Source organism: Microtus oregoni, unplaced genomic scaffold, assembly GCF_018167655.1.
Source record: "Microtus oregoni isolate MIOR12 unplaced genomic scaffold, Mior012 000091F_ref0000469, whole genome shotgun sequence".
Taxonomy (NCBI): Eukaryota; Metazoa; Chordata; class Mammalia; order Rodentia; family Cricetidae; genus Microtus; species Microtus oregoni.
This window is the reverse complement of record NW_024544600.1, coordinates 3,669,249-3,730,196: the sequence shown is the minus strand read 5'-3', so window position 1 is coordinate 3,730,196 and position 60,948 is coordinate 3,669,249. Positions and strand designations below refer to the sequence as shown.

The 60,948-nt window shown below is 48.5% G+C and overlaps 6 protein-coding genes across 12 annotated transcripts; 2 read left to right on the top strand and 4 right to left on the bottom strand.

Moving 5' to 3' along the window:
- The first annotated feature begins 1,607 nt into the window (after positions 1–1,607).
- Becn1 (beclin 1) lies at positions 1,608–17,918 on the top strand. 2 transcript variants are annotated; one of them, XM_041644014.1, is made up of 12 exons: positions 1,608–1,748; positions 2,022–2,150; positions 6,440–6,507; positions 10,242–10,300; positions 10,934–11,024; positions 11,129–11,265; positions 11,386–11,580; positions 12,604–12,750; positions 14,688–14,837; positions 15,562–15,622; positions 16,125–16,267; positions 17,074–17,918. In XM_041644014.1, exons 2-12 carry the CDS (start codon positions 2,024–2,026, stop codon positions 17,240–17,242), a joined length of 1,347 nt encoding a protein of 448 aa, XP_041499948.1. In that variant the 5' UTR covers positions 1,608–1,748; positions 2,022–2,023; the 3' UTR covers positions 17,243–17,918. The 2 variants fall into 2 exon arrangements, with proteins under 2 accessions (XP_041499948.1, XP_041499949.1); XM_041644015.1 differs by lacking the exons at positions 1,608–1,748; positions 6,440–6,507 and having other exon boundaries at positions 2,035–2,150.
- Positions 17,919–17,985: 67 nt separating this feature from the next.
- Positions 17,986–27,010, bottom strand: Cntd1 (cyclin N-terminal domain containing 1). Of its 2 annotated transcripts, none has more exons than XM_041644017.1 (7): positions 22,913–22,930; positions 22,513–22,588; positions 22,114–22,282; positions 21,053–21,215; positions 19,831–19,975; positions 19,096–19,192; positions 17,986–18,627 (listed from the first exon to the last, which is right to left on the bottom strand). In XM_041644017.1, the coding sequence occupies exons 3-7, from the start codon at positions 22,276–22,278 to the stop codon at positions 18,460–18,462; spliced, it is 738 nt and encodes a 245-aa protein (XP_041499951.1). In that variant the 5' UTR covers positions 22,279–22,282; positions 22,513–22,588; positions 22,913–22,930; the 3' UTR covers positions 17,986–18,459. The 2 variants fall into 2 exon arrangements, with proteins under 2 accessions (XP_041499951.1, XP_041499950.1); XM_041644016.1 differs by lacking the exon at positions 22,913–22,930 and adding an exon at positions 26,629–27,010 and having other exon boundaries at positions 18,166–18,627.
- Positions 27,011–27,131: 121 nt separating this feature from the next.
- On the top strand, positions 27,132–28,133 carry LOC121442447 (cytochrome c oxidase assembly factor 3 homolog, mitochondrial). Its single transcript, XM_041644019.1, has 2 exons — positions 27,132–27,378; positions 27,640–28,133. The coding sequence occupies exons 1-2, from the start codon at positions 27,165–27,167 to the stop codon at positions 27,750–27,752; spliced, it is 327 nt and encodes a 108-aa protein (XP_041499953.1). The 5' UTR covers positions 27,132–27,164; the 3' UTR covers positions 27,753–28,133.
- A 565-nt stretch (positions 28,134–28,698) lies between these two features.
- On the bottom strand, positions 28,699–43,956 carry Wnk4 (WNK lysine deficient protein kinase 4). 5 transcript variants are annotated; one of them, XM_041644011.1, is made up of 20 exons: positions 43,043–43,956; positions 42,857–42,931; positions 41,418–41,590; positions 40,394–40,614; positions 39,994–40,151; positions 39,424–39,512; positions 39,124–39,340; positions 36,307–36,571; positions 35,964–36,085; positions 35,665–35,723; positions 35,452–35,566; positions 35,071–35,187; positions 31,566–31,703; positions 31,028–31,070; positions 30,355–30,935; positions 30,209–30,248; positions 29,705–30,104; positions 29,416–29,615; positions 29,154–29,251; positions 28,699–29,043 (listed from the first exon to the last, which is right to left on the bottom strand). In XM_041644011.1, the coding sequence occupies exons 1-20, from the start codon at positions 43,649–43,651 to the stop codon at positions 29,041–29,043; spliced, it is 3,723 nt and encodes a 1,240-aa protein (XP_041499945.1). In that variant the 5' UTR covers positions 43,652–43,956; the 3' UTR covers positions 28,699–29,040. The 5 variants fall into 5 exon arrangements, with proteins under 5 accessions (XP_041499945.1, XP_041499944.1, XP_041499943.1 ...); XM_041644010.1 differs by having other exon boundaries at positions 30,209–30,269; positions 30,355–30,932; XM_041644009.1 differs by having other exon boundaries at positions 30,209–30,269; positions 43,043–43,955.
- Positions 43,957–44,779: 823 nt separating this feature from the next.
- Vps25 (vacuolar protein sorting 25 homolog) lies at positions 44,780–49,873 on the bottom strand. The gene is made up of 6 exons (XM_041644018.1): positions 49,786–49,873; positions 49,433–49,578; positions 48,654–48,707; positions 48,208–48,296; positions 47,362–47,437; positions 44,780–45,415 (listed from the first exon to the last, which is right to left on the bottom strand). The coding sequence occupies exons 1-6, from the start codon at positions 49,836–49,838 to the stop codon at positions 45,303–45,305; spliced, it is 531 nt and encodes a 176-aa protein (XP_041499952.1). The 5' UTR covers positions 49,839–49,873; the 3' UTR covers positions 44,780–45,302.
- Positions 49,874–55,969: 6,096 nt separating this feature from the next.
- On the bottom strand, positions 55,970–58,052 carry Ramp2 (receptor activity modifying protein 2). Its single transcript, XM_041644045.1, has 4 exons — positions 57,653–58,052; positions 57,121–57,186; positions 56,565–56,670; positions 55,970–56,423 (listed from the first exon to the last, which is right to left on the bottom strand). The coding sequence occupies exons 1-4, from the start codon at positions 57,774–57,776 to the stop codon at positions 56,168–56,170; spliced, it is 552 nt and encodes a 183-aa protein (XP_041499979.1). The 5' UTR covers positions 57,777–58,052; the 3' UTR covers positions 55,970–56,167.
- Positions 58,053–60,948: the final 2,896 nt, after the last annotated feature.

Sequence of the window (60,948 nt, the reverse complement as noted above, 5' to 3'; positions counted from 1 at the left end):
GCCCCACATGACTGCTTTGAAACACCATTTTTATCCCATACTAAGTGTGTCTGTATCCTTAGTGTATTTTTCAACTCTGTTCTGGTTCATTGACCCACTTATTACTGCACTAACACAAAAACGTGACTATATTTGTCTCTGTTGGGTGGGAGGGTCTGTTTGGCTTTACCAGGGAGCCACATCTCAGTTCCCCCAAATGATTTAGCTTTATAATTTTATTTATTTATGTTGAAGTAGGAGCAGTGGGGCTGCGTCCCCGGCATCCGGCCGCCCACACGGCTAGCTTTACCCGAAATAATTACACGGAAGCTGTATTCTTTTAAACACTGCTTGGCCCATTTCTCTCTAGCCTCTTTTAGGCTAGCTCTCGCACCTGGACTAGCCCATTTCTAATAATCTGCTGTAGCCCACGAGCTGGCTTATCAGGAATGATCTTTTTTTTTTATTATTATTTATTATGAAGACAGTGTTCTGTCTGTCTGTATGGTTGCTGGCCAGAAGAGAGCACCAGATCTCATTACAGATGGCTGTGAGCCACCATGTGGTTGCTGGGAATTGAACTCAGGACCTCTGGAGGAGCAGTCAGTGCTCTTAACCTCTGAGCCATCTCTCCAGCCCATCAGGAATGATCTTAACCTGCGTCTGTCTGGAGTGGGAGAATCATGGCGACTGCCTGACTCAGCTTCTTTCTCCCAGCCTTCTGTTCTGTTTACCCTCCCACCTATGTTTTAACCTATCAGGGCCAAAGCAGTTTCTTTATTGCTTAACCAATGAAATCAACAGATTGATATATGACACTCCCACATCATATTTATTTTTTTCGAGACAGGGCTTCTCTGTGGCTTTGGAGCCTGTCCTGGAACTAGCTCTGTAGACCAGGCTGGTCTCAAACTCACAGAGATCCACCTGCCTCTGCCTCCCGAGTGCTGGGATTCAAGGTGTGCGCCACCATCGCCCGGCAAGCTTTATAATTTTATAAGATTTACCCAAATCTGGAAGTGCTGAACATTTCCTAATTAATAATCATTTATCCGGGCAGTAGTGGCACACGCCTTTCATGCCAACACTCGGGAGGCAGAAGCAGGCCGATCTTATGAGTTCGAAGCCAGCCTGGTCTACAGAGCTGGTTCCAGACAGCAAGGGCTGTTACACAGAGAAACCCTGTCTCGAAAAACAAAACAAAATTAAAAAAAACTTGTATGATCTCCAAAAATAGGATGCCCAATCCTTTACCACTATCACCTTTTTAATTTACATTTTCATTTTATTGTATACAGACATACATATATACACACACAAACAATAAAATTTACCAGCCCGCCAACGCACTCCCTCAGAGGGGCTTGAAAGACAGCTTGAGTCTCCCAAAAAGACACTTTCAAAATTGACACCAAGGGAGTAATGGAAGTGGCTCCACTCGGAAGTAACACATCTAAATCTCTAGGACCTTCTCAATCGGAAGCGAGCATGGGTAGCTTTAGCACACCTGCCGGCACAGGCTGCTCTTCCCCTTTCAGCCTCTAGAAGGCGCCCCGAGCAGGGTAAGCAGGGATCTGGACCTGGGGTCCTTTCGTCAGCAGCCGTCAAGACGTCACGTCTGGTCCCGGGCGGAAGTCTTCAGCTAGCCGACCGGGAAGTAGCTGAAGACCGGGCGATGGGAACTCTGGAGGTCTCGCTCTGGGGCGGACCCGAGGCCACCGTGCCCCCGCGGTAGAACGAGCCTGGGCGGCGGGCTCTGGGGTCCTGAGGTGAAGAGCGTCGGGGCCTGAAATGAAAACTTAGAAAGAAGCCTGGGAACCCTGACAACCACTTTAATGGCCCCTTTCCCCGCCCGGGAGTCCCTACTGCTTTAGTCTGGCTCTGCCCCGGAAGCCGGTTCCGTTGGTGTCCTCCCACTCCCAGAGGGAAAGGCGCGGACCGGGATTTTCCTCTGCACCCCACCACCAGGGCAGAGGGTAGCCTCGGGCTCGAGGTTCAAGGGCGCCGGTTCTTCTTAACGCGTTTCCTCTTGGCTGCCGCAGGCATGGAGGGGTCGAAGGCGTCCGGCAGCACGATGCAGGTGAGCTTCGTGTGTCAGCGCTGCAGCCAGCCTCTGAAACTGGACACAAGCTTCAAGATCCTGGACCGGGTCACCATCCAGGAACTTACAGGTCAGCGGGACCGGTGGAAAGCGGGTGGTCAAGAGTGTGGGAAATGGGCAACTTTAGAGACATTGGGCTTGTGGTGGCAGTCTCTGTTTTTCGGTTTCCTCATCAGGGGTCTAGAGTTCTGACATTGTCTCCAGAGTAGAGACATATCCACATATACCAAACAGAATTGCTTGAGGACGTACAGTGCAGTCCATTTATTGTTTCATTTAGTCCCTGTAACAGTCCCCGTGGAAACCAGGCATGGTGACTCACATCCCATAATTGCAGCACTCAGGGGGACTGAAGCAGGAGCTGCCTCAAGTTCCAGGCAAGCTTGGGCTACAGAATGAGACCCTGTTTCCATGGTCGCATCCTTTTACAGGTGAAGAATGGAGGTTTAGAGAGGTCACGTGATTTGGACTTCTGAGGTCAGTCCCAGTGTAGTCTCCAAGCTTGAAGAAGTGAGCGAGGTGAACAGGGAATTTTGTTGGTTTTTTTTTTTTTGGTTTTTTTTTTTTTTTTTTTTTTGGTTTTTTCGAGACAGGGTTTCTCTGTGGTTTTGGAGCCTGTCCTGGAACTAGCTCTTGTAGACCAGGCTGGTCTCGAACTCACAGAGATCCGCCTGCCTCTGCCTCCCAAGTGCTGGGATTAAAGGCATGCGCCACCACCGCCCGGCATGAACAGGGAATTTAAACAAGCTCACAGACCTGGCAGAAGGTTTTGTTGTGTTTCTCTATTCCTTGCTTTATTCTTTTCATTATTGCTGTTAATTTATGTGTATGGGTGTTTTTGCTTACATACAGTCTCTCTCTACCACATGAATGCCTGATGCCTGACGAGACCAGAAGAGGGTGTTGGATCTCCAAACTGGAGTTCTGGTGGTTGTGAGCAGCCTGTGGGTGTTGGGAATCGAACCCAGATTCTCTGCAAGAGCAACAAGTGCTCTAAACTGCTTAAATGATCTTCTCAACCGGTTTCTTTTATTTAAAAACATTTTATTTTGTCTCCCTGTGTAGCCATTGACTGGTCTCAGACTCATATTGTCCTGCCGTGCCCCCTGCATTCTGGGGCTAAATACATGCACCCCCTGCACCAGGCTTATTTTTCTCATTATTAAAGGTAAATTGTTGTGCATTGAACGTATAAAAAAGGTAAAGACAGGGCCCACTCTTCATCTTCCAAGTGTTGGCGTAAAGGCATGTGTCACCATATCTTACATATTTTTTAACTTTTTAAATCCTGATGTATTTGTGGGGCACCATTTGATGTCTGACTACACGTTTAATATTCAAGTCAGGGTTTCCTTGAGGTAAAAATGTTCCTAATCTTCCCTTCTGAACTTTTGGGGCTGTGCAGTGATTATTGCTACCCATAGTCACACTGCACAGTGGAACTCCAGAACCTGTTTCTCCTCCCTATCTGGCCCGTTGGCCTTTACCCATCTCCCTTCACCTGCAGCCCCTGATAACCACCATTTTGCTCTCCGTGTAAATGAGATGAACCGCATAGGAATGAGCTCATTCAGTGCTTGCTTTTCTGTGCCTGGAGAACTTCGTTGAATGTTTTTGTCTTAGATGACAAGAGTTTCTGCTTTAAGGAAAAAGACTGACTGGACTTCCTCTGTATGTATATTAGCCATGTTTTTGTTGTCGCTGCTTTGTCTTTGAGATTCAGTCTTACTGTATAAGCCAGGCTGGATTTAAGCACATGATTGAATTTTCTCAGCTTCCAAAAGACTAGGATAATAGCCATGTACTACTGTACCTGACGCTTCTGCTCTCTCCCGATGCCTGGGTTTGAGAATCGGGCTTTGCTCGTGCTAGACAAGTGTCCTACCACTTAACTGCGTCCCCAGCTCTACATCTGTGATACGTGGATACAGACAGGTGACAGCTTCCCAGGAAGTTACCTTAGGAAAAGTTTAAAATATAGGATTGGAGGGATGGTTTAGTGGTTAGGAGAACTTACTGGTCTTCCAGAGGACCGGAGTTCAGTTCCCACATCAGGTCACTCACAACTGCCTGTAACTCCAGTTCCAGGTGATCTGACACTTTCTTCCTGTCCACAGTCACTACACTAACAGGCACAACCCCACACTCAAACATATACTCATATATACACACACATAAGCCCCATACTCACACACACAGACACACACACTCTTTTTTTTCCCGTGACAGGGTTTCTCTGTAGCTTTGGACCTGTCCTAGAGTTTGCTCTGTAGACCAAACAGGCCTCAAATTCACAGAGATCTATCTGCCTCTGCCTCCCGAGTTCTGGGATTAAAGATGTGTGCCACCACCACCTGACCTTTTTTTTTTTTTTTTTGTTTTTGTTTTTGTTTTTGTTTTTCGAGACAGGGTTTCTTTGTGGTTTTGGAGCCTGTCTTGGAACTAGCTCTTGTAGACCAGGCTGGTCTTGAATTCACAGAGATCCGCCTGCCTCTGCCTTCCCAGTGCTGGGATTAAAGGCGTGCACCACCACCGCCCAGCCTGACCATATTTTTTAAGTTGTTTTAATTTTTTTTTTTTCGAGACAGGATTTCTCTGCGGTTTTGGAGCCTGTCCTGGAACTAGCTCTTGTAGACCAGGCTGGTCTCGAACTCACAGAGATCCGAAGTAATTCTAATTTTTATTTTATTTTATTTTATTTTTTTAAAGATTTATCTATTTATTCTGTATACAACATTCTGCCTCGATGTATGCCCGCACGCCAGAGGAGGGCGCCAGATCTCAGTGCAGATGGTTGCTGGGAATTGAACTCAGGACCTCTGGAAGAGTAGCCAGTGCTCTTAACCTCTGAGCCATCTCTCCAGCCCGTTCTAATTTTTAAAAAGGTTTTAAATATATAATTAATTCCTACATGCTCATCACCTGTTTGAACAGTTATCAACACATGTTCAACCCAGTTTGGTCTGTAGACCCATCCGTCCTCTCGACCCTGAAATACCTTGAAGTAAATGCCTGAGACATAAAGACTGTCGCTCTTTCTGTATGACTGTTCAGGTCATGATACCCTTGTGCTTTTAGAATTCTAACATTCTCATAATAGGCAGGGAAGAAAAGAGGTTTTTCTTTGTGTAAAGAATTAAAAAGTAGCCGGGCGATGGTGGCGCATGCCTTTAATCCCAGCACTCAGGAGGCAGAGGCAGGCGGATCTCTGTGAGTTCGAGACCAGCCTGGTCTACAGAGCTAGTTCCAGGACAGGCTCCAAAGCCACAGTGAAACCCTGTCTCGAAAAAAAAAAAAAAAAAAAAAAAAAAGAATTAAAAAATAATTTAATCCCAGCACTCAGGAGGCAGGTGGATCTCTCTGAGTTCGAGGCCAGCCTGGTCTACAAGAGCTAGTTCCAGGAAAGGCTCCAAAACTGCAGAGAACCCTGTCTCGAAAAACCAAATAAATAAATAAATAAATGGCCATTGTGGTGGCACAAATATTTAATCCCAGCCTTCAAGAGACAGGTGGGGCTGGAGAAATGGCTCAAAGGTTAAGAGCACTGGCTGCTCTTCCAGAGGACCTGAGTTCAATTCCCAGGAACATGGTGATTTACACTACCTGTAATGGGAACTCTTCTGGCCTGTAGGCATAAAGGCAGGCAGAATGTTGTATACATAATAAAGAATTTTTAAAAAAGAGAGGGAGAGGAGAGTATCTCTGAGTTCAAGGCCACTCTGGACTAACTACATAGTTCCAACTTTGTGGGTGCTGGGAATCGAACCCAAGTGCTCTAAACTTTTTTTTGTTGTTGTTGGTTTTTTTTTGTTTGTTTGTTTTTGAGACAGGGTTTCTCTAGCTTTGGTGCCTGTCCTAGAACTAGCTCTTGTAGACCAGGCTGACCTCGAACTCACAGAGATCCGCCTGCCTCTGCCTCCCCAGTGCTGGGATTAAAGGCGTGCACCACCACCACCCTATTTTCTTCTGCTTTTTTTTTTTTTTTGGTTTTTCGAAACAGAGTTTCTCTGTAGCTTTGGAACCTGTCCTGGAACTCCCTTTGTAGACCAGGCTGGCCTCGAACTCACAGAGATCCTCCTGCCTCTTGCCTCCCAAGTGCTGGGATTAAAGGCGTGCGCCACGACCGCCCGGCTCTCTGCTTTTTTTTCTTTAAAGACAGAGCCTCACTATGTAGCTGTTCACTGGCCTCAAACTCAAGAGATTGTCCTGCCTCCTGAGTTACACAGTGAGACCCTATCTAGAGAGAGATTGTGGTAGCGTTGGGCTGGTAATGAGACTATTTCGGGTTCTTTCCCATGCTTTGGGAAGCTCTCCTGATTTGATAAGACTGTTCTGACTGAGGATTTTCCTTACCCTTAGCTCCATTACTTACCACAGCCCAGGCGAAACCAGGAGAGACCCAGGAGGAAGAGGCTCACTCAGGAGAGGTAAACAAAAAGCACCCTCTCCCCGTCCTCCTCACAGTCTGCTAAACGGGAGGCTGACATGGAAAACACTAGAGTACAGACTGAATCTCTGCAGAATATTTGGTGCCCCAGACTTTGGGGGCTAATAATAGAGAGTGGTTAATAACATTCCAGCCAGATACAGTGTTGCCCACCTGTAATCCACTTGGGAGGCTGAGGCCCTGAAGATCACAAATTTGAGGCCAGCCTGGGCTACCTGGTGAATTCCAGACCAGCCTGAAATACATGTATTAAAAACAAAACAATAGGGGCTGGGGATGTAGCTCCGTTAGTAGAGAGCTTGCCTACTGTGCACAGAGCCCTGGCTTTGAGCCCTAGCATCACATTAACCTGGGCATGGAGGCAGGAGGATTACAAGTTCAAGGTCATTTTTTTGATGTCAAGGTTTGATGTCAGCCCAGTATACGGGAGACTGTTCCTCCAAAAACAAACAGAAAGAAATGAAGTTAAGGACTGGGGTTATAGCTCTGGGTTGTGCAAGTTCCTGGATTCAATCCCAGCACTGCAGACAAAGAAAAAGGAAAGTTGCTCATGGTCAGTCCACTGTGAATCATTGGAGGTACTAGAATGTACCCCAAGGCACAGGGTTACTGAATAAGGCATCCATTAAAAAATAGAATTATGGCCAGGCAGTGGTGGTACACTTTGGAGGCAGAGGCAGGTAGATCTCTGGGCATTCAGCCTGGTCTCCAGAGCCAGTTCCAGGACAGCCAGGGCTACACAAAGAAACTCTCTGGAAAAACAAAAACCAAAAAATAATTATCAACAACAAAAATTAAAAAGCGAACAAGGAATTATAAGGCCATTGAAATGGTTCAGTGGGGGGCTGGAGAGATGGCTCAGTGGTTAAGAGCACTGACTGCTCTTCCAAAGGTCCTGAGTTCAATTCCCAGCAACCACATGGTGGCTCACAACCATCTGTAATGGGGTCTGGTGCCCTCTTCTGGCTTGCAGGCATACACACAGACAGACTATTGTGTACATAATAAATAAATAAATATTAAAAAAAAAAAGAAATGGTTCAGTGGGTAAGCATGCTTGCCACTCATCCTGTCACCTGAGTTTGTGTGTGCGCTTGTACACACACACACACCAATACGTCAATAAATATTTTTAAAATGGATTTTAAAATGTGATTATATACGAGCATAGTGGTTAATGCCTACAATTCTAGGTACTTGGAAGGCTGAAGCAGAAAGATTGTTATAAGTTTCCAGTCAGCCTGGGCTCAGCCTAACAGTCTTAAGTTCAAACCCTCGATCCCACACAGGGGAAAGACAGCTGGCTCCTACAAGTTGCCCTTTGTACTGTGGTATGAGCATGCACCTACACATAAATAATGTAATTTTTAAAGGTAAATGACTAAGGTCAGAGGTGGGATGACCTGTGTGTCCGGGTGGCTCCAGGGCATTCTTGGTTCATATTTTTTATTCTCTATAGCTATTGTCTCCATTCCTCTCCATTCACAAACACATCTCATTTGGACAGAGGGTGGTATATTTACCATAGACATAGCAGATTAGCAGTGTTAGAATATATGTCATTTTTAAATTTAACACTGTCAGTGATAAAGCTAGGGATGTAGTTCAGTGATTGATCCCCTGCTTTGCATGGGCAAGGGCCTGGGTTCACTCTCCAGCACTGCACAGTGATGATAATAAAATAGTAATAACAATAATAATAGGAATAATAGAGATGGTTTTCATTACTAAAGATATATGTTGTAAGTTGCTTTTCTTTTGCAGGGAACAGATCATTGTTTAAGTAGAAGTTACTTATTTGGGAGAGATCCTAGCAAACTCTAGTAGGAAAGCGGAGAAGGGAGATGGGAAAGGGAAGGAAGCCAGGATGGAGGCATAGTCAAGCCCGAGTGGGTACTTGGAGCTCCATTCTGTGGAGCAGCACCTGTTAGAGGGTGTTGGCTTCACCCCTGAGAGTTAGCTTGCCAGGTTAATAAGGGAATATTTATCCACCTGGCTGGCTGTCATCTGGAAAGCAAACCTTAAGTGGATTGAGGGATGTTAATTCTGCTCTGCACATGCTCTGCAGGCAGTCTAGGATGCAGGGGCCAGAGAGAACCTGCAAAGAAGCAAAAGAGGCAGACAGGACAGCTGAAGCCAGTGATACTATAAAATGTTGAACCTAGGGGGCTGGAGAGATGGCTCAGTGGTTAAGAGCACTGACTGCTCTTCCAGAGGTCCTGAGTTCAATTCCCAGCAACCACATGGTGGCTCACAACCATCTGTAATGAGATCTGGTGCCCTCTTCTGGTGTGCAGGTACACATGCAGGCAGAACACCGTATGCATAATAAATAAATAAATCTTTAAAATAAAATAAGATGTTGAACATAGAACTGTTATATACAAGTTGACAGTAGGCATGCAGTTCTGTTAGGCAGGCCCTACTGCTTGGTTTTTTTGTTGTTTTGTTTTTTGGTGTTTTTTTTTTTTTTAAATGTTTATTATGTATACAATATTCTGTCTGTGTGTATGATTGCAGGCCAGAAGAGGGCGCCAGATCTCATTACAGATGGTTGTGAGCCACTATGTGGGAATTGAACTCAGGACCTCTGGAAGAGCAGGCAATGCCCTTAACCGCTGAGCCATCTCTTCAGCCCTTGTTTTGTTTTTCAAGACAGACTTTTTCTGTGTAGCTTTGGAGCCTGTCCTGAAACTCACTTTTTAGACCAGGCTGGTCTCAAACACAGAGATCCACCTGCCTCTGCCTCCTGAGTGCTGGGATTAAAAGCGTGAGCCACCACCGCCTGGCACGCCACTTTATTTTTTGGGGACAGGTTGTAGCCTGGACCCGATCCTTGGGCTTACAGATTAGGCTGGCTGGCTGCTTAGACCCAGGAGGGTAGAAAGATCTCCCAGTTCTGCAATTACAAGTGCACACCATCCTGCTCACCCTTTATTTTTCTTTCTGGGTTTTATTTTGTGTGTGTGTGGGGGGGGGGTGTTGTTTTGGTTTGGTTTTCAGAAACTGGGTCTCTATATTATCCTGGCTCTTGTGCTATGTAGACAAGGCTGGCCTTAAACTCACAGAGACCTGCCTATCTCTGCCTCCAAGAGTATTGAGATCAAAGGCATGTGCCTCCCTGCCCCATTTGTTTGTTTAACTGTGGGGATCTGAACTTGGTCCCTCTTCCTTGAATAGAAAGAATGGTATTTACTTAGCCATCTTCCAGCCCAGACCCTACCCACTTCTTTTTTTTTTTTTTTTTTTTTTTTTTTGTGGTTTTTCGAGACAGGGTTTCTCTGTGGTTTTGGAGCCTGTCCTGGAACTAGCTCTTGTAGACCAGGCTGGTCTCGAACTCACAGAGATCCGCCTGCCTCTGCCTCCCGAGTGCTGGGATTAAAGGCGTGCGCCACCACCGCCCGGCCCCTACCCACTTCTTAAGTTGCTCTGGTTTATCAAGTTTTGTGGTTAGCTATCTAGGCTAAAGTCAAATAGTTCTTGGGCTTTAGGGGAAATAGATTTCCCCAAAGTTGCCAGAATTTTAATGCCCTTTTATTTATTTTCCTTGACAGGGTTTCTCTGTAGCTTTTGGAGCCCATCCTGGAATAGCTCTTGTAGACCAGGCTGACCTCGAACTCACACAGATCCGCCTGCCTCTGCCTCCGGAGTGCTGGGATTAAAGGTGTGCACCACCACTGCCCGGCTCTAATGCACTCTTGTTTTCTTTCTCAGGAGCCATTTATTGAAACTCGCCAGGATGGTGTCTCTCGAAGATTCATTCCCCCTGCCAGGTGCTTACTATTCCTCAGTTCCCTGTTTCTTGCCAACGGCCAAGGGAATTTTAATTAAACCTGGGAATTAGGAATTGGGACCAGGTGATGTAGATGAATTATCATCTAGCCTTTTAGCTATTAGAAAAGATATGTTCTCTTACACATTACCCATCACCTTTCAGCACTGATTTTTTGTTTTTCTTTTTTCCTCTATAGCCATTCCCACAGTGAGAAGGGGTTATTGCCTCTGATGTTGAGGGAGTGATTGAGATGGGTTCTGGAGAAGGTTTTAGTGGTGCTTGTTAGATGTTTAGGTTCTTAGTTCTCATCAATGTAGCCGGTAAAAGTTGCTGTCAGGAAGTGTAATATTTAACAAAAAATGGTCTTTCTTGATCCTCCTTGCTTTTTGCTATAAACATACATATCCATTTTTGATTGCCCCCCCTTTCTCCTTAGTCTACCTGGGGTAACTTCCTGCTGAGTAGTGCCCCTGTGGAAGACCACCATGGCCTTCTCTTGGGAGATAGGTACCCTTGGGAGGTCCAGTCGGGCTAGGAATGGGTATGACCCTTGAGGCCCCTCAGCCAGTGCTTAGGTGGAGGAGGCCTCTCTGCTCCCTCATGTGGCCCATGGGTGGGGGGCTATCTGCAGGATGATGTCTACCGAAAGTGCTAATAGCTTCACTCTGATCGGGGAGGCATCTGATGGTGGCACCATGGAGAATCTCAGCCGAAGACTGAAGGCAAGTTGGCCTTATTTCGCTGTCAAGAATTGTGTGTAGTTGTTACAGGGATTGACTGGGCAAATAGCCCAGAAGAGGCCCTATCCTGACTGTCCTGTCTCCAGGTCACTGGAGACCTTTTTGACATCATGTCGGGTCAGACAGACGTGGATCACCCACTGTGTGAGGAATGCACGGATACTCTCCTCGACCAGCTCGACACCCAGCTCAACGTCACGGAGACTGAGTGTCAGAACTATAAGTAAGTACCTCCAGGGCCAGGGTGCTCCTGGGACTGCTCGGCCGGTAGGACTTGGGGGTGCTGGTCCTCGGGCACGTGGGACACAGGTGCCCTCTAGTCAATAGACTGTGTTCTTGGCAGACGCTGTTTGGAGATCCTCGAGCAAATGAACGAGGACGACAGTGAACAGCTACAGAGAGAGCTGAAGGAGCTGGCCTTAGAGGAGGAGAGGCTGATCCAGGAGCTGGAAGATGTGGAGAAAAACCGCAAGGTAGTGGCAGAAAACCTAGAGAAGGTCCAGGCTGAGGCGGAGAGACTGGATCAGGAGGAAGCTCAGTGAGTGCTCTCCCTGCTCTTCTACCTTCCTGTCTCTAATACCAGGCCAGGGAGTGGTTTCTGCCTGAACATGTCCGATTAGGTCAGCTGTCAGTCAGTGCCGTGTCTGCTCCAGTCCTGCTTGTTGTTTCTGGGCTTGTTTCCAGGAGAGTGTCTGGGGCCGTAGACGAAGACTTAACATAATAAGTGAAGAAAGGATGTTTTAGTTAGGTAGGGTGGCACCAGGGCTCTGAAAACATTACTCTTGGGCCAGCTAACTGGTCCAGTGGGTTAAAGCCCTTTCCGTCAAGCCTGATGACCCAAGTTCAATCCCTGAGACCCACATGGTAGAAGAGAACCAAAGCCTGCCCACACACAAATAAAAAATATAATGAGAGACCCATTCTTTTTGTTTGAGACAGGGTTTCTCTGTTTAACAGCCTCAATTGTCCTGGAAATCACTCTGAGATCAAGCTGGCCTCAAACTCAGAGATCCGCCTGCCTCTGCCTCCTGAGTGCCGGGATTAAAGGTGTGCACCATCACACATGGCTAAGAGACCCATTCTTACTTTTTTTTTAAAATATTTATTTTTATTATGTATACAATATTCTGTCTGTGTGTATGCCTGCAGGCCAGAAGAGGGCACCAGGCCTCATTACAGATGGTTGTGAGCCACCATGTGGTTGCTGGGAATTGAACTCAGGACCTTTGGAAGAGCAGGCAATGCTCTTAACCACTGAGCCATCTCTCCAGCCCCCATTCTTACTTATTTTACTTCTGACAAAAACAAAAAATACAGAAATGCTTTTGTCATGGTTCACGAGAATCCTTTTTTTCCATCTATATTTTTAAATATGGGCATCTGGAATTTGAGGTGTTTTTATGCCTTGTAGGCAAAACATTCCTCTGAGAGGAATCATGGCAAATGGAGATTTCTGTAATAAGCTGTAACTCTACCACTAGAGTAAGTCCTTGAGAAGAATGGTGAGAAAGAGACGACAGCCTCCATGCTCAGCCCTTAGGGTCCCCTTGGCTGCTCGCAGGTACCAGCGGGAATACAGTGAGTTTAAAAGACAGCAGCTGGAGCTGGATGATGAGCTGAAGAGTGTAGAAAACCAGATGCGGTATGCCCAGATGCAGCTGGACAAACTGAAGAAAACCAACGTCTTCAATGCCACCTTCCATATCTGGTAATGAGGGCTCGGGGTTGGGGGAGGCTCATCTGGGAAGTGTTTGTATTTTTCAGCCACATACCTGGGTGAACACCTCCCCATAGAAGAGGCACTGGAGATCTGCACCTAAGCCAGCTTTATGTCATTCCTTGTACTAGGATAGCTATAATGTGGGGTGCAAATGCATACACTTGAATGCACACAGGTAGGATTCTAGAGTGGTTAGTTGGGCAGTGGTGGTTGACAACTTTAATCCCAACACTCAGGGGGCAGAGGCAGGCAGAGCTCTGAGTTTGAGGCCAGGTTGGTGGTCTACAGAGTGAGTTCCAGGGTAGCCAAGGCTACACAGAGAAACTCTCTTAGAAAAAGTGAAACAAAAACCAACAGGAATTTAGTGGTGTCTGTCCACCAAATCCTGTTGCCTGGTGCTGCTTTTAAAATTTTTGTATTAGCCGGGCGGTGGTGGTGCACTCCTTTAATCCCAGCACTTGGGAGGCAGAGGCAGGCGGATCCCTGTGAGTTCGAGACCAGCCTGGTCTACAAGAGCTAGTTCCAGGACAGGCTCCAAAAAACCCACAGAGAAACCCTGTCTCGAAAAACCAAAGAAAAATAAAATAAAAATAAAATTTTTGTATTATTTTCATCTGTGTGGGTGCTTGCCTTCATATATGTCATTGCATCACATGCATGCCTAGTGCCCACAGAGGCCAAGATGAGGTTGTTGAACCCTTGAGATTGGAGTAACAAAAAGTTGTGAGCTGCAATGCTGGTGTTGGGAATCAAATCTGGGTCTTGTGAAAGAGCAGCCAGTGGTCCTAACAGCTGAGCCATCTCTCCAGCCCTGGTACTGATTTACTAACCCCAGGCTCATTTGTGTATAACTGATTTAATAACTATTGAGTATCTGATGTGTGGAAAGCACTGTGCTAGACACCAGGAGAGTCCCAGTAAGAAATCTACAGTATACCAGCTACTCATTGCCTTCAAGGAATGCATAAATAACAGACTGGTGTCATACAGTGTGATAGTGTGCCAAGGGTTCTGTGAGAACATGAAATGAAAGGGGACCTTCCCACTTTGAGGAAGCTGCATGGGAAATTTCACCCAGAGAAGGCTGATATGGCTGAGGGGTGTAGATGTCTACAGAGGAAGAGTTATTCTGGCAAAGAGAACATCGTGTGCAAAGAAACAGGAGCAAGGGAATGGCAAATTCAAAGAACTAAAAGGATCTTATTATGACTGAAGATTGACTGTAAAGGGGCAAGTGGCCAGATGTGAAACTGGAGAATTACCATTATTAAGGCATTTGGAGTTGATCCCAAAGGTAGAGGGAATTATTGAAGCATTTCAGACAGGGAAGTGACATAAGCACATTTGCATGTGTGGATGGTAGCTTTACTTACAGGGTGTGAAATAATCTGGGAAGGAGGTATGGAACTCTTAAACTGGAAAAGAATAGCAGTCTTGAGATGGAGGGAAAGTAGACAGATTTAAGACAAGTGGGAGGTGCTGGAGAGACGGCTCAGCAGCAGTTAAGAGCATTTGTTGCTCTTGCAGAGAACTTGTTCAATTTCCAGCACCCACATGGTGGTTGTCGATCATCCATAACCCCAGCTCCAGTGAATCCAACAGGCATTGGTACAAATTCACACAAGCAGGCAAAACATTCATACACATAAAGTAGAGTAAATCAGTCTAAGAGAGAGAGGGGTGGGAGGCAGACTCAGTGGAGGGTTTGTTTGGCTTTGATATTTGTTTTGTTATTTTGTTGGGGGAGGAGTGTAAGAGTGTTCAGTGACTCTCAGTTCTGCTTGGACATCCAAACAGCAGGGGGAAAGATGCCTTAGGTTTGGGGCAGCCGAAAGAAGTGTATGCTAGGTTCTGGGTGAAAGTGGGAAACCTCAAACGTTTTATAATCTCTATTCCCCCCCGACCCCCTCTGCCCTTCTCTATAGGCACAGTGGACAGTTTGGCACAATCAATAACTTCAGACTAGGTCGCTTGCCCAGTGTTCCTGTGGAATGGAATGAAATCAATGCTGCCTGGGGCCAGACAGTATTGCTGCTGCATGCCCTAGCCAATAAGATGGGTCTGAAATTTCAGAGGTGAGAACGTGCCACTCTCCACGGCACCTTGGGCAAGGCGTGTCTGTGATGTCTTCTGTCTATACCACATGGCACTGCTTCACTATGGCCAGAATTCTTGCTGCCAGCAGACAGAAGGGCCTGTGCCCTGCTTTCCCTTCATCACAGGGCTCTTGCTGTGATGTCATAGAGCAGTATCATCAACCTGCATGACTCCAGTGGTGGTCCCAAAAGTCTCCAGAACCTAATTTTTCCCTAATGAAGTTTCAGTGTTTGTTTTTAAAAACCTACCAGGGTGTCCAGCCTTTTGATACTATGACATGATATTGTTGTCTACAAATGTGTTGAGTGTTACTCATAGCTGTCATGGGAACAAGGGCAACCCACAGGCCTCAAGTTATACATACCTTTTAAAGCAAAATACCAGGCACAGTGTTGAACACCTGTAATCTCAGTACTGGGGGAGTTGAGGCAGGAGGATCAAAAAGTTCAAGGTCAGCCTGGCCCATATAAGGAGACCCTGTCATTTAAAGACAAAACAAAGACAAAATATACATGAGTTGATGAGTACCCGTTACATAATAAATGAAATCTTTTTAGTTAAGTCTTTAAACATGGACTCTAGAGGGAGGTGGAGGGAGGTGGGGATAATAAATAATAAAGTCCTTGGGTAAGATGCAGATTGAAAATGACTGGGTTGCAACTTTGCAATAATCCTGTAGCCATCTCTGCATCTCCACTTTAGGTACCGACTTGTTCCCTATGGAAATCATTCATATCTGGAGTCTCTGACAGACAAATCTAAGGTACTCTGGGAGCTAGAGTTCTTGTTTATTCTAACAAAATGGGTACATTTGGGGCCTAGGGATGTAGCTTAGAGATAGGGCACTTGCCTAAAGTATACAAGACCTTGTGCTTAAAAAAGTTTAGTTTCTATACCTGCTGACATTTTTCAGTTTCTTTCTCAGACTATCTCATAAGGAGCCAATAACATCTTGTTCAGACTTAGCTCTTTGGGGTTGGTGGAAAAAATTCAGGTTTTTACAGCCTGTTGAGAAAGGGTCTGGGCAGATCAGAGGAGTGCATGCACTTGGGGACTTGGGGGAATATTCTGAAGTTCAGTACATTTCCAGTGGTAGGGAGGCTGCTGGGAGCTGCTGTTTGCCCAGGGCTGTTGGAGTGGTTGAGGGTTATAGAAGACATCGGTCAGCTATAATACATGTTCTGGTGGGCGTAGACAAAGCTCAGGTGATTGGAGTGCAGGGAATGACTGGGGACATGCCCATAGCCAGTTCTCTTCTTGGGCAGGAGTTGCCGTTATACTGTTCTGGGGGATTGCGGTTTTTCTGGGACAACAAGTTTGACCATGCAATGGTAGCTTTTCTGGACTGTGTGCAGCAGTTCAAAGAAGAGGTGGAGAAAGGCGAGACACGATTTTGTCTTCCATACAGGTGAGAGTTTGCCCTTTATCCTCTGCAGGCTCAGTGAACTTGTACCAAGGACTAAACTGAATTAAAAGGTAGTGAATGGAAACAGATCCTAAAAATGGCAAGAAGGAAAACAGTGCAATTATAGGACGCTGATGGGCAAGGACTCATTTCATATTGCAAGCAGAACAGAGTGCAACCACCTGGTCCCTGGAGTAAAGAATATTGTTGTAGGTGGTAGTGGGGATTTTCTTGGGACAGAGATCAAGTTTGTAGCCTCATTTCAGAAAGGCTTTTTCCTGCAGCCTTTGGGAGTATACAAGAATGCTTGTCTTAGTGTAGTAGCCCAGCATAGAGACTAGTTCAAGAGACTGAGTTTGAGAGCCAAGTAAGATAGGCACACCTATAATTCCAGCACTCCGGAGGCTGAGGCAGGAAGAATGTGTGGTTTTAAAGGTCAGTCTGTGCTTTGTAGTGAGAGAAGGGGTAAATACAAACTGTTTATTTCTTTTGCCTCTTTCTGCTCCTGAGTTCAGGGATGCCTAGGCAGACAGTGAGGAGTACTGTAACCTTCACTTCTCTCCTGTTCCAGACTTGTTGTGTGTTTGGGTGTGTCCTGCCCTTGTACTCTGCAATGACAATGAGGCTCTTGTGACAGCCTTTTATTTTAGGGTTTCAAGCAAATCCAAAATACACACTAGCAGTAGCTCTTTGCCAAGCACTGTTAGATAAATGACGGGAATGGTCTCGTGGTCAAATCCCTGCCCATTTGCCTGAACTGACTTAACTTGGATCTGTTTCTTAATGAGCTCTGCTTCATCTGTCTGCAGGATGGATGTGGAGAAAGGCAAGATTGAAGACACTGGAGGCAGTGGCGGCTCCTATTCCATCAAAACCCAGTTTAACTCTGAGGAGCAGTGGACAAAAGCGCTCAAGTTCATGCTGACGAATCTTAAGTGGGGTCTTGCTTGGGTGTCCTCACAGTTCTATAACAAGTGACTTACTCCTGGGGGTTGTTCGCCTTTAAAGTTTTACATTTGGTTTCGTTTGGAAAGATGCTTTAAATTAAATCTGGGTAATATTAAACCACATGTTTACAATACCAAAAGAGACAAAAGCCACTTTATTTTAAAATATCATGTGACGGATAGTTTCCAGAGGATAGTGAACAGCCATTGCCCCAGTTTTGACTCAACCCCATGCTTTCCTTTTGCCATTCCCTTGAAAACAACTAATTGACGTTCACTTTAAGTTAGTTGATTGACACTGATGTGTTCTCACTGGACTTTATCTCTCTCAACTTCCTGCACTTAAAATATGAAATAGGAACGTTTTGAGATGATATTAGTGGTACACAGTTGGATGATGTGAGAAAGGACACCAGGTCAGATGCTGGAAGTCTAACTCTTTCCTCACGCAGTTCTAGTATTAAATGCCTACTCTGCTGTCTGTTAGGATTACAAAATGCTGTTTGGTACTGTTGAGACATGGAAAGATTTAATTATTTGTAATAAAGCATTTGCTATGGTCTATTAATTACCAAGAGATGTGACGGTAAGTTTTTCTTTAAAATTGAGTATTTTATATTCTGGAAGAATTGAGTTCCAGTCAGTTTTGTAGAAATTCTGTTGAAAAAATGTTTTAGTTTAAAAAATAAAATGAAATGAAATGGTAAGCCAGACTTGATGGTATTTAATCCCAGAACTCAGGAGGCAGAGGCAAGTGGATCTCTGAATTCCAGCCCAGCATGGTGTGTATAGTGAGTTCTAAGACAGCCACATCCAAATAGTGAGATTCTATCTTTAAAAAAAAAAAGGAAGGGAGGAAGAACAAACAGCTGTAGGGGAGCAAGGAAAGAAAGGCTACTCAGACACTCAGGCAAAGCCATCCAAAAGTCTGTTTTAAAACCCTGGGTAATACTTATCTGGTGTTCTCTGATAATCAGATTAAATTAGGAAAACTTAAATGTCTTGTCAAATAAAAATGAACCAATTTCATAATCTAACTCTCTCCAATTCTTTGATGTTTTTAGCCTGCTATGAACATACAAGGATGTATTTGTCCACCATAACTGTCTCTGATGTAGGGAAAAAGTGCCTGAAATTGGAATACAAAATACTATCCAAAGGAAACTTGGAATTTTTGTACCCTGAGAATGGAAGTAAACAAAGAGGAGAATACAGTGACAGAAGGCTGTGTCTGGGGTTTAGCCAGCCTCATGTGTTAGAGGAAGCAGCAGTCTTCAGAGCTCTGGCTGCCTTGTGGGGAACAGGCTGCTGTTGCCCAGGAGTGTGTGTTCCCACGCTGTGAGTCAGGATTGCGTAAGAGAACTCAGCAATGCTTTCCGAAGCGATGCCAGTGATGCTCTGCAAATGCCCTACAACCTTCAGGAAGACAGAGGAACTTCTTATTACTAAAGTCTCAGCACATTGTAGTGCACAGCACGCTTATGCACACACTAACAGAGATTCTTGCTTGAGATAGTCTCCCAAGCCTAACAAGCTTTTCATTTTTCTGAACACAAAATTAAATCCAGATTCCTATGTTTGCTGATGGCCAAGTGTCATTGCCCTGATAGTGTTAACGTGGGCTCTTTCTCTAGTTAGCTGTTTCCCTCTGTTAAAGACAGAACAGTGGGTCATAATTATAAAGGAGTTGGACAAACTGAACTTGAGTGTCTATTTCCAGTTCATAAAGAAAATGGAGACACTTCCATCCTACTCTGGTTTTCCAACCCTCCCTTCTTGACTGTTTACCCAGTTCCTGGGTCCTGGCACTTCTCTTGTGCAGACTGTCTTCTCTATTAAAAGCTCTCTATTCTGACCATGCTGGCCCCGCTCAGTGGTGCGCACCTGGCTCCAGCACTCGTGGTTCTGGATGAAAGCACTCGCTGCAATGATTCCAACTGCCAACAGCATGAAGTCTTCCTTTACAGAGACAAACTTCTCCCTGAATAATTAAGACCATATTAATTTTGGAGCTAGTATGAAATATGGTTCTAAATGCTAGGGTCATAGAACTTCAGCTATGCATTGTTCATGTTAATCGTCTTGCACTTTAGACACAGAAAGAAGCCATGGTCAGGTAATAGCTTACCTGTTGTTCCCCCGCTCACTTGGGGTTAAAACATATACCTGTGTCTTGAGTGTGATAGGCCTTTATTTCCATCTCCCTAACAATTGTAATTGTGAGGCTTTGGTCAGTCTGACTGTACAGTAATCAAAGTCACTTATGTCCAAGTTAGAGTCATGTGACAGGCTTTTCCCCCTTCAAGTGACTATAAAAGCAATCCAGCACTCTGAAGTTTTAACTAATGGCAAAGGAAGAACTAGAAAAGAATGTTAATTGTTTGCTGTAATTTACATTTAATAGTAAAAACCTTGAGTTTTCCCGATTTGGTTCAGTAATCAGCAATAACGGAAGTCAGTTAGAACCAATTATCCTGTATTGCTTCTCAGTGCTGGATACTGAATTTACTAGGCAAAAGTATTCTACCACCAAGCTCCAAACCCCAAACGCCTCATATTCATAGATCTGTCACCTACTAGGCAACCCCGGAAGGAGCCTATCCTAGAAAAGTTTCTTACCCTTGCAGCTGACTGGGTGTAGAATTCTCAATTGAAGCCCTCAATAGGCTCTCATAGATGGGTTCATGCAGAAGATAGACCAGGTCGAGGAGGGTCAGGCAAGTTGCATGTAGTTGTGTGGCTGGGACCGAGCAGCCATTGTACCCTACATGGAGCACAGGCATGAAAGACAGCGTCAAGTTGTGCCCTCCAGTCGCAGTCTTAGGTCAGCGCTGTTCTGTTGCTAGTGTGCTTCCTGATACACGCTACCATGGAAGATCTGTTAGCAGAGGGTCAGTTTTCTTTTATTTGAGACAGGGTCTCACTGTGTAGCCCTAACTGGCTTGGAACTCTGTGTAGACCAGGCTGGCCTCAAACTTAGAGATCCACCTGCCTCTGCCTCCCAACTGTTGGTATTAAAGTTCTATGTCTGGCCAGAAGGTTCATTTTAAAGGACAGATCTCCATCAGTAATGCATATATCCAATTACAGTACATTTGTTCTGTCTTAATGCTTCTCCATAAACCCAGCTCTCGTATCCTGCAATAAGAAAGTCTAATGAGACCAGCATAATGGTGCACACCTTTAATCCCAGCATTTGGGAGGCCAGCCTGGGTCTACAAAGAGAGTTCCAAGACAGCCATGGCTGTTACACAAAGAAACCCTGTCCCCCAAAAATAAAGTGCCTAATGAATCCAAATCAGGTGCTGAGACCTCTGAGCTACCTTCCCTGACTAGTACTGGGGGGACATCTACATCATTCAGAAACACGCAGGCTTCCTACTGCTCCTCATTGGTAGGGTGTGACTCCTGTTCCCAAATCCCTGGGCACATTTTTTTGTTTTGTTTGTTTTTCGAGACAGGATTTTGCTGTAGTTTTGGAACCTGTCCTGGAACTAGCTCTTGTAGACTAGGCCTGCCTCCCAAATGCTGTGATTAAAGGCGTGTGCCACTACTGCCTAGCTTTTTTTTTTTTAAGGGGGGGAGAGAATTTTTTAAAGATTTATTTATTATGTATACAGTATTCTCAGTACTCTTCCTGCAGGCCAGAAGAGGGCACCAGATCTCATTACAGATGGTTGTTAGCCACCATGTGGTTGCTGGGAATTGAACTCAGGACCTTTGGAAGAGCAGGCAGTGCTCTTAACCACTGAGCCATCTCTCCAGCACCGCCGGCTTTTTTTTTGTTTTGTCTTGTATGGCAGTCTCCAGCCCACATCTCCTGAAACATTTAATAAAGTACCTAGAACTTCAAGAAGCATCTCCACATATGCCAAAGGAGTGGGCAGATTTATCTGGAAGTTCAGGGACTTCAAGACATCAAGCTCTGACTCCAGTAGTTCTTCTTTGGTGCACATATAACCAAGAGCCTGGAGGAAGTTCAGGACTGTAACGTTGCTGACTATCTGAGAAAGAAAGAAAAAAGGCAGAGGAGAGATAGCAGGATGCAGGTCATAAGCCCTAGCAGTCCACAGAGCACTGCAAGTCCACACCGGTCTTCTCTCTTGGTAATACCACTAAGTTATGCAAGCAGGATTACTTGCAGTTAAACCCAAGTTCTCCCTTCTGGTCATTACACATGCTGGATTTCCATTACCTTCTGCTCCTTCCTTTCTCCCTGCCCGCCCTAATTTTGTTTAGATTTTCTTTGTAGCTACTATCTCCCACCTACCAATTTCAATAATTCATTTTCTCTGAATAAACTTCCGTGACTTCCCAAGCTGATGAAGTTCCTTTCCCAGCCCTGTTACACTAACAGATCACCTTTTCACCTTGTTTACCCCCATGCCTTTTCCCATTGGGTAAGGGATTCCTTGAGAGCACAGACAATAAATATTTTTTACTGTGGTAGCCATGGTATCTACTGAAACATCTAGCCATAAAAAAAAAAAAAACTCAATAAATATTTGCTGGACGAGTGGTATTTTACTGTACAGGCACTGGATATAACGTGGAAACATTTTATCTTTAGGTGTAATCATTTGCCTTTAATGCTGATAGGCATGTTGGTAATTCAGGTACCTTATGTAAACTGTCCTTAAGTCCAAGGGGAGAAAAGGTGACCCGTATGAATGATGGCATCTGTCCAGCAATTATACTTTGGGAACAGAACTTGAGGCTGTTTAAATAACCGCCTCTGTGTGACTGTGTGTATTCAGGCGGTGTGCTTAGGAAGCATAATTACACTCTGGAATTTCCACATGAGTAGTGTCACCTAGCTTAGGAGTGGGTTTCTCACAGCCGCCTTCAATGAGCTGCTTTCTTTCTGACACTCAGGTGCCCATGAGCAACCCTGCTCCTTACTTTGTAGTGGAAAGACAGTTTGCTGGCCAGCTGAACACATGACACTAAGCGGAGGACAAACTTGTTGAAAAGCTGCTCTTTCAGAGCCCTCCAGTTCTGCAATTCGGTCTTAGTTCTCGGCTGGATTGTGGCTTGCTGACAGATGTTCTCTGCCTGCTTCACCATAAACCTGTAAGGGAAGAAAAGGATGGAGAGAAACTTTCCAATCACACCAACTAAAGGGACTTTGTGCTGTAGACATGCTCCACTGATCAGGTAACGAATGCTGGCTGGGAGTTCTCCATTTGCAAGTGAAAGAAGGGTGCAAAGCCAGCGGCTAGGTAAGCGGGGACCGACTAGTGCTGTGTGCGCCGCCATTCTGAGGGGCACTAGCACAATGGCCTTCTGCACAGACTTTACCTTTCTAGGATTTCTACAGCCTGGTAGCTCACAGATTTCTCCAGACACCATTGTTCAGACAGGAGAAAAACAAACTCTGCCAAAACAGGAAAGAACAGCTTAATTCACAAGATGCAAGCCAAGCCACTCTGTGAACTCTTGGCATTGTATAAAAGCGCTGAGGGAGCTGAGAGAAGAGGGTCAGGAGGTGAGAAAGATGAGACTGGAGCAACCAAAGCTGAGCTCAGTTTCCTTTGCTGCCAATAGGCAGATCAGAGGCATGGAAAGGAGACCGACTCGGTGCCAAAGTCAAGGGTTTACCAAGCTCCCTCCGCGACCCTTGAGCCTTCCTGTGCATCTCAGCTGTTAAAGGTTTGGTCAGTTACACACAAACACACCAGCTGGCCTAGTTGGTCTCTACCTCATGCTGGGAACCCCTAGCTTCATGGAAGGTTCTTGGATGGATAAAAAACCCTAACCCCTATATTCTGTTTTCAGTGGAATGTTGGCAGGAACAGAAAGGTCCCTCCTGGAGCTTCCACAGTCTTTATGACACTATTTGTTTAGTAACCACCCTCTGCAGAACTCCCATTGCTTTACAAACACAATTCACCTTGCAGCTGGCCACTGCCTCTCCACCGCCAGCTTGTTGTGTAAATCTCTATTGTTACTGTGCAGTGACTTGTTTGGAAGAAATATCCCCTAACTCAGAGAACACAGCCCAAGTCAGAGGGAAAGAATCATTAAGAGGGTTGGAAGGGTAAGGTACTTTGGCAAGATTTTATCCTGCTTCTGTTTCCCTTTGAAAGAACAGACTCAGATAAAATTCTATTTAGCTTGCAATATCATTTGAGGGCGGAAACGAGGGTAAATGTCACTTCTCAGTAAAGAGAACTGCAGACCCAAGAACCTTTATCATTGATAAGCAAAGAATTTCAGAGGGGGATCCTTTACCTCAGCCTGTATGCACATAATCATACTGTCACATGTCTCCTGAGGAAATCTGACTTTCTTAGAAGAAAAACAAAGTATCGGGCACGCTGGTAAAAGCCAGTTAATCTCAGCAGGTGGAGGCAGGAGGTCGGGAGTTCAAGGATATCTTCACTTAGATGACAAATTGAATGCCAAACTGGGCTACAAGAGACCCAGTCTCAAAAATATGTTTTAAACCTATTAAAAAAAAAAAGTCAAACTATCCCAAGACAGTTTAGCAATATACTTAACTTACAAATAGATTTATACACAAAGCTTTGTTACAAAGCCCACAGCCAGGCTAACAATCTCCGTGGAGAAGAGAACTGAGCACACCTATATGTTACTGGCCAGACCTTTGTTCTTTTATTCTTGGACCTTGGGCTTTATTTCTTTTTTCTTTTTTTAAAAATATTTATTTATTTATTTATTATGTATACAATATTCTGTCTGTGCATATGCCTGCAGGCCAGAAGAGGGCACCAGACCCCATTACAGATGGTTGTGAGCCACCATGTGGTTGCTGGGAATTGAACTCAGGACCTTTGGAAGAGCAGGCAATGCTCTTAACCTCTGAGCCATCTCTCCAGCCCCTGGGCTTTATTTCCTAGCAGACCTTTGCTTTTGTTTTGGATTTGTTAGGACTTATTCAGGGAGTCGTTTCTGGTTTTTTATTTTAGGTCCTCACGGAAAGTGAGTTTGGGTTAGGCAGAGTAACTATGGTCACACCTGCATTTGTCTTCGCCTCCTCTGCCTAACGAACATGCTCAGATGGACTGCTACCCACAAGGCCTTTCAGCCTCCGCCTCGCCATCTCATCAGGGCTGATTTCTTTAATGCTCAACTTCCACGCCTGTTCCTTCCACTTCATCATTCGCTCCCTGAAGTTTCTACAATTTCCCTTCCGCTTTTCCCAATTGACTAAAATGATTACACCAAAGTCAGCAAGCTTTGCAAACTGTCCTCTTCCAACCTCCATTTCCACTGATGCCCTGGAAGCACCTGAGGCTGCTGACCCTTCCCAACCCTCCTGTTGGCTTTAAAAATGTTGGTTCTGTGCTTCTCTCCCCAACTATTGTTGGTTGGTAGGGTTTATTTATTATTTTACTTTTTAAAAGATTTTTAAAAATCATGTGAGTGCAGTGCTTTCGGTGGCCATACGTTGTTGGAGTCCCTGGAGCTGAAGTCAGAGGCTGTTGTGAGCTGCCTCGTGTACACTGTAGAGGATTGAATTTGGGTGCCCTGGAAGAGCAGCGTAAACTCTCAACTACTGAACCTTCTCTAAGTCTCTATTTTATATGTATGTGTGTGAGATTCAGTTTGCATGTGCACTATGTTCATGCCAAGTATCTGCAGAGATCAAAAGAACAGGTTGGGTCCCCTGGAACTGGAGTTACAGGTGGTTTTGGACTGCCATGTGGGTGCTGGAAACCAAACCTGGGTCCTCTGGAAAAATAGCTTAACTGCTGAGCCATCTTTCCACGCCCTTGGTTTGGTTTTTGAGATGGGTATTGGTGTATCTTAGGCTAAACTAACCTGGGACTCACTGTGTAGTTCACTCTAGCCTAGAATTTGCAATTCTCCTGCCTCAGCTTCCTGAGTCCTGGGATTACTACATGAGTCCCTCACTACATGCAGCTCATTGTATTGTTGACTCTCCCCTGTTCCAATTTCCTGAGCACAGAAAACTGTTCTTGATCTGCTTTTCTTCTCTCCTTGGAGTATCATGAAAATAATTTAAAAACCTTGATTTCTAGTTCTGACCTTTCTAAAGCGTCTGCTATTAACCTTCCTCTGGATGTTCTTCAAATATCTTAAAAACTCAGTAGATTCAAATCAAAACAATTTCCCCCTAAAACAAAAGTCACATTTTCTTATTTCTGTATTTTGTGTGTCATTTTTACTTTCTTTCTTAAATGAAAATTGGGCTTTCTAGATTTTGCCTCAAGATGTTGTAAATCTATTCTTTTTTTTTTTTTTTTTTTTTTTTGGTTTTTCAAGACAGGGTTTCTCTGTGGCTTTGGAGCCTGTCCTGGAACTAGCTCTGTAGACCAGGCTGGTCTCAGACTCACAGAGATCCGCCTGCCTCTGCCTCCCGAGTGCTGGGATTAAAGGCATGCACCATCATCACCTGGCAATGGCTTAGCTTTTACAAGCACTGACTGCTTTTCCTAGCACTCACATCAGGTGGCTCACAACTGCCTATAATTCCAGTTTCAGAGAATCTGGCACCTTCTTCTGGCTTCTTCTAGCACCAAGAATACACATGGTGCACATACATGCTTGCTGGCAAAACACCCATACACATACAATAAATTAAATAAGAAATAACAAATTTTAGTAACTTTCTCATTTTTCTGCTAAACCAAGTATAAAGTACTCCCCCTTGACATTCATATTGCTACTCAGAGTATCTCCAGACTACTTCCCTGGTCTTACTTTCTAATGCTTTTCCACATGCTCTGGCCAACCTGGGCTACAAATGGACCCTCCACTCCTGCCTTCCAAAGCTCTATTCATGGCATCCTGTTCTGGTAGAAATGAGAATCCCTTTATCTTCAAACGAAATGTCACCATTCCCTCAAGGTGTACCTCAAAAGTCACAAGCCCTGAGCCACAGCTTATCACTCCTTTTAAATGTTTTCTCTCTGTCAATTATTCTAACCATACTTGTATCTACTTGTTTGGATACTTAATATCCCCACCCAAAGTACACAGTTCGAGAGCAATGACTACACGGCTGTTTCATCTTTCTCGCCCAGGCAATGTCAATAATAAACACTCTAAGCATATTTACGAAAGGAAGCGTAAAACTCTGCATGGTGCCATACACCTTTAAATCCTACCACTCGGGAGCCAGAGACAGGCGTATCTCTGTGTGTTCGAGGCCACCCAGGCTATAGAGAGTTCCAGGCTAGGACTCTTCAGTAAAACCTTGTCTCAAAAAAAAAAAAAAAAAAAAAAAAAGCGAAAAAGACAGGGGGCGGGGTGGGAGTAGGGGGTGCGGAAATGAAGGGGAAGGGTGCTGCTGGTAAGCCTCGTTCATCACTTACAACCCGCATGGCCTGGCATAAAAAGAGTACTAACAAAATACATTTGAGTGAACAGCAGAGGTCAGTGCTCCCAGGACTCCCATAAACCCGACTCCCCACTCTGCATCCACACCCACGATCCGGCTCTCCCTGAAGCTGCCCATCCGTCCCGCAGCCTCCTTCACGGCTTGCTCATTCTGCTGGGCCAAGTGAAGCAGCGCGTTTTCGATGGTCTCTGTGGCAACCGCTCCAAACTGGAAGTCACTGGAATTAGCAAGTCTGGGCCTCAAGGGTCCTTCCATATTCAGAAATCTTTCGGAGCACTGGGACAGTTCACCGGATCCATAAACTGGCTTCCTTAGCTTATTTCCAGAATCTTCTGCCACTCCTTGGAGTCTTCCTTCCTTTCCAATATGTCTGCCCTGGCCTCGAATCTGAGGAAAACTTAATTCCCACCACAGCCTCGAACCGTCAGTAGCTTTTCGCGCCCCGAAGCGCTCAGCCAATCAGAAAACACAACCGCTTCTCGTCTTTCTTGCCCCACCTCCAGAGCGGAGAGACCCTGTCTCTACCCAGAAACACCACGCGGACTACAACTCCCAGAGTCCCTTGCGGTGATCAAAGCCTACTATTCCCGGAGGGCTGGGCGGCTTAAGGCGGAGCAGCAACATGGCGGCGTCCGGAGCTGGTGACCCTTTGGGTGCTAAGGATGGAAATGCCCCATTCGCTCAGCGCATCGACCCGTCACGGGATAAATTGACCCCAGCGCAAGTGCAGTTTATGCGGCAGGTGCAGCTTGCCCAGTGGCAGAAAACACTGCCACAGCGGCGGACCCGGAACATCGTGACTGGCCTGGGCATTGGGGCTGTGGTATTGGCTATTTGTATCCGTCCTGACTATACCACGAATGGGGTTAGGGAAAAGGGAACGAGACGTGTAGCCTTTAATGTGTGGACAAAATGGGGTTAATACCTAATCCTACTATATCTGCGCTGCTCTTAGTGGTTTTGTGATAGCAATTCAGTTAAGGGTTCAAAAAGAGCAAAAGGGTGGCACTCCACAATCATTAATTTGGGATGATAACAAGGGTGGTAGAAGAAAGAAATGCCCATATGCTTTTGGTTTCCTGAACTCACCCCGCCAGATGGTTACACCTTCTATTCAGTGGCTCAGGAGCGTTTCCTTGATGAACTGGAAGATGAGGCCAAAGCTGCCCGAGCCCGAGCTCTCGAGAGGGAGAGAGCATCAAGACCCTAACTGTACGGACCATCTTCAAACTGCTGGAGCTCCTGTACCCCTTAAATGATGTCTGGCGATCTCACAGCATCGCTGCCTTCCTTCCTTCGAACTGTGATTGAGCCAAGAAGCCAGAGACTGTGCGCCTGGCCACTGCCGGGTGTGTGTTGGGGGGGGGGGGGATTGTTCATTTCACATGCAGTTTGTACAGTACTCAGCCTTCTAATTTCCTTGTTCGAGAGGTATGTGACCTTGCCTTTCCTCAAACTTTGTGGTTTACCCCTTCACCTCCCAGGGGCCCAACTGTTAAGGGGGAGGGTGTGGTGTATCTGCAGAGTTGGAACCTTAAGTGGGAAAGATGGGGTCAAGTTAAGAGAAATAAAATGAGTCATCTCTCCTGAAGGCAAGGCTAGTGTTTGGGGGCCGAGGGACACATGGCGCTTCTTGCTGGAAAGCGCCCTGGCAGTAACTGCCCTGGCAGTAACTGCGGGGGTGGCACAGCCCCAGGGAGCGGTAAATGTTTAACTAGAATTACTTTTTCCAGCAGATCTTTCCACCTGATTTAAGGGAGAGATTACTGGGCTGTTTGAGACCGAACCAGGTCTTAGGGAGAGGAAGGTCACTCTTTTGCTCTGAGCCTTAAAGACTCATAATGTCACAGCCTTTTCCCATCGTTGCATGGGTAGATGAAGGACAAGAGACTAGCACCTTCATTCTTTTGACATTCGCTGGTACCTGCCCATACAGGTCTAGGGTGGAGTCTGGAGAGGGTCATAGCTTGGCCAGGTGGATCACTGGTCATGGAGTTTCCTCATGACCTGGTGGCAAAAAGCCAGAAAACTGGGCAGCGTCCATCCTGCCTCCCATTGTGAGAGGAGAATGGCTTCTAGATCCTCGCCCGCCTCACCACACAAGTCTTTGCCCCCAGCTCCTAAGACATGACAGATACAGACCCACAATCCTTCCCAGTATTTTTATTGATTGCTGTTCACTTTGGTGGTGTAAGCACACCTGCTACACTCCCAGCTGGCCTTCTAGAAGCATCTGGACTTGAGTGGGATTGCTTAGTGGTTAGCCCTTGCCTGGGGAGGAGCAAAGATGAAGGGGGGGTAGGGACAGAAATGACATTTCCATACAGCTGAGCCCCCACATTGTTTTACTCTCTTCAGGATAACACAATCGCACTTTCTATGCCCCCTCAGTGCTGGGGTGTTCTGAGTTCAGCTGGTCACCAAAGCATCAGATTCTGAGAGCCCAGGTGCCACAGTGGGCCCTGGTGTTGGGGAGACATAGGACTTCTGTTCTGAATTCACTAGAGGGGAAAAGAAAAATGCTGAGGAAATGCCCAAAGTGGGGGGGGGGAGGCAAAGCTGCTGCCAGTCACCATTCCCTGGGCTCTCCCTCCATTGGGCCCGCCCTCACCATCCTGCCAACATCCCCGGCGAATGTCACCCCCTTGCTTGCCCGCTGCTCCTGGGAGCCGGTGCTGCTGCCACTCAGGGAGTTCCTTCGCATGATGCCTGGGAGCAGGATGAGGGAAGGAGAGCTCTAAGTGAAGGAAGGGGCAGCGAGGAGCAGGGGCTGGTTCCCCAGAACCAAGGCTAGACCACCAGGGCCCGAAAGATCCTGTCTATAGGGAAGGAGTCTCAAGGGAAAGGTGAAAGCTGGATGGCTGCCATCTCACCAGGGCCAGGGAGGTCAGAGCGCTGCAGGCTGTTACGGCGAGAGGTGGGGAAGCTGCCCTTGGAGAGGCGGCGCTGGCGGCTGGACAACATAGCGGCTGGGGCTACGATACCAGGCGGGGGCTGCTTCCCAAGCCGGCTGTACAAGTCCTCGATTTCTTTTTTCTGTAGGGTCTGCAGTGTCTCCACTTCTGATAAGTGTCTGAGGATGCACCAAGGGCAGGAAATGGCTAGTCACATACTTTGTGCTCCCAGGTTTACCTCTAGTTCCGCCGTCTTCCCCAGACTCACTTCTGCCGAAGAGTCTGCAGCTCAGCCCAGAACTCCTCATCCTCCCCACTGCTCTCTGACTCCTCACTGCTCAGACACAGGCTGCTGTAGGAGTAGTTCATCCACACTGGGCTGGGATGACTCAAGAGCGGGGAACTTCCTCCAGTCCGGGCCCCGTCATTCCCTTCCTCTTCGATCGCCACCCCTAGGCCCTCGGCTGCACGGTCACTCTCTGCCAGAGCCTCCCTGGTCTCTGGTCCTCCTGCAGCACTGTCCTCTGTGTCTGAGCTCTCTGAGGTCAGCTCAGGGGTTGGAAGTTTTAGGGAACTGGAGAGAGTTGGGGGTGCTGGCTGCAGGGGCGGCTCTGCCGGTTCCTTGGATGAAGTCACTTGGAAGCGCCCAACAAGCTGGGGCTTTCCCTCTGCAGGGAGGTAAGGCGGGAAGTGAGGAGGACAGAAGAAACTAGCCGGACATAAATGTGTTGGGGGTAACAGGCAGGGGAAGGTTGGGGATTAGGGGCCTCACCTTCAGAGATGGGCGCCAGTCTAGCTTCTCCCAGTAGTGGCTGAGCAGAATTTGGGGAAGCCTACAAAGTGTGGTACCATGAGAAAGGAAAGGATCCAGAACAGATCCCCCCCTCACCCCAATATCCCTCTCCATCCCCTACTCACCTCACTCTGTGTCTCCGCCATTTGGGGTAAAAGGCTCTCCTGGCCACAAGAAGCTAGGGGAAGGGACAGGCTAGGCAAGGGACCTGGAGGAGACTGAGAAAGAAGCCCAGGGGAAGGGGACAACAGGGACTGGGCCACGGTCATCACAGCCAGAGAGAAGGCACTAGCCAGAGAGAGGAGGGGGCCTGCTGTGGTAGCAGGGAGGGGGGGAGGAGAGGGGCAGGCAGGAAAAGAAGAGGGGCTGAGAGTGACTTGGGAACAACCTGGAGGGAATGGGTGGGGAGAGCTGGTGGGGAGGGCACTCACAGGAAGGTGAGAAGAAGGGAATGGGAACTGAGGAGCACTAGCGAAGGGTGGAAGTGGGGAGCTGGGGGTCTGCGGACAGGGGTTTGAAGAGACCTGGGAGAATGGGCAGGGATGGCATGAGGGTGAAGGGATCGGAAAGATGGGGCATGGGAAGACAGGGGGTGTCCCAAGGGAAAATGGGGTTCCAGGGGACAGGGGGGTTCCAGGAGAAGATGGAGAGGTAGAGAAGGCTGCCCAGCTCCTCTGTTCCGGGGAGATGCTTCTCTGGGGCTCTGCTGAAGAGGAAGGGTTGAGATTTCAGACCCCCGTGCCTTGTGCCCTCCACAAGGTCAACCCAAGGGTTGCGATGAACAGGAATAGAACCTACCATTTGGTGGGCCTGGGAGGGCAGGCGGTGCTGCTGGCTCTGCCTGAGGGAGAAAGGGGGCCTTCAGTCTCGGTGGGGAAAGCCAAGTCTCAGACGGATAGTTACAGGCTGGGATTCTTAAGATAGGACCCATGAGCCTCTAGAAATCCAGACACAAGCCTCTTGGGATTCAAAAGCATATGTGCTGAAATATTTGGAGGTAAAGAGGCATGAAATCTGCCAAACTATTCTCGAGCGGTTCAAAGGAACATAACATAGAATACAGAGGAAGAATGAGAAAGCTAGTCAAAAAGCCAGCCTTAACCAGGAAATCTGGGCAAAGGGCATCTAGGAATGGGCTCTATAGTTCTCGCCTATTTCAAGATAACAAGCTAAAAGTGTCTGCTCACTGTTTTCCAGAACAAGAGTCTGTAGCTTTCATCAGACTCTCAAACAGAGTTAAGAGCCAGTTGTAAAGTCCTCAAGATTAAGAGAAGTTAATCCAAGCAGACTGCTGAGGGCAGAGTCTGTTCCTGCTGGGGATGTCCGGAGGCCTGACCTGAGGGCTCAGGGCATCTTCAGCAGTCTCCGGAGGACCAGGATCTCTCTTCAGCAAGGTCTCCACTCGCTGGATAATCTCTCGGATCCTGCTCAGGAATCCATCTCGCTCCGAGGGCAGAATGAACTCATTGTACACCTGGCAGGGGTTACGGGATGGGAGGAGGCTGTTATCTCACCGTTGCTTCTCTGCTCCCAATGTTTAAACCCAACAGTTGATACCGCTGCATCATTTCCTGGGGATGTGTTGTGCGCCAGGCACTTGTGGTCCAGGAGGAATGTAGTCCAGGAACTGACATGCCTAGGATGTGTGTGCTGTGTGCACCAATGCTTTCCATGTATCGTCGCATGTAGCACCAACAGCCTGCTACGGTCTATTAATATCCTCCCTGTGCAATGAAGATAACTAATGCTCAGGTTAAGTCCAGCTGGCCTGGGGCTGGAGAGATGGCTCAGTGGTTAAGAACACTAGTTGCTCTTCCAGAGGACCTGGGTTCCATTCCTAGCACCTGTAACTCCAGTCCCAGAGGATCTGACACCCTCACACAGACATACATGAAGACAAAATACCAATGCACCTTCAATAAATAAATAAGATTTTTTTTTTAAAAAAGTTCAGTCGGCTCAAAGTCACGCTATTTGAAGCCAGGTCCACTAAAAGCCAGAGCCTAAATTCTTTGCACAGCTGCATGCTTTTGGGCACAATTTCTGCATTCATAGAAAGATTATAAAGTACATCACACGGGGCCCCAGTCACGCATAGCAAGGTTAAGGGGAACAGGGCAGTCAGTGGTAAATGTCACTTTCCACTCCACAGCCATCACGAACCTACTGCCTACCACGCATTGTGGGAAACGCTGTTGAGTAGGGGAAGCATGGAACATCGTGGTCTTGCACCCCACATCAATACACAGCAGGCTGCAAGTCGTCCTGGGGTGGGTAGAGCACTTGAGCGCCTTGCTGGTAGTGAGTATGGCTAAGATTTTTTTTTTTTTCTGGAGGTGGGAGGATCTTTAGCAAGCATTTCAGACCTGCAAGGTCTGGAGATCCGGTTCACAACAATGTGGGTACTGTACTATTGAACACATGCTTCAAAGTGGTTACGGCAATAAATTTTATGTTGTGGTTTAGTCTTACATTGTATTTGGTTAGTTGGTTTGGCGCTTTGTTGTTGTTTAGAGGCAGGGCGGGTGGGGGTCTTGCTACATTGTCCAGAGTGGCTTCAAACTTGTGGCAATCCTCCTGCCTCAGCTTCAGCTTCCTGAGGGGACTACAAGAACATGCCACTATACCCCACTTATAGTGTGCTTGGATTTTTTTTGTTGTTGTTGTTTTTTAAACTGCAATTTAGTCAGGCATGATGTAACACACCTTTAATACCAGCACTCATGGGGCAGAGTCAAGCTGATCTCTGTGAGTTTGAGGCCAGCCTGGTCTACATGAGCTAGTTCCAGGACAGGCTCTAAAAAAACTACAGTGAAACCCTGTCTCAAAAAACCAAAATGGCCATGCTTCCTGACTTTAGGATCACAGATAGCTGCTGCTGCTGATGATGATGATGATGATGAAAAGCAGCAAGATTCGGTCCAAGTCTCAAACTCTGCTGCAGAGACATGAACTAGGGAGGAGAGAAAAAAAATGGATCCTGGATCCAGGGGCGGGTCACTTGGATTGTGTGGATTCTGAGTGCACACGGGAACCATGGGGAAAGGTTTTCAGACCTACAGACCCCTGGATAGATAGAAACAGAGACAGGAAGGCGCCGGCCTCTTCCAGAACTGTTCATAAGTTCTGTGAGTTCAAGGCCAGCCTGGTCTACAAGAGCTAGTTCCAGGACAGGCTCCAAAGCCACAGAGAAACCCTGTCTCGAAAAACCAAAAAAAAAAAAAAAAGAACTGTTCATAAGTGTGTGGCTTGATAAAGACTCTGGAAGGGTCACATGGCTTGACGGAGGAGGACAAGCCTTCGATGTCTTTGCTCTGGAGACTAGGTGAATGGCCTCAAGGAGGAGGTGCTTTGTGAAGAATTCCTAAAGCCAGGTGTTTTCTCCACCATCTCAGCGGCTGACATCTGCCACCCCACTCTGCTGAAACTGTGTACCACTGGTACCTCTAACAAGAGCCAGTGTCATCTTGCTCAGGATTCTCCCTCTGCCTTCACTAGAATCCTCCTACTTCTTTGGCTCCAACTTGCTGTCCTTCAGTAACGTGCCCCCACTTCTCATTCTCGAGCAGGATGCTTGCAGGAGATGCAGTCTAGAAGCTCCCATGTCTCTCACTTGCACGTCTGTTTTCACCCCCAGCGCTGGACTGAGGACTCCTAAACCCATCTCTCTTTAGCTCTTCCTGGCCGTATCCTGTTGCCGTGGAGGACCTTGACTCAGCTGTTGCTCAAGCTCATCGTGACCCTTAAGAAACCCTGCTTTCATTCCCAACTTCTTCTCTCATTGAGTAGTCTGCTCCTCTTTGTTCCTCTGATACGGGTTGCCCTTGATATCCCTTCTCCCTAACTCCCTAGCATATCAACTCAGCAAATATTTATTGGGCATCCACTACCCACACTGCTACGTCAAGAACGTACTGGACTACACAGCAGTTTTCCTGAAGCAACCCTTAGATCCACCTTTTCTTCTCCTCCACATTCCATTTCACCTCCATTCCCGGGAGTCTGGCTTCTTGTGTCCACCTCCCAATCAGATTCCTCATTCCTAAAACCCTCCCACATCTCACAGCAGAACAGTCTACCTACAACCCATTCTCAGGGCTAGACAGATGGCTCATTGTCTGGAGTTCAATTCCCAACAACCACATGGTGGCTCAACCATCTGTAATGGGAGCTGATGCCCTTCTCTGTCATGTAGGCATACATGCAAATAGAGCGCTCATATACATAAATAAATAAATCTTAAAACAAACAAAAACCATTCGAGTTGTGTTTCTCTCTGCCTAACTTTCTTTGCTTTATAAGGTCTTGTGTAGCCTGTGCTGGCCTTGAACTGCTGTGCAGCCAAGGGCGACCCTGAACCCTTGATTTTCCTGTTTCCACTTCCTAAGTGCTCAAGATATCAGGCGTACACTGCAGAGCTGGCCTTCGGATGCACTCATGATCTGAATCCCACTTTCCAGGATTTACTGTAGGACCCCTTTCCTCCTGTGACAGTGGTTTCCGCAGTACGCTCCCCCCAACACTCAGTACTAACCACTAGCACTAATACTGTTCTGTGACTCCAGCCGGCCATGCCCTTCCCACCCTTCCCTGCCGTTCCTACTCATTCGCTAGGACGTGGGCCAATCCCATTCCCTCCCGTGCTGCTCCAGTCCGTGCTTTACTTCCAGTCGCAGTATGACACCTCTAGCAGGAACCACGTGCACACACCACTGTGTCTGCTCAGTCCTTATTGATCTCAACGTGTTCAGCCTGACTGTGGGGTCAGGGTGTGTCAGCACCTGTGGCCTCCAGGAGGGAAATGCTTATATCCAAATCTGCCCTGTCTCTCTCCCTCTCACCATGGCTGCTGCAATCTCCTCCGGGCTGTCCCCATCCAGATCAAATCGGAAGGTCACCATCTTGCTGTTGTGGGTCTGGAGCTGGCACTCCACAACTCTGTCATTCTGGTCTGAGACCTTTAGATTCAAAGTCAGCAGAAGGAAAGGCATCAATGCTTCTGCCTCGGTCATGTCCTCCCACCTCCTCTAGTCAAAGCGCGTGGGCCAGAGTGAACACTGAGAGCAGATTCTACCCCCAGAGTCGACACTGAAGCTAGACTAGATGCCTCGTGGGCACCAGTCACACACTGCAGCTCTGCTTTTCTGGCCCACCTCCCCTGTCTCCCTGGCAGTTCCCCACGGGTTCTGTAGGTTGCTCTCCAGCTCCTATGCTCGCCGTACACTAGTGACCCGAAGCCGGGATCGGGGTCTCCGACGAAGGCTCTTCACTGGAGGTTTCCTCGTCTGCCCCCCTTCTCCCATGTCACTGAGGCCTGATGCTGCATCTGAGGCACAGCTGGGCAGGGGAAAGAAGATAGAAGTGTTTAAGTGGGCAGTGGGGACCCAGAACTTTCTGTGTCTCGCCCTGGTACCCCAACTTAAACCAGAACATACCTGTCCCCAGGAGAAAAGTCACTGCCAGGGCCAGAGCGTGGAATGGACAAGGCGAAACTCTGAAAGAGGATACACTTCCTGAGATCAGGAGATAATAGCTGTTGATGGTAATTGTGGTGACCCAGGGAAATGGTGCCAGGGATGGGGGGAGAGAATACTAGGGAAATAGAACTGGAGAAGATAAGGACAGGAATAGTGTATTTCAGGAACAAGGGAACAGGTAGGAGGTTGGGATTCAAGAGAAAAGGATAGGTCATGAATCATTGGAAGGCTCCCAAGAGAGGGACCCCCCCTCTCACCGAGGGCAAGCAGAGATGGGACTCAGCGGGGCTGGATGGCACCCCCCCAGGGGGCTGAAGGACAGGGTCTGAGGCATCCAGGAAGCCGGAGGAGCTGAGGTAGCCATCAGTCTCGCAATCAGCTGGCAGGGAAGGGAGTGTATCAAAAAAATAATAATAATAAAGGACTGCGGTGGTAGAGGAGGGGACCTGTCTGTGCAAAGAGGGACCTGGAGCCAGGAGGGAATTGTGGGAGTATTTGTCCCTAAGGAAAGGTTCACAGCTAGAGTTGGAAGGCTGGATAAATGACAGCATTTCTGGGCTGGACTTCTGGGACCTAGAACTCCAAGTTGGGGTCACTTACAGGTGGTAGATGAGTAGCTAGCATGGCGGAAGAGGAAGGATTGGTGCTGGTCAGCCTCTGGTTCCTCGGGCTCGGGGGGGAAGGCACTGGTGGCACCAGGAGCCATGGACACAGTTGCTGGAGGAGGTCCTGACTCCTGTGGAAGGACCTTCAACTCCCTAGCTTTTCGAAGCTTCTCCCGCTTCCGCTGGATGGCAGCAACCCGTTCCCGGACTGCACGGGCCACTGGCTGGTAGTCAGCTTCGCAAACTAAGCCCAAGGCTACCTGGAGTCGGGGATAGAAAGAGAGACAGCTCCAGATTCCCCTCTATGAAAGACTCACCAGGGACTGGGGAGCTACCCAAGTTAGTAAAATGCCTACTGCACAAACATGACGTAAATCTGATCCCCAGTGCTCACGTAAGGGTCAGGCAAGCAAGCTTGTAATCTCAGTGCCGGGGAGGCAGACACAGGAGCTTGCTGGCCACCCAGTCTAGCCTAATTAGCAGGCCCCAGGTCCCAGTAAGAGACCCTGTCTCAAAAAACAAGGTTGCTGGTTCCTGAGGCATGACACCCAAAGTTAACATCCGGTTTCCACACATATGCACATACACACCTGTACATGCAGAAAGACAGAGACAAGACAGACAGACAGACAGACAGAGACAGAGGATGGATCCATCAGGACACTTTTAAACTGGCTTCTGGCCTTCACACATAGGCACATACACTTCTGTACATTCAGAGAGAGAGAGAGAGAGAGAGAGGAGGAAGGGGGAAGGGAGGGGAAAAGGATCTATTAGGACACCTTTTGAGGCCTCTAGGAATGAGGAAGGAGCTATTTATTGACTAAGTACCATATCTGTTAGTGAAAATTCATCCTTGTTAAGCCTTTTCAATAACATTGGGGAATAAACTTTGCTGCTGTTGTTTTAGACATGATAGTGATCATGAAGGCCTGCATTCCAACCCCCAACACCCATGTCAAAGCATGCACACGTATACATGCATGCATACATGCGCACCCACACAGAAAAATAATACGCCGCACACACACATACTCACTCATGCATGCACACACATGCCTTGCAGGTAATAGATCAAGATTTGATCTTGAGGGCAGGCAGGCTGGCTTTGTGTATAAAGGTGCCCACTGCCAAGCCTGACAACCTGAGTCAGAATGATGGAAGGAGAGAAGTGATTCCCACAAGTTGTCCTTTGACCTCTGCTTGTACGCTGTGGCAAATGTGCACCCACATACATACACAGAGTCACACACAAATAATATATAACTTTTCTTTAAAAAAATCTTTTCAAGATAGGGTTTCTCTGTGTAATAGCTCTAGCAGTTCTGGAACTAGCTCTTGTAGACCAGGCTGGCCTTAAACTCACAGAGATCCGCCTGCCTCTGCCTCCCAAATGCTGGGATTAAAGGTGTGCGCCACCAAGGCCCAACTACAAGAAAAGATTGCATCTATAGTCAAGCTGGGCAGTGCTTTGGCAAGGGCACTTCTGCCACATTCAGTCTCAAGTTATTATCATTAGAGACAGGGTCTCACTGTGTATCCCTGGCCTCACAATATAAACCAAGCTGGGCTCAGAGATTCATCTACTTTTGCCTCCTGAGTGCTGGGGTCAATAATATGAGCCACTGGAGCTGGAGAGATGGCTCAGAGGTTAAGAACACTGGCTACTCTTCCAGAGGTCCTGAGTTCAATCCCAGCAACCACTTGGTGGCTCACGACCATCTGTAATGAGATCTGATGTCCTCTTCTGGTGTGCAGGCATACATGCAGACAGAACACTGTGTACACAATAAATAGATTTTAAAAAAAAGAAAAAATAATATGAGCCACTACGTCAGGATAGTCTCAGGTTCTTGACCCAGCACAGATGACCCTTGACCTTGCTACTGCCATTACTCTATTGAGAACCCCATATTCTCACCCCTTCTCCCATTCAGGCTCTCCTCAACAAGCTTTTAAGGTTCTGCCCTGACATCGTCTATGCCCACACCTGCTTTCTCTTCCACCAGTGTCTGCTCCTCCCCTCCCTCTCCTTCCCTTTCAGTTTAGCTGTGAGTTTTGCAGGTGGAGTAGAAGAAGAGCGGCAGGGCCACCTGACCAAATCTGAATGGTTTGAGCTTAAATCCTGCTTTGTCATTTGTTTACTTGGGACTCCAGACAAGACAGTCTCTCTGAGCTTGCATTCCTTCATCGATAAGTTGGGATAAAATTGCCTTCCAAACAGGCTCACGTGAAAATGCTTCAAGTCACGTGTGATTGCTAAGGAGGACCTACCACCTGCCAAACAGTAAGGGATTAGAAAAAAAAAATCTGGTAACAGATAGTTTCTGGTCTAGCAGAGGAGAGAGATGGTAAACGCATTCTGGTATAAAACAAAGCACACGGTTGAGACTGTGTAGAGGTCCCACTGATATGGAAAGAAGCATTCAACTTTTAACTCCAGAGGAGTGACCTTCCTGGAATTGATGGTGCTAAGCATTGGGGGTGGGGGGACGACAAAGAAGGTGGAGAGGGAAAAATAAATAGATAAATTGCCAAGAAGGACATTCCATGATAAATGAATCTGCAAGAAACAAAGAAGCGAGGTTAGAGGATCCACGGTTGGTTCTGGAAAAAAAAAAAAAAAAAAAAACCCTAGCGTGTGCAGGTGAATTAGGGCAGGAGAGGCAGGAAGACCCCTGTAGGAGATGCTCCTCTGGGTGGGAGCCTCCTCTCGCTCCTCTAGTGGCCCACCCTGGCCCTCTCCTATTGACTGGTGACAGATTGGCCGAGCCCTTTACACGCTCAATCAAAACAGGACCTATCTCCTCACCATCTCCTGAGCCACCTCCTCAGCAGCGTCCCGACCAAGCTGGAACAGGAACTCGATGGCCTGGTTATCCCGTGGGCGCCCCCCGCGCCGCGCATCCTCCATGCGCAGCCAGAGTTTGAGACCCGGCTTCTCCCCGTCATCCTCTTCTGCCAGTTCCACGTGCACACCTCGTTCCTCGCGGAAGAACGCGTGGGCCAGGAGATCCTGAATGGTAAACCTGGGGACCGTGGAGAAGTGAGGAGCCAAGCCTGCTGCCACCCGAGCTTCGTCTCCACGTCCTCTCTGGCCCGGGGACCCCACCTCTCGTTCTTATCCGTGCGGATGCAGCCTTCAATGATCTCCTTCACCTCCGGCATCTTCACCTTGTAGAAGCTGTTGGGCTTTGTGCCCTGCGAGAAGAGTTGCATGAGGCCTCGGGTTGCCTGCGAGCCAGCTCTCAGGAAGTGTGCAAAGCAGGCAGTCTCCAAGGCTCGGGTGGGGGAAGGGTGCTGGTACTGAAAGACTCGATTTTCAAATCCATTCCCTCCACATATTGCTGGTGTGACCTCGCGCAAGACTTCCCGGTTGGTTGTTTTCTCATTTGTAAAGCGCAGAGCAGAACATTCGCCCGGCTCACCTGGTGGGACAACTAGGAAGATCTGCCGAGACTAGATGTGCAGCGGCTTGTAAACTCTTAGGATTGCACATATTCTTACTAGCTTGTGTGAGGGGCTTACGTGCATACAACACATTTCCGCTTCACTAGGGCATCTTTCTGTCTGGCCTGTTTTTATTGAGATAAAGGATACCGGCTACATACAGGCTAGTTAGAGGGCAGGAGAGTGGGAGGGCCTCTGGGGATCCCTTCTTCCCGAACCCCGTCCTTCTCACCGAAGTGACCTTGCGGTAGATTTGTGCTGCGTTCTGGCACTCAGAGTAGGGATACTCAGATGTAGCCATCTCCAGCATGCACATCCCAAAGGCGTACACGTCCACGGCCTCGTCGTACTTTTCCTCATACATCTCGGGGGCCATAAATTCCGGGGTCCCTGTTGGACCCACAGAAAAGGTCAGGCCTTCCTCTTGGTCCCCTCCCTCCATTCGGGTCTATCATGGGCTAAATAGCCCAAGGGCAACCCCGGGAGTTCTGGTGACTAACTCTTGCCCGAAGTGTGTTCTGGGGGCTGGAAGAATGGGTTGCCCTAGTTTGGGAGCTCTCCAAAGCCCTGTTGGAGCTCTTTTCTGATGTGGGGGAGCTAGCAATGAGAAAGGCCCTGCTGGAGAGACGCACCGATGACGCTCTTGGCAAAGGAGGCGCGCTTGAGTGTGGCCAGTCCGAGATCTCCGATTTTGACAGAGCCTGAAGGGCCGGTAATGAAAACGTTGTCACACTTGAGATCTCGGTGCAGGATGGGGGGCACGCGGGAATGTAGGAAATGAAGTCCCCGCAAGATTTGGCGACTCCAGCGCTGAAGGACTCGGGGCTTCATTTCGCGGAACCGCCTCAGGTACCTGGGAGAGGGTGCATAACCATGGTCGGCGTGGGGATATCGATTCCCGGACTGGAAAATTTCCTCTCATCCTACCCTTGCCGCCACCTCCGCGTCCCCTGCCAGATTCTTTTAAATCAGGTTCGTCGGGCCCAAAAAGAAACTGAGTCAATGAGTATGGTAAATAGGTTACAAAACTACTGACAGAGATAGGGTGACCGCCAAAGAAGGTGCTGTGGGAGCAGGAAGGAATGACTGTCCCAAGCGTGGGGGAGGATTTCACTGAGGAAATAACTTTTGCCTTGAAGGAGGAGTATTAAGTTCAAGGGTGAAAATGGGAAGAGATGGAGATTTTCCCCACTGAAGGACCACAGGAGTGACAGGGCAGGGTGGGAAGTCACTGAGAACTGGCTTTGTTAACTTAAGCTAGAAATGAGGGTGTATTTTAGGGACTTTGTGGACTTTACCCCAGGGCAGTAGGAAATCTTGAAGAGGTTTGAGGAGGCAAAGGGTCAGATTTCCTCTAGGTTGCAGGAAGATGGGATAACGAGGGGTTGGCATACTGGGAAAGGCTCCTTAGGGCTGCTGTTGTGTATGTGTTTGGGAGGGGGGCATCAGTAGTGTTGCAGCAAGGTAGGGAGGGCAAAGATGAGCAGTGAAAACCCAGCGGGGGAAGATATTAAGCAAAGACCTAAGAGACGCTGCTGTCTGCTGTTAAGCACAACAAAGATATAGACATGGGAGGGCATTGTCGTGATTGGGAGAAGTTCCCAGGGCCTCGGAGTGACGTTCCATCCTTCCCCTCCCACCCAGGCCAGAGCTCACGTCTTGAGCGTGCCGGAGGTCATGAGTTCAGTGACCAGCACGATGCAAACCTGGCCCCTCAGCACCGACTTCCACGAGTCATAGAAGCGGACGATGTTGGGGTGCTGCAGCCCCTTAAGCATCTCAACCTCCTCGGAGAATCGCTGCCGTTCAGCTCGAGATAGTTTCCGAGTCTGTGGGATCGGACGATAGGGGTCACATCAGACCCAGAACCCCAGGAAGAAGAGCACGGGATATCTGGGGCAGAACTTGGGCGGGGGGGGGGGGGGGGGGGGGCGGGGCGGGATGAGGGCAGGAGCATATGGCCGGGGTACGATTGATTGGTGAGATCGCTAGCCAGAAGGGCAGCAGACCCCCGACTTTTGGTTGGTCTCTTCTTATTGCTCCAATAACACACCCATCCTGGGCCTGGGGCAGCAATCCGGACCCCCCGCTGGACACAAGCGTCTTTATGCACAGGTCTGGGAGCCGGTGCTCAATAGCGCCTTTGTGGCCTCCAGAGCCGACTGTGGAAGTTGGGGAGGAGGGGGGCTTGTGCCCTGGGGCTGGCAGCCGGTAGGCAGCAGGCAGCCCACGGGCCGGGAATTGGGGCCGGCAAGAGGTTGGCCCTAAAACCTAGGAACTGCAGGCTCTAGAAAGAGGTAGATGAAGGTATCAAGAAAAAAAAAGATCCTGTATCAGGGCCAGGAGACCGCCCCCCATGGCTGGGGCTGCCCACCCCTCCTTTCTCTCTCTCCCTCCCTCCCCCTCCCCTGAGTCTGGCCGATTCTCCTGGCCTGGCTTAAAGCCTGGGGCGCGGCACTAGCAGGCACTAGCAGAGAGTCCTGTGCCAGAGCCAAAGTGGAAGGACCCCTCCTCCTGGTTTTGTTTCCTAATCTGGATCTTGAGTTTCTGGGACCACTCACACTTAGAATGGGAGCAACGGGAGGAAGAAAGTGCTAAAAATCTGTATCTTCCTGAAGTCCAAAACTTGCTAGAGCTCAGCTCCTTTGGCAATGGAAAGGGAGAACCCAGGTATGCAGAGGGGTGTGAAACCAGACTGGACTCCAGCTTCAGCTAGTGTCCTGTCCCTGCTCCCTGAAGTTGCTGCGAAGTCTGTAAGGCTGACTGCGTCGGAAGGAACCTGGGGAGCCCCCTTCTGCCATAACTACCCTAAATCTTTTTGGAGGTGGAGAGGACTTTGGCCTCAACTCCGGGCCTCCCACATCCCAGTCTCTTAAGTTTGTAAAGAGGGAGGAGGAGGAGCGAGAGGACCAGGGTCACAGCACAAAGTCTCAAGACTTAGAGGAAAAAGAGAGGACCGGGCAGTGGTGCCCAGGGCAGGAGACTGAAGGGTCTGCCTCCCTCCCTACTCAGTTTCCCAACACTCAGGTTTGTAGAGAGGCTTGAAAGTGAAGCTAGCTATGCGCATTGGCTCATTGGGAGCCACCATATACCACCTGCCTCAGTTTCTCCGGAACCCACCCAGAGTCAGTGAGATCATGCCGGCAAGAAGAGCAAGGGTGCCTGGACATCTGATAAGAAAAAAAATGATCCTTTTCTTGATGTTGTCCTCCCGTTTTCCCAACCTGCGACCTCCAAAGGGCCCCATCCCCAGGTACCACAGAGGGGGCGCCCAGCCACACCTGCAGTTCACACCAGGCCACCTCTACCGTGGTGTCGGTGTCTAGCCCTCGATACACCGTCTTGAAGGAGCCTCTTCCAATCTCAATGTCAAACTTGAGGTATCGGCCGTCTGGAGACGTTGCCACAGCCTGGGTCTCTGTGTCCTCTTTCTCTTCCTGCTCCCGCCGCCGCTCCCGGGCTGCAGCATCAAGAAGCCTCGGTGGTTCCCGGGACCCGGGACCTCCCGAAGGTACCGTGAGCTCAGGACTTGCCAAGTCTGCAGCCTTCACCGGGGCTGCCCCGGTCCATGTGCCCTCGGAGGTTTCTTTGGCGTTAGGAGGTGGGCTCTTCGTGCGGCCAACGGGGTCCGGAGGATCGGGGGGTTCCGGAAGGAATGACACTGGTTGAGACCAGGAGCTCAGCAGTCCCAAATCGACTGAGCTGCGGCGGTTCGGTCGTGAAGAGCGGGGTCGGGGTTCAGCCTTCCCAGAGAAGCGGCGCACTCGCCGAGGAGGTGGCCCCAAGCGAGTTGGCCCCGAGGAGGTGAGAGCCGGCGGTGGCCGCAGAGCCAAGTCAGCCTCGGTTTGGGACATGGGGACCCCGTTTTCCGTAGTCCGAGGTGCTAGCATGGGGAAGGGCCGGGCGCCGCAGGGCGGAAAGCCAGGCGACTGGAGGCGGCGGCCTGACAGGCGGACCGGCTGGGTGCGCAGCGCTCCGGCTGAGCGGCTGGGGCCCCAGCCCCCGGCGGGCCGTCCTGGCGACCCGCCCCCAGCTCCGCCCCACGACCCGCCCCCAGCCGAGACCGGTCCTCACCCCCTAGGGCCACCCCCTTGTGAGCCTGGCGCGTTTTACCGCGTGGAGCTGGGGTGCTGCCCTCACCTCTGCCGCCCGCCGCTTAGCCCCCCGGCCGCCCGCCTTGCTCTCCAGAGTCTCCGCCTTCAACCCTTTTCCCCGGCAAGAGCTGAGTGAGTGGGAGGAAGCGGTGGGTGTGCTCCCGCACAAGGGAGAGCCAAACATGTTTGGGGTGGGGGAGCTGGAGGACACTGGAACAGGAGATGAAAAGTGACTGAGGCTCCCAGCCTCAGTGGGGAGGAGGGTAGCTGGGGAGAGGCACCACTAGCCTGCACGCCCCTGATAAGGCAGCAAGCACTACCCAGCCCTAATCAGGAGCAGCCCCAGGCCTAACATCGGTGTTGGAAAGGTAAGGTTTTTCTGACTCAGCTAGACCCCCTGTCCACACAGACGGGTGTGTGTACTCTAGGACAAGTGCCACCACCCCCAACCAAGAGCTGGTCACCCATCAGCTCCACCCCACCTTGGCCTGAGTCTGGCCCTGGCCAGAAAGGCTGTTTTTGCTGTGGGCTCTCCTTCCTCCCCTTCTGTTTGCCAAAGTCTTCAATAAACCAAAGTTCACATCCGGTCCCCCCCCCCCCCAGCTCCCCTTGGCCACAACTACCCCACCCAGGCCAGATGGGTGGAGGGAGGGGCTTCAGACTAGTTCAGGACTTCCATGGGAGAGCAAGTAAGAGACTCCAATTTAGAGAGCAGTCTGTCCTCCAGCCATGTTCCAACAGCACTCCTCCACACAACCCACCCAGCACATGGAAAACTAGGGGCTCCCTGGAGACCCCAAACCCAGCAGCTCTTCTCTTGTACAAAGGCCAAAGGATTCTTCTCTCTCCTTGGCTGGGACTCAATCAGGTGGAACCCGCCCCGCCTTCTGCAGCCCTATTCCAGCAGTAGTAACAGGCAGGCAGTGGGAGTAGAGATTTTAATATCTTAAATCAGAGTGGGCCCGCCTTTCACTGCCAGGCCCCTTCTGGGGCTTCCTATCTTCGTATTGCCTGGAAGGCTGCCTGCAGCCAGGGCTTCCCCCATCCCCTAAGAAGGATCCAGCACCAGCCTGAGAAAGGAGGCAATAGCAGCTAAAGGAGTGGGAGGGGGGAGGAGAAAGAAGCGTGTGCAGGCGCATGTAGGTGTGTACTTATGTGTGAGAACACATGTAAAGTGTCAGGTTTATAGACCCTGGCCCAGAGACAGTCTAGGATGGGAAAGGAGGTAGGGCAAGAAACATCCTTTCTCCCTGGCACCGTGGGCTCACCCTGTCCCAGGGGTAGGTAGAATGGATTATGTGGGAAGTATCCCTAAGTCCGAGCTTTCAGGACTTGAGCCCTTTGAGTCTGGTGGAGTGAGTGATCCAGTCTGTGGGACACTTGGTCTGTCTCCTTTTGAAAGCCCTGGAAAGGTGGGAGGTAAGAAGTGGAGGGAGACAGGTCTCTGCTAGAAGAACTTGACTCCTCGGCCATCACTGACAGTGATAATCTCAGCCTTGTGCTCCTGCTGTAGGGCCTGCAGAGCACGAAGTAGGGTCGCCTCATCCAGCCCATGGAACTCTAGAGGGGAAGAGATGGTCAGTCAGGACACTCAGTTCTTTCGATGGCCGAGCTAGAAGCTGAGGACTCCAAAGCCAGGCTATTCTATTCGTGTGCTATCTGTACCACTGCAGCCGTCACTCACACTTCCTGGGCATTCACTGGGAGTGAAGAGTGGAAGGCAGCCTGGACAGCATGAAATGAAGCAGCAGGCTTACTTCAGCCTTCTCAGTTCTACCTCCAGAGCCCTCTTTCTCTTTGCTGTTATCAAATATCTAACGTACCATGGACACCCTTTGCCTTTAGGACCACAAGTAACCCTGATAATCTGAACTAGGTCAGGGCCCATGCACTGGACAGTGAGCCCATCCAAACATCTGTACAAACCAGGAGATGTGCCTTAATACATGGAAGTATAGCTGGCACCCCTAGCTAGGAGACTGCTAAAGTTCACAGCCAAAATCGTCCTTTCCTAGATGAAAGGGAGCTAGGGCCAGAGTATTCAGAGATATGGGAAGGTACTGTCAAGATGTGAGAGGCAGCAGACAAGCCCTGACAGGCTTGCTCACCTCACTACCCCCCCACAGGGAGCCCAGCTCAAGTCAAGGAGTGAGCATTCTGAGGAAGCTTCCAGCTTTGTACAGGCTGAGTGGTGGGCTGGGCCAGGCTGCAGTGCTGAACTCACGGGGTGATGGTGGGAACAGCACGCAGAGGCCTGCAGGGAGGGGAGACAGCCAAGTAATGTAAAGTCTGTTGGAGCACTCACAGCCTGGCAGAACACCTACCCCCGACCCTGGCAAAGACCCAAACTTTTGGTGATCCTGGGGATCAGAATAAAGAGTCACTGGGAAAAAAAAGCTCCGAAGGTATTTTCCCTATGTAAAAATCAAAGGCCACACAAATCCTCGCCTGGCACAAACTCAATATGAAATGGGCAGGGGGTGGGGCTGGGGGTGTTGGCCCGATCCCTTCAGCTGACACCCACAAATCTTGAGCCTTCTATGAGAAGGAAGGGTGAAAGAGAGCTTGAGTCAGCAAGGAATGAAATCCCAAGTTTAATCCCCCACGCTGGTTCCTCGCTGGCTTTTTCAGCAACAATTCTTAACACAGCCCTAAAAAATCTAAAAATACACCAACATCCACAGCAATATAAGTTGGTTTGTTTGTAAACTCAAGTGGTATGGAATGTTTAGATGAGAGTTCAGTTTTGAACTGCGCTGGAGAAATGGCTCAGTGGTTAAGAATACTTGCTGCTTGTGTGAAGGCAACGGATTTGGTTCCTAGCACCTAAGTGACTGCTCACAACAGTTTTAGGGGATCCATCCAGTGACCTCTTCTGGCCCCCATGGGCACCAGGCATGTATGTGGTGCATATACATACGTTCAGGCAAACGCTCATGTGCATAACATAAAAATAAACTTTTTCTTTCTTCCTTCCTTTCTTCCTTCCTTCCTTTCTTTTTTGTTTTTTGAGACAGGGTTTCTCTGTGTAGCCCTAGGGGTCCTGGAATTTGCTCTGTAGACCAGACTGGACTCAAAATCAGAGATCCACCTGCCTTTGCCTCCTGAGGGCTGGGATTTAAGGCATGCGCCACCACCGCCCAGCTAAAAATAAATCTTAAAAAACAAACAAACAACAACAACAAAACCCACAGAACTGGGGCTGGAGAGATGGCTCAGAGGTTAAGAACACTGGCTGTTCTTCCAGAGGTCCTGAGTTCAATTCCAGGCAACCACATAATGGCTCACAACCACCTGTAATGAGGTCTGGTGTCCTCTTCTGGCATAGAGGTATACATGCAGGAGGAATATTGTATACATAATAAATAAATCTTTAAAAAAAAACCTACAGAACTTTGCATTATGGAATTTAGAGGCAGAGAAATGGTGAGTCTGAAGATGCACTAAACCAATACTGGAGAGAAGAGGGTTCTGATCAGAGACCTGGAAGAAGAAAAAGGAATTACCTTCGTCCTCTGTGTCTTCCCCACTGGTCAGTTCATACAGGGTAAACACAGAGTTGTTCTGGCCGCTCCTGGAAACCTGAGGGCACAAACAATGAGGGCTGAGCAAGGCCCGCAGATCTGGGAGAAGGTAAACGTCAGCTCTACCTTTTCCCTCCAGGACTGGTGCCTACCCCCAGATCAGGACTGTCACCTCTGCAGGGCCCTAAACCCATTAGCCCTACAGGTGCTATATTTGTCTGTGTACACACACATTTGGAACCACTAAACCACAGCCGTTCACGTGTCTCAAAAGTGACCTCTCATCCTGGTTGTTTTCTGCTCAGGAATGGGTGGTGTGTGTTTGTTATATTTAGGTTGTTGGTGCTTCCTCCCCTCCTTCTCTCTTGGGAGTGTTTGGGGATGGTGGTAACGTGGAGTCCAAGGGACAGAGTACGCTGTCCTCACACCCACACTGGTTCAGAAGGTCTCATTCATGGGAGTGACACCATGAAGGCACAGTGGGAGAGGGAACCCAGGTCTTTTTTTTCCCTCTCTCCCTTCCTTTCCCCATTTATCTCCTGTGGCCAGAGGCTCCAGCCAACAATAGCACTCATGGTTCCCAGTACTGCATTCTCCAAACATGGCCTCACGTAGCCTCTGGCCTCCTGCAGGCAAAGAAAGGGAGATTCTGTGCAGGAGAGACATTGAGTCACTGAAGGATGGTTGCCAGAAAGGCCCGTGCTTCCGTTTTTGCCCACTCCCACTCTGCCAAGTTTGGATCTAAAAAACGCCAGCTATCGGCTGGGCACAGGCAACAATTCTTCTTTGCCATGGGTCATTGCTTAGTGCTTAGCAGGGTGGCCTCACCCATTGATAAATGAGTTTCCCCCATTCTTCTGGCCTCCGCCACATGATCAGGAAGCTAGACTTATTCTTATCCAACCACTCGAGGTTCCCTGTAAAACAGATACTTATGAAAGCATCATGCTCTAAAAAAAGGGACAGAGAGGCAAACACCAATATAGGGCAGAGTGGAAGAGACTCCGCTTTCAGAATAAGGGATTCAATATTTATTTTACTATTCTTATGTATAAAGCATCCTATTCTCCTTAGTCCATCTCTCTTCAGGTTTAGGCCATAGAGGGATTTTAATTTGGGTAACTAATGGGGGAAAAGAATTGGGCCATCTCAGAATACTTGCGGCTTCAAGCTAGAGGAGACAGAAAAGTCATTAAGAGGAAAAGAGATGCCCTGCTCTGCCCTCAGGAAAACCCAAGGAAGAAGAACACAGGTATCGGAGGAATTGAACCTACCTTTCTTTCTTAGCTCCTCTAATACAATCTGGATTGACTCCACAGGAAGTTTTCCTGGTTTAGGGTTAAGGGGATAGCCTATGTGTGAACTGGCTTAAATAAAAATCTTCAGAGCAGGGGCCCATGATGAGATGAGTATCATCTAGTCCCTTCCTTTCCCTGCTATCCATACACGCAATTTTGGAAGAAGATACAAGTTAGCTTTTGTATAAGGTAAAAAGATACTCCCAAGAACTGGCAGAGTGTGGTTGTACAGGCCTGCAGTACCAGCTCTTGTGAGATGGATACAAGAATCGCCAATATACAAGGATGGGCTGGGTCTCAAAAAACAAAACAAAAAACCCAAGAATTTTTAAAAATAAAGGGTGTTACCTTCCCCATTCCCTTCATTCTCTGTCCTTTTCTTCACATATTCTACCTATGAATCAGTCAGCAAAAATAAATGACCCTTACTTCCTGGGAGAGGTGGAGTAAAGTACAGAAAATTATTAAAGGTGGTTTAGGGGTTTGACCCTCACAGAGACGAGATTCAAATTGTTTAAAACAGTCCAGTTTGACTTAACGGCCCAGATTGTAAGACCCAGAACTTATTAACACTAGGGCAAGGGGCTGGCACTGCTTGGGAGGGTGCGTGTAAAATGACTGTCTGCCATGTATCTGTCTTCTCCCAAGTCCAGTTTGGGCAGAAACCTGCCTAAAGCGGGGAGATGCCGTCTGGACAAGTAGAGAAGCGTGGGAGTGCATGTGTGTGGGCTATGGAAGAGCCTGAGGGAGGATACGCTGTAGCTTGACGTTGTTGAAGAGCGGGCTCTCCTGGGCTTCCATCACCGTCATGCTGGACTGTTTGTGCAAGCGGCAGAAGGACAGAACCAGAGAGCACCAGGCGGCCAGCTGCTTCTGCCGAGTGTCCACGTTCGGCTGTAACCTGCCGGGTGAAGGGAGTGGGACGCAGAATTAGAGAGCGTGAGAGGGCGAAAGCAGCACCATTAAGGAGAAAGTGATGTGCTGGCTGGACGGAAGGCGGCCGGAGGCTCCTGTCTCCCCCGGAACCCCAAGTGAATCATCCGGGCTGGGCCCTGGACCCCGGGGAGGGGAGGGAGGTGCACGGGGATTCTCGGGGTCTGAGCCTCACGTAAAGAAGGGCGGGAAGCGGTACTGCCACGGCCACTCGAAACTCATCGCCATCGTAGTAGCCCAGAAAACCCGGAACCGACAAGGGGCTTCCGGTCTCCGCCTCGGCACGTCCGGGTAGAAAGCAGAGCAGAAAGGTTCCGGACTCCTCGCTGGAGGCGAACAGCGAGATGAGAGCGGTCTTTGTCGCCAGCCAATCTGACGCTGTCCTAAAAAAAATTTCACCATGCAGACCAGAAAGGGTCCTGGAAGTCTTCTGGTTTGGCGGTGGTAGCGCACGGCTTTAATCCCAGCACTTGGGAGGCAGAGGCTGGCGGATCTCTGTGAGTTCGAGACCAGCCTGGTCTACAAGAGCTAGTTCCAGGACAGGCTCCAAAACCACAGAGAAACCCTGTCTCAAAAAACCAAAAAAAAAAAAAAAAAAAAAAAAAACCAAAATAAATAAATAAATAAATAAATATAAACGGAGGAAAAATAAGTGACTCCTGCAAAGTGCGCAGTTAGCAGAACGCAAGTATAGAACCCAGATATCGAGGCTTCTTTACTTTCGTGTCAATTACCATTCCATTTAAACTCGCAGCCTCCTACAGTCTCACCCATGCTAACTTCACTACTTCGTTTCCTGTAGAACCGTGGGAACACATTGTGTGGTTTGCATCACTATAAGCAACTTAGCTCTCTTCAAAGATTAAAAACTAATATTTAGTTCTCACCTCTCCCACAACCATACCTTTCTAGACTACAGACTTGAAATCCCTGTTGGCTTTATCTGACTCATGACATGACCCAACGTACACTACTCGGTCCTTTTGCCTGCCTAAACTACTAGTCAGTTTCCAAACCAGAATTATTTTCCATTCTCCCAACACTATCTCCGCTCCTGAGCTATGGAAAATTGTTGAAGGAGAAAAGTGACTAGATTGTGTGCACTGAGCCCCAGGCTCCCTGAGTAGAATCTCACGACTGGGCTCTCAGGGGAGCCTTGTTAACTCTAGAAACATAAGTTTGGGAACCTTCTGATCTGAAATGCAGTATGAATCCCTAGTAGGGATGAGAGCGCTAGACAGAAGGTGAATTGAAAAGAAGGCTGCTGTTGGATTGCTTGGAAATTATCACTTTTAAAGCTGGGCTGTTCTCGTTGATTCCTTGTCATCCTCATTCATCAGGATGGTCCATCTGTGTCTATCCTTCTGCTCCCTGCAGAGTGATTATGAGAATCCCTTAATCTGTCTCTGTCAGAATGTCTAATTCATACCTCAAAAGTTCCTCCTCGTTTTTCCTTCCTCTTCCTTTTGGACTAAAAAGTATCGTTCTTCCTTTATAAGACCAACCATTTGCCACCGCTCTTGCCTCTCTTTTCCAATTTCCTACAGGACGTCCCTATCATCTTACCTCTCTCCCTTTCTCCACAGCTCAGTTCATTCCTATTTTAAAGTAATGTTAGCTGGTAGTGGTGCACACCTTTAATCCCAGGCAAGGGCAGACAGATCTCTGTAAGTTCCAGCCTGGTCTATGGAGCAAGTTCTAGGACAGCCAGAGATGTTACGCAGAGAAGCCCTTTGTGTGGTGTGTGGTGTGTGTGTGTGGGGGGGGGGGGGGGGTAATGTTAACTGAGCATGCCTTTAACCCCAGTGCTCAATCTTTAACCCTACTGTCTCAACCTTCTGAGTACTGAGATTCTATATGTGTGCCATATCTATGGTCTTGTTTGTTTGTTTGTTTTTATATGAGGTCCTACTAGGTGGTCAGACTGACCTGAACTCTCTATCCCCCTGCCTTAGCTTTACCAGTGCTGGGTTTATAGGTATGTTCCACCACACCTGGCTTTCTCGCTCTCTCATTGTTTTTTATTTTATTTTATTTTATTTTTTGAGACAGGGTTTCTTTGTGTAGGCTTGCTGTTTTAGAACTCACTCTGTAGACCAGGCTGACAATGAACTCAGAGAGCCGCCTGTCTCTGCCTCTCAACTGCTGGGATTAAAGGGGTGCATCACCACCGCCCGGCTCTCTGTTATGTTTTTATTTTTTATTTTTTTTAAGATTTATTTATTATGTATACAGCATTTTCCCTACATATATGCTGCAGACCAGAAGAGAGCACCAGATCTCATTACAGATGGTTGTGAGTTGTGAGCCACCATGTGGTTGCTGGGAATTGAACTCAGGACCTCTGGAAGAGCAGTCAGTGCTCTTAACCTCTGAGCCATCTCTCCAGCCCTATTTTTATTTTTATTTTTTTTTGATTTTTCAAGACAGGGTTTCTTTGTAGCTTTGGTGCCTGTCCCGGAACTAGCTCTTGTAGACCAGGCTGGCCTCAAACTCCCAGAGATCCGCTTGCCTCTGCCTCCCAAGTGCTGGTATTAAAGGCGTGCGCCACCATCGCCCGGCTCTCTGTTATGTTTTAAAGGTGAGTGTCTCCCTAAAGTCAGACCTCAGTCATATTCTTTTTTCTTTTTTTAAAATTTTATTTATTTATTTATTTATTTGTTTGCTTGTTTGTTTGTTTATTATGTATACAGTGCTCTGCCTGCATTTATCCCTGCAGGCCAGAAGAGGGCACCAAATCTCATTACAGATGGTTGTGAGCTACCATGTGGTTGCTGGGAATTGAACTCAGGACCTTTGAAAGAGCAGGCAGAGCTCTTTATGATTGAGCCATATCTCCAGCCCGCCATATTCTTTTCAAAATACTTTTTTTCTTTTTTTCAATAAACTTTCAAAGTCTTTATGCTTCTTATGGACACATTGTGGTTGAGGGTGGAAATAATCCCCCAATGATATTTCTACACTCAACTCTTTCTCCCTTCCCCCTGTCCCGCTGTTGATTCTCTCTGAGATATAATGATTTGTCCCAATCTTACCTCATGTCAAACACTTCTTTCTTTTTTTTCCTTCTCTCTTTTTAATTTGAGACAGAGTCTTATGCATCTCAAGATAGTCTGGAACTCTTTATGTAGCCAAAGATGATGATATTTTACTTCTTATCTTCCTACCTCCACTTCCCGATTGCTGAGATTAGAGAGATTCACTGCTACCACACCTGGCAACATCCTTTCTTTCTTTTTAAAAAAGACATTATTTTATGTACATGTACGTACGCATTTATGCAAGGGCCCATGAAGACAAAAAGAGGATCTGCTGGGACTGGGGTTACAAGGGTTTGTGAGTGGCCTGACGTGGATGCTGGGAATCAAACTTTGGTCATTTGCAAGAGCAGTGAGCACTCAACCTTGGACCTATCTCTTCAGCCCCCAGCACCCTTCACTTTAGGTCAGTCCTGAAGGTCCAAGTCCGACTATCTCTCCTTCACACCCCCATGCCTGATCCAGTAAATTCTCTTCATTGATTTTAATCATACCTGCTTTATAATTAGTTTCTACTTTCCCACTCATAAGTTTGACTAAACCTTTCTTTTCTTTTCTTTAAAAAATTTATTTATTTTTATTTTATGTGCATTGGTGTTTTTGCTTGCATGCATGTCTGTGTGAGGGTGTCAGATCTTGGAGTCACAGACAGGTGTGAACTGCCATGTGGGTGCTGTGAATTGAACCCAGGTCCTTTGGATGAGCAGTCAGTGCTCTTAACTGTGAGTCATCTCTCCAGCCTCAAATATTTATTTTCTCACTCATGAATGCCTTTGTTGTTTGCTTTTTGTTTTGTTTTATTTTTTGAGACAGGATCTTACTATGTAAGTCTGGTTGGCCTGGAACTTGCTACATAGACCTGGATGACCTCAAACTCAGAGATCCACCTGCCTCTACCTTTGGAGTGCTGTGATAAAAGGTATGGGCCATAAGCTGGACACTGGTAGCACACACCTTTAATCCCAGCACTTGGGAGGCAGAGGCAGGCAGAGCTCTGTGAGTTTGAGGCCAGCCTAGTCTACAGAGTAAGTTCAAGGACAGACTGCAAAGTTACACAGAGAAATCCTGTCTCGAAACAAAACAAAACAAAACAACAACAACAAAAGTGTGGGCCACAATGCCAGGCTTCACTCCTGGATTCCTAATTCTTGCTCATTTTCACTATCTACTCTAAGCGATACATTCTACCTAATGCCTTGCATGTACAACTCGGCAGTCACCTTTTTGAGTACATGTTATGGTTGGGATAGGAAATGTTCCCCTGAAGGTTTATGTGTTGAAGGCTTGGGCTCCAGCTGTGTTTGTTATTGAGAGGTGCTCAGATCACGAGGAGTCTAACTTCATCCACAGGTAATTCATTAATGAATTTATGGCAGAATGGACTGTTAGCTTGCCCAGAAGTGATAGTGCAATCCCAGCACTCCCAGAGGCAGGTGGATCTCTGTGAGTTCGAGGCCAGACTGGTCTAAAGAGCAAGTTCCAGGATGGCCAGGACTGTTACAGAGAGAATCCCTTTCTTGGAAAAACAAAACAAAGAAGCAAAAAGAAGATAGGGTCTGGTGGAGAAAGTAGGTCATGGGGGGGGGGGGGGGGATATGCCCTAGAAAGGTATACCTTATCCCTAGTCTCTGCCACATTCTGCTTCCCAGCTTCCATGAGGGTTCTGCTCGGTCACATGTTCCCTGCTGTAATGTTCTTGCCTCACCATGGCCCCAGAAACAATGAAGCCAAGTGGCCATACTCTGGATCATTAAGAAAAAAAAAAAAAAAAAGAAAAAAAAAAAAAAAACACCTTTGCTCCTTGAAGTTGCTTTTGCTTTGGCTGGGATTTTGTCACCAGCGACAGAAAGTCTAACACCACATCTCTTGTGATCTTCTCAGCCAGACAGCCTTCCCTGCTTCCTTTGCATTCGGATGCTAATGTGGGCTGTTTCCCTTGCATGACTGCCTCCGTATGGTCTATGTTTCTCATTTATTTGTACGTGTCAAGTTCCCCAGAGGATGAAAACCATTTAGAGTAGAAACCAGAATTGCTCTGCCTTGCCTTTCCAACGTTATGCTGCCCACTGTTTTACAGCAGCAGGCCGCTAGCACACAGTAGTAAAATGAATAAAGACAGATATGTATTTATGAAAATAGAGCAAATATTATCCCAGCTGAAAACTAAAAAAAGCATCGTTAGATTACTGGTCTGTGGTGGCACACGCCTTTAGTCCCAGCACTTGGGAGGCAGACTCGGTGGATTTCTGAGTTCAAGGCCAGCCTGGTCTACAGAACAAGTTCCAGGGCTACACAGAGAAACCTTGTCTTGAAAAACAAAACAAAAATCCTTAGGTGACAGATGTGGCCTGGGAGAAGTGTATCTTTAACAACACATCGGTAGGTTCCAAGAAACACAGGCATGTATCTATAAAACAGATAGGCCTGTGCCCGGATGTAGACGTGCACTATTTAGGGAAGCAGACATTTCAGCAGGGAAAACAGCAGCCTCTAAAGAAGCTGAGAGTGCTGCAAAAGATAATCAGATGTTTGCGTGGATGGGAGAGCGGCTTTGCCTGTGTTTGGGGGAACCTGGCGAGTGTAGCTCTGGAAGGGTGGAGATGAAACACTGCTCATAGAGTAAATTTGTCAACGGAGCATCCTATTCATACTTCCCAAGAAGCTTATACAAGGGCCCAGCTAAGAACTTGGCTTTTGAGGAGATAACATGTTTCTGAGCCTCAGCCAGGGTCCACCATTCCTCAGCCTGGAACTTCCTTCCTCTAGATCCCATACATTGCCTGGTTGCTGACTTTAGTGGACACCAGGGGGCAGTGTGTGGCCATGATGAGTCTAAGAGGACGTGGGTTGAAGGCCAGGAACCTGGAGGGGGGGGACGACCTTAGACTCTTATAGAGGAAACCCCCACGGCCTTAGGCCTCAGTCCTGAGGTCCTGAAGGATAAATTCCTGCTGGTAATCATATTTCTTCTTCTTTCTGTCTCTGGAGTCAATTGAGGCACAAAGAAAGGGCAAAGCTGGGTTCCTGGGAAGCCTTTCTTCCTTACAGGAATCACGGCAGAGATTTCTTGCCCCTCCTCCCACAGCTCCCCAACTAAAGGCCCCCAGCTGCTGTCCTGACCGGAAGGGAGTCTCTTCCTGCTGGTTTCCTGGAGCTGGGTTTGGATAGGGGCAGGAAAGGCCCCTCCCTGGGAGGAAAGACTATAGGAACATGGCCTTCCTATGGCGGCAGAGGGCAGGTGAAATGACAAACAGCAAGCCCTGTTCCCAGGAACGAGGCTCCGTAGAACTGTCATGGACACAGACCCCACGAAGAAGGGAATATTGTACAAAAACACATACTTTTTTTTTAAATTTTAAAGACTACAGAAATTGTGCCGTGACTGTACTTGGCTTCCATTTCCACCAATCCAAAGGTCTGTGGGAAAGGTGAGGGTGAGAAACGGGAAGAGAGGGGAGTAGAGATCCCCGGTTCCAGCAGAGGAAAGGGAAAACATGGCTGCCGAAGACCAGCTGCCCCCTAGGCCTGGCCATCGCTGTCTTTACTCCTCCACACCACAAGAGTGACCAGGAAAGGGATGAGGCAGATGGGAGCGATGATCATGGCTAAGAGCACATCCTCTGGCGGATCGGAGAAGGTGGGCTGCATCAGGGAGCAGTTGGCAAAGTGTATCACGTGAGTCTCCAAGATGAACCTTTCTGCCAAAGGGTTTGGGAAACCCAGGCCAAACCGCTCCGCAAAGTACTCCAAGCAATACTGCAGGTCACTGTAATGCCTTGGGAAGGGAGCGGTAGAGGATCTGAGTGAGGGAAGGGTTGGGAGCAGGGAGAGGGGCATCCCACACTCACTCAGGGTCCACCCACAAGGAGTGTGGGCCCCACTCCCGGCCCGAGCCACCCTTCAACACTGCCCCTACCTGCTAATCAAAGTCCAGTTGCACCAATCTTTGACAGAGTTCATATGACCATTATAAAGAGACCAGCAATCTAGGACATTCTCTTCGTAGCTCTCCTCCACATTCTCTGCGGGGACAGAGGCTTCACAGTGACCACGCCCCTGCCCCTGCCCCTCCCTCCAAGCCTTCTGACCCAGGTATTTCCAAAGTTGAGCCCTTTGCCTTTAGAGAAGGGAATCCCTCGGAAAATTTCCCTAGCAGGACACTTGTGGCTAAGGGGTGGTCCGGGCTCTGGAATCCTGTAATGGCTTCCATGTGTACACTGTGTCCCTTCCAGCCTCGCACGCACATTCACATACACCTATTTGGGTCTTTTTAGCCAACTGGGGTAGGACACCTTAAAGCTGGATTCGGGCTTTGCGGGATAACAGGCAAAAAGACCATAGGAACCCCCAGAGACACCACGGAGGTTAGCGGGACATCAACTGGCCCTCGGATGGTCATTGTGAAAGGACCCCTCCCCTGTGCTGGCTTTATCCTTCTGCTAGGTCGTTCTCCCACAGGCTTGGACACCCACCTTTTGACAGCAAGCTGTCCTCAGTGGGAAGAGATTGATTCAGGGACTCCGGAGAAGTTGAGGCAGCTGTAAAAAGACGAGCGAGAAGGGTGAGGTGATGTGGGGAGAGGTCTGAACAGTGGTGCCTGTTAAAGGGGTAGTGACCAAGGCTCTGGAAAGGCAGCACCGCTTTGGAACATAAAGAGAAATAATCTCCCCCTCCCTACTTTATTGTCCTAGTCCGGGAAGGGAGCGGCTGGTACCAGCTGCGCCCCACTCGTACCCGGGGCCCAAAGCCCTCTCCTTTGTCAGTCCCGGACCTCCCAAGACCTCTCCGCCAGGCCCTGGCAGGAACCCCAGCTTTCCTTAAATGGAAAGCGTCGTCCTTTGCCAATCGGGAGTTGTGCTCAGGGCCCATCTGCAGGTCAGAGCTGCTCCCTCCGCACGTCGGTTGGTACTCGCATGGTGGTCCCGTGCTGGCCTCGGTAGTCCAGGCCCCTTCCCCTCCCGGACCTCCCTCGTCTCCCACCCGGGCCCCCGGCGTTGCGCTCACCGCCCAGCAAAATCAGCAGCAGAAGCAGCAACAGCGGAGGGAGGCGGAGCGCTGCCGGCCACCCGGCGAGGATCCTAGCGAGCCGCGATCCACCCGGGGCGCGCTCCTCCAGGAACCGGGCCATCGCGCCTTGGGCGAGAAGGCGAGGAGGGGCGCTGGAGCTGAGCTAGCCCGGGCGGGGGAGCCTGTTTCCCCGGCCCGAGCCGCAGGAAGCCGCGCCGCTTCCTCGGAGGGGCTGGGACGGCGGCGGCCACGTGGGGGGCGGGCTGCAGGGGGAGTCACTGCCGCACCCGCGCCTGGCGCCCGCGCCTCGCTCCGCCTGGCGCGCCTTGGCCTACTCTTCCTTCCAGCTGGGTCTGTGGGGCTGGACAGCTCCCCCGTAACCCCAGAACCCGGGTTTCACTTCTCGCCCGGTACTAACTCCCAGCATCAGCTGAGGGATTCAAGTCGCTTCCTTCTCACGCCAAGTGTGGGGACCAGCTGCCATCCCAGACCTGGGGAAGAGGGAGGCGGCTGGTCGCTCCAAAGCCCTCCAGACGCCTAGCTTGGTTTCTGAGGCAGGGGTCTTAGGGAAGCGGTGCTAGGAGCTGCGCCCGCCCGCTTTTCCCAGGGAACACCCACTGATGTCAGCCTGTCTGCCAAGTCCCAGGGAGGAGAAGAGGGGCCTGGCTCTACTGAGAAATGGAAAAAGAGCAGGGAAGCAGGTTAGGGAGGAACTAAATTCTGGGTCCTTCACCCACAAACCTGATATGGCAGTGCAAACGTAACACAACTACATTTCCAGGAATATGGCCACCCAGGTTGCTATAAAGAAGGGAGGGACTAGAACTTCCAATATTCCTCTAGTGTTGGAGGTGACTTATTGTTTGCTGCTGTGAGTGGAACCTCAGCCCCAAGGTATGCCTGTTGCCACCTTTTGACCGAGGAGGCAGCAGCTAAAGCTCAAGGAAAGACTGCAAGACTTGAACTGGGAAGTTCTGGTCCTAATTCTCCTTTCCCACTCCCCAGCTGTACAGCCTTGAAGCCCACATTTGCCGTCAGGGCTTCTCATAACCTCTTGTGATGACTTTACCTCGTCTGTGGAAAGAGATTGCACTTACTCTACAGAAGCCAGTTTTCCCTTTCCTGAGTGACTTGACTAAGGTCACATTATTGGGAAGCCCCAAGGCTCCGCTTAGGCCTCTAGGGACCCTGTCTGCTATCACAGCTCAGCTGTTGCTGGATACTGAGCCAGCAGTTCGTGAGCCGGAAGCAGCCCAGGAGCTGGTTTGGCTATGATGTTCAACCCCAGGCACACAGCTGTCAGCACAAAACTTTCCCAATTACTCCCAGACGTTGACCCTTGAACTCAGCTGTTGCTGTTGTCACAGTTTACTGATTCCTGTCCACTGAAGTTCTCTTTTGTGATCTCTTTTTTAAAGATTATTGTCTCAGGACCTCAAAGGTCCATTGGTAAGGATCGTTCTTGCAAAGGCACAGAGGAGAGTCGGATATCCCCAGAGCCACTTCAAACTGGGGAACAAGATCTATAGCTTTCATTCTTTCTGGAACTGCCCCTTTCTTCATTAAATTTTAAATACTATTTTATTTATCTGTGTGTGTATGAGTGGACATGTATGTATGTACATATGTGTACCGGTGCCTGAAGAGGCCAGAGTACAGTGTGGGGTTTTCTGGAGCTGGAGTTATAGGAGGGTGTGAGTTACCTGATGTGAATACTGGGGACAGAACCCCCCATCCTGTGCAAAAGCAGAAAACGTTCTTAACCACTAAGCCACCTCCCTAGCCTGTCTTCCTTTCTTCCTAATTTCCTTCCTTCTTCCCTCCCTCCCTCCCTCCCTTCCTTCCTTCCTTTTGGATCAGTACCTCATAAAGCTCTAACCGACCTCAGCACAGTCAAGGACGATGTTGAACTCCTGATCTGTCTGCTCCACTTTCTGAGTAGAGTGTTGGGATGACAGGTGCATACATCCACACCCAGTTTATGCTGTGTTAAGGAGAAAATCCAGGGCCTCATGACTGCAAGGCAAGCTCTCCATCAGCTGAACATATTTCCAGCCCAGGATGCCCTTTTCAAGAAGGAAATTTGGTCAAGAGGGAGGTTTCTGGGCCATAAAATTGAGAGAAAGAGAGATAATCCGGGTGTTGGTGGTGCATGCCTTTAATCCCAGCACTTGGGAGGCAGAGGCAGGTGGATCTCTGTAAGTTTGAGGCTAGCCTGGTCTACAAGAGCTAGTTCTAGGACAGGCTCCAAAGCTACAGACAAGCACTGTCTCCAAAAAAAAAAAAAAGAAAAGAAAAAAAGAAGGATAGAAAGATTGATTGGTTGAGAGGTGAGCAAGGAGGTGTAGAAAGCAAAAAGAACAAAAAGAAGGCAACTCTACTGGGTGGGACTAGAGCCCACTGTGGGTCACGGTCAAGGTTAAAGGTCACAGAAGCAAATATAGTTTTAAATGAGACAGTCTAGCGTAATGTAAGTAGGATGGTTGCAGGTTCAAGGCTGGCCTGATCTAATGGTAAGTTCCTGGTGAGCAGAGCTACTTAGCCAAACCCTCTCTCAGAAATGATGGCAACAAAACAAAACACACAGAAATGTATTTTTAAAAAAATTTGGACTTTCCAGGCACATGCCTTTGATCCCGGCACTCGGGAGGCAGAGGCAGGCAGATCTCTGTAAATTCAGGGTCAACATGGTCCACCATGTTAAGTTCCAGGACAGCCAGGCTGTTACACAGAGAAACTCTGTCTCAAAAAAACAAAACAAAAAATTGGACTTATTTATTTCATGTGTATTAGCATTTCTTCTATATGTATACATATGTGTGATGTTTGTGCCTGGTGTCCACAGAGAGCAGAAGAGGGTCTCTAAACCCTTGGAACTGGAGTTACAGATGGTTGAGAGCCACCATGTGGGTGCTGGGAATTGAACCCTGATCCTTTGCAAGAGCAACAAGTGCTCTAAACAAGCAAGCCATCTCTCCAGATGTGTATTGCATCTCCCTCCATTATCCAGTCTCCTTTCCTTCTTCCCTTCCCTTTAAAGCCCTTTCTCCATCCTCACAGTCCCTGTGGAGGTCGACATGGGAGTGGCCCCACAGACTCACATGCTTTAGTACTTGGTCCCTAGTTGGTGGAACTGGGAAAGATTTGCAGGGGTATCTCACTGGGGCAGCAGGGAGGCTTTGGGGTCTCAAAAGACTCATGCCCTTCCTAGTATTCTCTCTTTGGGTTATGGGTCAAGGTGTGTCTTCTCTGCTGGTCCCTTCACTGTCCTATCATGGACTCCAACCCTCTGA

Excerpts from the sequence above, each read along its gene's own strand:
- Becn1 (XM_041644014.1), top strand. The coding sequence starts at position 2,024 with ATGGAGGGGTCGAAGGCGTCCGGCAGCACGATGCAGGTGAGCTTCGTG. Across the intron at positions 6,508-10,241 it reads AAGAGGCTCACTCAGGAGAG|GAGCCATTTATTGAAACTCG; the intron begins GTAAACAAAAAG and ends TTTCTTTCTCAG. Across the intron at positions 15,623-16,124 it reads CTCTGACAGACAAATCTAAG|GAGTTGCCGTTATACTGTTC; the intron begins GTACTCTGGGAG and ends CTTCTTGGGCAG.
- Cntd1 (XM_041644016.1), bottom strand. The coding sequence starts at position 26,797 with ATGGAAGGACCCTTGAGGCCCAGACTTGCTAATTCCAGTGACTTCCAG. Across the intron at positions 22,589-26,628 it reads CAGGGAGAGCCGGATCGTGG|AGTTTGTTTTTCTCCTGTCT; the intron begins GTGTGGATGCAG and ends CTGTTTTGGCAG. Across the intron at positions 22,283-22,512 it reads GCTGTAGAAATCCTAGAAAG|GTTTATGGTGAAGCAGGCAG; the intron begins GTAAAGTCTGTG and ends CTTCCCTTACAG.
- LOC121442447 (XM_041644019.1), top strand. The coding sequence starts at position 27,165 with ATGGCGGCGTCCGGAGCTGGTGACCCTTTGGGTGCTAAGGATGGAAAT. Across the intron at positions 27,379-27,639 it reads GGCTGTGGTATTGGCTATTT|ATGGTTACACCTTCTATTCA; the intron begins GTATCCGTCCTG and ends TCACCCCGCCAG.
- Wnk4 (XM_041644009.1), bottom strand. The coding sequence starts at position 43,651 with ATGCTAGCACCTCGGACTACGGAAAACGGGGTCCCCATGTCCCAAACC. Across the intron at positions 39,341-39,423 it reads CGCACGGATAAGAACGAGAG|GTTTACCATTCAGGATCTCC; the intron begins GTGGGGTCCCCG and ends CACGGTCCCCAG. Across the intron at positions 36,086-36,306 it reads TAGCTACTCATCTACCACCT|CTGATTGCGAGACTGATGGC; the intron begins GTAAGTGACCCC and ends CTTCCCTGCCAG.
- Vps25 (XM_041644018.1), bottom strand. The coding sequence starts at position 49,838 with ATGGCGATGAGTTTCGAGTGGCCGTGGCAGTACCGCTTCCCGCCCTTC. Across the intron at positions 48,708-49,432 it reads CAACAACGTCAAGCTACAGC|GAAAACTTCCTGTGGAGTCA; the intron begins GTATCCTCCCTC and ends ACCCTAAACCAG. Across the intron at positions 47,438-48,207 it reads GGAAACTCATTTATCAATGG|GTTTCCAGGAGCGGCCAGAA; the intron begins GTGAGGCCACCC and ends TTGTGCCCTCAG.
- Ramp2 (XM_041644045.1), bottom strand. The coding sequence starts at position 57,776 with ATGGCCCGGTTCCTGGAGGAGCGCGCCCCGGGTGGATCGCGGCTCGCT. Across the intron at positions 57,187-57,652 it reads GCTGCTGATTTTGCTGGGCG|CTGCCTCAACTTCTCCGGAG; the intron begins GTGAGCGCAACG and ends GTCTTTTTACAG. Across the intron at positions 56,424-56,564 it reads AACTGGACTTTGATTAGCAG|GCATTACAGTGACCTGCAGT; the intron begins GTAGGGGCAGTG and ends TCCCTTCCCAAG.